Source organism: Amblyomma mixtum, chromosome 3 (genome assembly GCF_055824585.1).
Source record: "Amblyomma mixtum isolate Tamu chromosome 3, ASM5582458v1, whole genome shotgun sequence".
NCBI classification, from domain to species: Eukaryota; Metazoa; Arthropoda; class Arachnida; order Ixodida; family Ixodidae; genus Amblyomma; species Amblyomma mixtum.
This window is the reverse complement of record NC_143014.1, coordinates 358506414-358561265: the sequence shown is the minus strand read 5'-3', so window position 1 is coordinate 358561265 and position 54852 is coordinate 358506414. Positions and strand designations below refer to the sequence as shown.

The following is a 54852-nucleotide window of genomic DNA, read 5'->3' as shown; positions in this document are numbered from 1 at the left end:
GGCATCTGAAGGCAGTTCACTTTACTCCATATACTGCTAAGGATTGAACATGTGCATGACAGTTTTAGGCAAAACAGAAACAAAACTTTTGTGCGGTCACCAGTGAAGTGTGCCATGGCAACCTTGATTGTTTTATGAGAAAGTAGTTTCATTTCAGAATGCACATTTTTAGTAAAATTTTCATGCCTTTATAAACTAAAATAAGATTGTAACTGAAAGCAATTATGTGTTGTGTGATGTCAGCAAGCGTGGAGGTGGTTTTAAAGCACCCATCTGCCTTCATTGCTCTTGCATACCTTGCAAGCCGCTGCGTTGACTCAGTGGCTATTGTGCTTGACTGATTGCCTGTAAAGAGTGGGCTTGATCCTTGCTACAGTGGCCATGTTTCGATGGAGGCAAAAGTTAGAGGCTTAGGCACTGTGCGACGTCAGTGCATGTTAAAGAGACCCAGGTAGTCTAAATTTCCAGAGCCCTCCCTCATAGTCCGCATAAAACCACACCAGCCTTATAAATGTTTTAAATGTAGCTCGCTGCATTATAGTGTCCATTTACGCTTGTGTGTTGTGGTATTTCTGCGGCTGGAAGCCTGTCAAATATTAGTCAGCTGGTCCACGTTCCAACCTCTTGAAATTATTTCATATGCTAAACAGCTGTGATGGTGACCGCAGACATATTGCCAACTGAGAAGCATAAACTCACACGTGCTTGCATATGTTTGGCATGTGCCAACACAAATGTTTATATTTTATATCCATTAACATCTGACAAGAATAGTTCAAAATAACATCCTGATATCTGCTCGTATCTGTACTCACTGCTCCATCAATCCATATTATATTAATTTACACTCGCATGCACTTGCACAGAATACCACTTGTGTGCTCTGCTCATATGCTGGTTCTAGAAGGGTATCAGCTGTTCATGATCTTTGGAGAACTTGTTTTAACGACTTCTGACTTTATCTCTGGATGAAAACATCCCCGCTGGAGGGAGTCTGCCGCATGCAGACGTTGGTGAGTGGCGACACCACGGGGTTTCCCGAGCATCCGCAGGGACATCCCCTCAGGGGGATGATGGTGAGCAATGCGCCACCACGGACACGAGCATCCACGCTTAGCTGTGCGTGTCATCGCCGTGTCCGGGGAAAAGGGGATCCTGGTGGTTGAGCCGATGCCGAGCGTTTGGACCCTTAAGGCCGCTCGGCGGAGGCAACACACCACTTTGGCACCAGCTTCCTTTAGACGGCACCCCCGGCCTGACCCGACTGGGGGAAATCGGCAGTCGCCTTTTCCTGTCCTTCGCTTTATCTTTCACTTTCCTATCTCCTTTCTCACAACTTTCCTGTATTTTCCTCTCTTCTTGGTTTTTTTCCTTTTTTTTCCTGGCGGCGAGCGTTAACCTTGTGTGGCCAACTGCCCTGAGTTGAGTCATATTTGGTCATAGTTAAGGTGTACAGCTGGCGTGGGCAGGACTTGCTTTCAAGTTCCTGTCGCGTCCCCTTGTTGGACTCCATGGTGGGTGGCTGGCACCATGACCGAAAAACTAAATTTTTTTATGGCTCCCCCCCTTTCCAAACCAGATCGCTCTCTCAAAAGAGGGCGGACCGGGGCAGCAGACTTTTTCGCGAAAAAGGAACCGAGATTCTCAAAGTTCCACGTAATCCACAGTCAAGTTGGAGAACAACATCCAGAATAATATCCCCATTAATTGTGTCCAAATGGATGACAGATACCTTGGGCTCTGGCTACAAGGTTTCAAACATGGCCAGTGGCGACTTATTGCTCGAACTGCGTGGCAGCATCCAATGCTCGACGCTTTCAAACATTACATCTCTGTCTTCGTGACTCGCCGCCGATCTCTCAACACAGTCAGAGGCGTTATCTCAGAAGCTGACTTTATCCATGTAACAGAAACTGAAATGCTTCAAGGACTCTCTGATCAAAATGTAATTGATGTCAACATGATCAAAATCCGCAAGGATAACAAGGAAATAGATACCAAACACATGGTCGTGACATTTAACACCAGAAGCTTACCCGAAACAATCGAAGTAAAACACTTGAAAGTCAATGTCAGGCACTACATACCCAATCCCCGCCGCTGTTTCAGAGGTTTGGCCATGGCTCACAGAGTTGCCGCGGCCGAAAAACGTGCGCGAAATGCGCCTCGAAAGACCATCCTTCAGAAGAATGTTATGCAGCCCTACGCTGCGCGAACTGCGAAGGAGGCCACGCTGCATACTCCAGGGCTTGTCCGTCCTGGAAAAAGGAAAAAGAAATCATCAGCATTAAGACCAAAGAAAATATTTCTTTAAAGAAGCTAGGAGGCGTTTTGCGCTTACCAACCCATTCTCCTTCAAAGCAAAACCAAACTTTGCTGATGTGGTGCGTAGGGGCGTAGCACCACACAGCACTCCGGCACCTGCAGAGGCCACTTCCACCGCGCCTGTGGCAGGGCCACTCACGCCCTAGGCAGAGACAGCGAAGGCTGCTCTGCCAACTCCAAGCCAGGGAGTGCCGGCCCATGGGTCAGCATCCTGCAGGACTTTCCCCCGTCGGGGGAGGCCTGACACTCACACATCCGCGGCTTCCCCGCAGTCGTCCAGCACCTCTTGCGAGGTGATGGACGTAACTCCCAGCCCGCCTGCCTTACAGCGGCGGAACAGCTCTCTTGAGCGGAAAAAAGACAGGGCCGCCATAACGGCCCCAGAAAATAAGCAAAACCCTTAATCGTTCCTGTCCCAAACATAAACATGGCTTTTCTAGTTCAGTGGAGCTGTAGAGGAATGTTGAGGAATTACAATGACATAAAAGATATTCTAGGGTTAATCTCGCCCGTAGCTTTACGTCTCCAGGAGACCAATCTTGATCCACAACATGCAAATATACGGAAACACTATAAAACGTTTCGACGCGATCGTGTGCAGGCAAATACACTCTGGAGGCGTCGCGATTGTCGTGCAAAGCGGCGTCCCTGCTCGAGAAATCACTCTCAAAACAAAACTTGAAGCCATTGCGGTCAGTGTCGGCAGCCATAAAACGATTTCTATCTTGTCTGTATATATTCCTCCACATTGTCATTAACAGTCCACGATTTACAACAACTTGTCAGAGAACTTGAACCGTATCTAGTAGTTGGGGACATCAACGCTCACTCCCCTTTTTGGGGAAGCAAGCGCTGTGACTCTAGGGGTCAAATAATCGAAGATTTTATCCTCACAAATAATGTATGTCTTTCAAATACAGAAAAAGCCACATACTGCTCCCCTACCTCAGGGAAAATGACCTGTTTAGATTTGTCATTTAGTTCACCTTCTGTTTTTAACGATTTTAAATGGGACGTCACTGACAACCCATATGGCAGCGATCACCTCCCTATAATAATCACTTTAACATCCCCACCGGAAATAATCCCCACAAGGCCACGGCGCTGGAAGCTCCACCTCGCCGACTGGTCACTTTTTAGAGCAAAGGCAACTTTAGAACATATAGTTTTAGAAAATCTCACCATCGACCAGATAAACGAAAAGTTGTATCGAAAAGTTGTACTAATTGTATCGTAACTGCCGCACTCACAGCTATTCCTCAGTCGTCAGGAGTGGCGCGACAAAACCATAAAGTATGGCGCACAAAAGACTGTAAAGAAGCTAAAAAGCAACAAAATAGAGCTTGGGGTAAATTCTGTAGGTATCCGACAAATGAAAATATCTTCAATTTGAAAAAGGCAAAAGGTAAAGCTCGGTATGTCCGTCGCAGTGCCGAGAAAGCTTCATGGCAGAATTATGTTTGAACTATCAACAGCCAAATCACATAAAAAAATGTGGGAGCAGGTTCGAAAAATAAACGGCAACTTTTCACCACTCACAATTCCTTTTTTAACAACACCCAGCACACAAACAAGCATAGAGGAACAGGCAGACATATTGGGGGAACATTTCACGGCAGTTTCAAGTTCATCACACTACGCGCAGTCCATTTTAAAATTCAAAAACACAGCTGGAAAACAGAGGCTCCTAACAAGTGGAGGTGCAAATGAAAAATGCAATAGTCTAATTACCCTCCAAGTAATCAATAGAGTACTGTCTGCCGGAAAAAAAGTTGCTCCAGTACCCGACCATATACATTATGAAATGCTTGCACTGCTTTCTGAGCCTGCCGTATAAGCACTTTTAAGATTCATTAACACAGTTAGGATGTTAGGGAAAATACCTGAAGCCTGGAAGAAAGCTATTATTGTACCATTACTTAAACCTAGTAAACCCCTAACCTCTCCTAGCAGTTATAGACCCATAGCTTTGACCAGTTGTCTCGCCAAATCCTTTGAAAATGTTCTTAATATAAGATTAACTTTTGTTCTTCAATCCTGTGAACTTCTTGATATCCGTCAGTGTGGATTTAAAAAGGGATGCTCCACTACAGATCACTTAGTCCGCATTGAAAATACGGTCAGAGAAGCTTTTATACACAAACAACACTGTCTTAGCGTCTTTTTTGATTTAGAGAAAGCATATGATACAACCTGGAGGTTCGGGATTCTTCAGGACTTGGCTGAGCTCGGCATCCGTGGCAGAATGCTGAACTGCATTAAAGACTTTTTGTCTAACCGCTCGTTTAATGTCCGCCTAGCCTCAACCCTTTCGAAGGATTTCATTCCGGAAAATGGAGTTCCTCAACGGTGAATTTTAAGGACAACTCTCTTCGTTGTAAAAACGAATTATATTAGGAAAATAATCCCAAGGTCCGTTATGTATTCAGTGTATGTTCATGATCTTCAGATAGCGTGCACATCTTCTAATATGTCTACATGCGAACAACAAGTACAGCTTACAATCAACAAAATGGCAACATGGGCAGACAAGAATGGTTTCCAGTTCTTACCACATAAAACAGTGTCCTTACTTTTTTCACTTAAACGAGGCTTGCACACAAATTAAACATTACATCTAAACCAAACCGAACTGCCTTTAAAAAATGAACACAAATTTCTAGGCATCACTTTCGACAAAAAACTTACTTTCCTGCCTCACATAAACGCACTGAAAAAGAAAGCGTTCCTAGCACTCAACATACTGAAAGTCCTTTCATGCAAACACTGGGGTTCTGATGGGGTATGCCTTCTACAGATTTATCGCTCTGTAGTACGTTCCATTCTAGATTATGGTTGCATAGTGTATGGATCAGCAAGGCCGTCGTACTTGAAGCGACTGGATCCTGTGCACAAGTTGGGATTGCGTCTTTCAACTGGTGCTTACAGGACGTCACCCATAAAAAGCCTTTACGTAGAAACCAATGAACCACCACTTGCAGACAGACGAACAATGCTCACATGCTCATACATTTTAAAGATCCTTTCCCAGCCTAAACACATCTGTTACCCACTCGTTACAAAGTGTCCATCTCGAACACTATTTACCAACAAACCTCTAGCAATCAGACCACTTCTTCTCCGCTTTGAAGAGAAATGCCAAGAACTAGACATAATGAACGCATTGCCGAGTATTGCCCGCAAACCTTATCCACTCCCGCCTTGGTACTGCCTACCATCTGTGTGCGACTTCACATTAACACAATTTCGGTAAAAACACACACCGCATGACCAGATATTACAAGAATATTTAGCACTGATCGAAAAATACGAAGAATACGAAGCATTTTATACCGATGGCTCAAAATCAGCACACTACGTTGGAAGTGCTGTGGTTCGGAATAATTGGGAAGAAACAGTACGGCTACCTGAGTGTGCATCCATTTTCACCGCCGAGTGTTACGCAGTCTCAGTGGCGTTAGAAAAAATAATAAATGAGAACATTCAGAATAGTATCATTTACACTGATTCTCTTAGCATACTAACCTCACTTCACCATAGAAACGCAGTCGCGCCAATAATCGGTGATATCATACACAACATAACAAGCGCCACAATACATGGACAAGACAAAATTTTGCTGGGTTCCCAGCCACATTGGAACCATTGGCAATGAGAAAGCGGATGCATGTGCTGCGAAAGCTCGGAACAAACAAATAAAGAAAGTTAACATTCCCTACAAAGATGGCATGAAGTTAGTACCGTATAAGATCAGAGATAAATGGCAGTTTGAATGGAATATTGAAGGTAATAATAAGCTCCAATTAATAAAACCCTTGATAGAAGAATGGAAGTCATGCTCCCATCAACAACGTTTCATGGAAGTTATATTATGTTATCTCCGTTTTTGGACACACACATCTCACACACAACTTCCTACTCACAAAAAATAAATAAACGTGTTTGCGAGCAATGCGGACATGAACTCACCGTAAGCCACATACTACTCTCATGCACAAAACTTGAATCACTAAGGAAAAAATATTTTGCTACATTTTACAAAGAACATATTCCATTTCATCCAGCATTGATTTTAGCGGAACATGCACCTGTTGGTATGGTTGATGTTTTTAGCTTTTTAAGGGAAGCCGGTGTACTGCAAAAACTGTGCTGTTCTGACCCTGTGCTTCTCTCCTCAGATCGATACGCCTCAGCCCCTTTCTCAGTCCTGAGAAGGAGGCTGAGGTCTCTATCTTAGTTGTTGGGAGCCTCGAGATCCTTGCCAAGCCAAAGACGTTCACGGAGGTTAACCAACTTTTAAAAGCTTCTGCAAAGAGCCATTTTTAATGTGTTTGTCTTTCATCAACTAGGTAATGAAAATAACTTTTAGGCCCTTTACACCACCGTTTTTATACACTTTGTTTTCAAAGTTTGCCCAAGCCAATTTTTCTAAACCTTGTTCTTGGCGCATGATAGCCTTAGCCGCTTATGCGCCATTAAACACAACACACACTCGAGTAGCATCGAACTCACAGTTGTACATGAGACAATTTTTTGAAAGCCAGTTCTGTTGTGATCTTCGTTTTTTTACATCTTTAAAGAAAAACAAGCCGTAATTGTTGTTTCTAGGCTTGCTTCGCTCTTTAGGCAGCGCTGCAAATGGATAGATGAAAATTAGGACCGTCCTCTTAGGCACAGGGTGCGGGCACTTGCCACCATTCTCAGACTTTTTTCTTTGTACTCCTTTTGGCAGTCTTTCAGGCTTGATAATATTAACTATATATTTACAGGTTTCTTTAAATACAAATCCAGTTGAATTATGTGTTTTACCACTATATAATCTTGCACCTATATCCATACGACGCTGCCCTGCTTTTGAGCCACTAATCTTCCAGTTGCTTTTTGTTGATGTCAGCTGTAGATTCAGTCATATCACGTTTGTTGTATCTAAGCCCTAGGGCCTCAGGAAGAGTGGTTCTTACTCTCTGCATTTTTCACGTCTTTAAAAGCTCGGCAGGTATTTCTCAGTCTTGGTTTCCTGCATACGTACTGGAAAGCTTTCTATTGCTTGTCTGCCGCCGTGACTCTGCCGCCGCTGTTTCTGTACAAGTATTTGGATGCTTAGCTGCACACCTGTTATTGTCTAATTCTCTCAGGTTTTCTCATAGGCTGATTTACCCTTAGCTTCCCAAAATACTTCAGACGATACCCAGCTGGCCAACAGCGCTTCCATGCAGCATTTATTGGTTTCAACTGCAATACAACCACATCATCTACTAAGGGAGCTAAGTGATGCATACCACTGTGGCGGGAATTCCGGAGGACCTCATGCATTGAAGACTTTGCTGCATGGAGCGTATGCCACAGAGAAAGGAAAATACCTTGCTTGAATATGTATGCATTGTGGGAGAACCAGAAACATATATTCTTCTGTTACTTTCGCATACAGCCCCAGCATGCAGACAGAACTACTGAGATGGGTTCTACCGCTTGGTGAGGATATAACTTTATACGCAAAGATACGACTTGTACTGCCTAGCCGCTTCTCTTTGTTTGTCGTTAGATTGCAAAATAAAACATTCAAAACTTCAGTGTAGCATACCTCTTGATTAGCCTAATGAGTTGCTGTCATGGCATATGGAAAACAAAACGAGAGGCATAGCACCTATAATTTTCCTCCGCTGGGATGTGTCGAATACGAGCAAACGGTATTCTATTTGTAATAATGACGTAGTGGAGAATTAAGGGCAAGTAATGCACTGGACAGAGACGTGACTCTCTTCCAAAAGAATAGAGCATGTGCCAAGAGAAAGAAAATGCAGAGAAATACAGAGATCTAATAACCAGCGTCGCGGGCACTGAAAGTCTACAGTCGTTCTACAGGCGTCTACAGTCGTTCGCTCCAACAAAGTACACTGCTCAGTTGCCTTGTTCGCCCCACGTTCGTGTGCCAAAATATGGGGTCACTCCGCGTCCAGCCGGCCGGGAAGGCGAGCTTCCGTGCCGGCTACACGCAGGCGTTTCTCGTAAGCGACTCGTGTCCCCAACCCGTGGCGCAGAGTCACAGCCACGGCGGGATCGGATGAAATAGGCAACGACAGAGTACGCTAGGAAACAGTTTATTTACCTAGCGCAAGGGAAAGCACACTGTGGAAGAATGTTCTATCCGATAAAAGGTTCAGTAGCTTACCAAGTCGTCGTCGACCGGAGTGTAGTCGTCCAGGAGGCGGGGGCAGGCAGGGGGTCCGTCGGAGGGGCAACTCGCAGGATCGCCGCGGCAGGAAAAAGAGGCTTCCCGCCGTCCGCTGCTCCCTTTTAACCCTCCGACATTCCCCCCTACCGGTCTAGTGCGTACCCGTGACGTCACGTCCGAGATAGGCATGAGAAGAGTGGCCAGGTGCCCTCTCTCCCCATGCCTGGCGGCATGCGCGCTAGTCACGTGACTCGGCGCGGGGGCGGTGAGGGATATTTGTATATCCCACATCCTCCCCTCCTTAATAAGCCTCCCGAACAGAGAAGCAGGCGCAACGTTACTTTATCTTCTCCGCCATCCAGGGATCGAAGTTCTTTGGCTCCCGCCGGTGCACTTGTTGACGTCCGCGCCACGCCCGCACCGATCAGCTGGTCCGAAGGCTTGGCCACCCACGTGATGCCGATGTCGAAAGGTGGATCGCCATCGGTCGCCGTCTTCCGATTACCCGCTTTTGCACCGCTCCGGTGAAAGTGGTTGACCGCCTCCTTGGCCCCAGCTTCGAGGGCTTCTAGGCCAGGTCCGTGGCTGCGCCGCCCTGAGAGGCTGGGTCGGGTGGCCTCAGGGGCGAGCGCCGCGGCGCTTCCGCAGTAGAGGCCGCGGCTGGGCTGCCCTGGCATGCCTGGTTAGCTGGCGAAGGCCCAGGGCTGAAGTGATAATGGGGGTCTCGGCAGCCCTCTCTGTTTTTGGCCAGCTTGTTCTTGGGTAGGCGGCTGCGGCGGTGTACAGTCGGCAGGCGGGCAGCTCTGACGCGATGTGGCGGGTGGCAGGGGTGGCCAGGGTACAGCAGAGCGGCGGCTGCAGGTAGCGGGCTGGGCGTAGCGACGGGCCATGGGCGCGGCGCGTTGCCGAAGCTGTATGGTGGCTTCTAGTTGGTGGTAGTGATGAACGATGTCGTTCTGATGCGCCCTGCTTCTTTTCCATCTGCGCTGAAAAAGGTCAACACAATGTAGCCAACTCCAGCAGCTCGTGCTACGTAGCTGTTCGGCCCTCTCGAGAGTCATGAGGGTTAACGCAAGTAAGTCTTACGCAACACTGATCGGCATGAGCGGCCCGTACGTTCGTGCATCTAACGAGACTGCGTGTCGGCTTGCGCTCTCGCTCCAGTCCGCGCAGGCAGATTTTATTTCTGCCTACGGCGCAAGTTATAGCGGGACGCGGAATTCGCCAGCTGATCGCAGCGCTCGTTTTCCGACTGCGGCGCGGGTCGGGCTGTGTCCTGGACCCACTCATCTCGCTGCACCTAACGTTTCAAGTCGCATACGTGCACCGGTCCGCCAGTCGGTTTCGACCGCAAGTCCTCTAACCTGTAAACGAGCGAGGAAAGCTTCTCTCGCACGCGGAACGGCCCGATCCATTTCTGCGCCAACGAGGCCACGAACTGCCTTTTAGCATCGCTCAGAACGTGTTGGCGCCGAAGCACCAGATCGCCCACTTCGTAGTGAACATCCCGGTGCGAGCGGTCGTACTGTGCTTTCTGCTGCGCCCTAGCAGTACTCAGGTTGCGGCGAGTCTTGCGTAAGGCCTCCGTCATCTTAGCGCGCAGCTGCGTCGCTTATTCAGCTCGTGCTGACGAAGTGACTGGCGTCTTCCTGCTGTCCGTTAGAACCCGGTCCATCGGATTTAGCAGCTCTCTACCCAGATTGAGAGAAGACGGCGCATACCCAGTCGAGCGGTTAACGGTCGAACGCAAAGCGAACGCGATCTCCGGCAGATAGGAGTCCCAATCTTTGTGCCTCTCAGAGTACGCGACAAGCATGTGCTTGATGTTGCGGTTGACTCGTTCCGTGGAGTTCGACTGAGCATAATAAGGTGGTCGTTTTCTTGTGCTTAATGCGGAGTGCAGCGCACGAATCTACGAACACCTTCGTAGTGAAGTAGGACGCGTTGTCCTTTATCAGCTGCTCTGGGAAACTGAACCTGGTGAATATGTCCATCAGCTTCTCCATGATCACCCGTGCCGTCAGCTTTCTAAGGGCAAAAAGTTCAACCCACTTGCTGAAGTGATCCGTGACCACCAGCAAGAAATTGTTCCTACTCAGTGTCGTGGACTACGGTCCCGTTATGTCACACGCCGCGATTTGCCAGGGAGTCTGGCTGTTAATCAGCTGTATGAGGCCGGGCGGCCGTCCACCCCGGGGCTCCGCGCTTTGGGTACATGGCACAAGCGGGCGTAGCGTGTTACGTCCCTTTTCATACCAAGCCAGGTAGCAAAGCGACAGAACTTAAAGTAAGTCTTGGGGCCGCTTGCATGCCCAGCGATGCACGAGTAATGAAAGTAACGTAACAGTGCCGCTCTCAACACTAGCGGTATCACCACCTTCAACGCCTCGCTTGTGTCGTTCTCGGAGGGGATATACCTCAGCAGGACGCCGCTAGAATCCAGCAGATAAGAATCCAGCGCGCTCACAACACTACCAGCTGTTTCGAAGCGCTCCGCACCGACAGCAAAACCAGCTGTCCCCGTGTGCGCGGCGACCCGGCTGCCCGGCTGCCCGGCTCCCGCAGCCCATCGAACACTTTTCGACAAAACGGATCCATCTGCTGAGCTTTGAGCAGCTCCTTTCTGCTGAACACGATCCCCACGGAACTCGCGTAGTCCACGTGGTTCACGCTCTCGCCCGGGATTAACGGTCGGTCCGCGTCCCTTACATCGGCTACGGCTGGGGACTGTCCCCCACTCTCTCTTTCTGTCGGGCGGTCGGTCGCGTGACCTTCCTTGCTCTGGACAGGCGCTCGCGAGAGTGTGTCAGCCACGGCGTTGTTCTTCCCTTTGCGGTAGCGCACGGCAAAGTCGTAACGCTGCAGCAACAGGGCCCAACGAGCCAGGCGGCGGCTGGGTTCGCTGAGTGGTCTCAGCCATGTGAGCGCCATGTGATCCGTCTCGATCACAAATGCCACCCCGTCGACGTAGTAGTCGAACTTCCGCAGAGCAAAAACTATCGCGAGACATTCCTTCTCTGTCACCGAGTAGTTCCTCTCTGCGGCGTCAGTGAACGGGTCGCGAACGCTACCGGTCGGAGGACGCCTTCATGCTCCTGAAGCAACACTGCTCCTAAGCCCAGGTCGCCTGCGTCTGTTTGAATCGCAAACTCCCTGTTTAGGTCAGGTAGCTGCAACTCAGCCGTGTCCGCGAGCACCTTGGTGAGGTTGCGCAGTGCAACCTCTTGCTCGTGACCCCAACTCCAGTGCTCGCCCTTTTTCAAAAGCTTTGTCAAAGGTGCCTGCAGCGCTGCGCAATCTGGGATGAACTGGCGATATATTTCGCCATTTTCAGGCAGCGTCTGCGACCGGCTATATCTGACGGCCTCGGAAACTTAAGCAAAGCCGCGAGTTTATCCTCGCACGGCAGAATGCGGCCTTTGTCGATCGTGAACCCCAACAGTGTTATTGGGGTCGCGGCGATCTGCGCCTTCTTCGGTTTCAAAGTGATTCCCGCCGACCTCAGCCTCTCTAGGACGTCCCTAAGTGGCGCAGTTGTTTCTCGAATGTGTTTGAGTAACCACGATGTCGTCTAGGTATGCGAGCGCATGTTGCCACTTCGCATCTCCCAGAACACGCTCCATTAGGCGCTGATAAGTAGCAGGTGCTCCTACCAAGCCAAAATACATTCTCTTGAATTGGAAAAGACCTCTGTGACAAGTGAAAGCAGTTTTCTCCTTATCACGCTCATCCATTTCAACCTGAAAGTATACGCGGCTAGCGTCGAGCGTAGTAAAGTACTTTGCGCCACCTAGGTTGGACACTAGAGAAGAAATGGTTGATAAAGGGTACGCATCCTTTCTCGTAACCTCATTCAGTCTGCGGTAGTCCACGCAAAGCCGATATGTATTGGCTTTCTCTGGAACTAAGACTACCGGGAAGCCCCATGGGCTGTTAGACCTCTCAGCAACGCCAGTGTCGATAAGTTCGTCTAAGGCGCCGTCTAGTGCTTTTCTCTTAGCCAAGCTAATTGGTCTAGCATTGCACTTCCAAGGCAGTGCATCACCCGCGTCTATTCTGTGCCTTACTAGTGTAGTGAGGCCAGGCCGGTCCGTGAATGTCGCGTTGCATTCGTAGAACAGAGATGACAAACGTGCCTTCTCCCTCTCCGATACGCTGTTCACCTCCGACAACAAAGGGTGCATTGCCCTCCCTGGCAAGGCAGAACAGCTTTCTACCGCGACAGCATTCTTTGTGGGCCCTCTCTCAGCGGCGACTGGCCGCTCGCATGCCGGTTCTCGGGCCGGCGGGGGTGATTTTCCACGGTCTCCCCCAGCTTGCGTCGCGTTCGGAGCCTGCGAGGCCGCGGGCGCTTTCGCGAAAAGCTTCAAGGCGCCGGTGGTGCGCTCTCGATAGCCTCCGCTGGTTATGTCTATCACAATGCCTGTCTTGGCTAGGAAGTGTCGTCAAGAATTACAGGAACGGATAAAAAGGGAAGATGAACGAGGCGTTGTCGCCGCACGCGTCTTTCCCAGCGAACCACTATCCTAGCTGCACCGCTAGATTGCGCTGTGCCGCTCGCGAGGCGAAAAGTGGTATTGCACTCTCTCAACCGGATTTTGTTCTGGCGGAGATGGTTTAGCACCTCGTCACCGAACAAAGAAGCGCTTTCCCCTGTATCAAGAAACGCGGTGAATTTCTTTCGAGCTATCGTTAGCTCAATGAACGGCGCTGGCAAGTCAACAGAACTTCCTACACGACATGCCAAAGGCGCTAATAAACCGGGGTTCTGTGTGTACGCCGCGCGGAGTCGAAGGTCGATCAGCGGTGGCTGTGGCCGTTTCCCGACCGCGTTTGCTCACGGGCGGGAAGGCGGCCACAGTCGCGGGCGAAGTGCCCCGGTTGGTGACACCAGTACCAACGGTTGCTCGGGCTCCGACGGGCTAGGCGCTCGTCGCCACGTTCCGGTCGGTCGTCTCGATCGCGATCTCGCGGTGCGGACTGTGGGGGCCGCTCGTGCGGCCACGTGTCGGCCTTGCGATCTCGGCTACGTGTGTTCCGCTCTCCGGCAGGGTGTGCTGTTCGCAACGCGTAGCTGAATGGGTCAAAAGCGTGGTCGGACAATTCCCAACCCCTCAGGACACGCTCGTCAGCAAACTGTGCTGTCGCTTCAGCTCTATACGGACTACGCCCTGAGGTGCCATTCCACGAACAGCGCGGCTCAAGTGACTGCGATGCGGGTGGCGGTGGCCGGTACGCTCGCGCTGAGAGGATGTCTCCCTGAATGCGCTTCGCCTCAGCTGCTAGTTCGTCCAGATCTCTAAACCTGCCTCCTCTCAGGTAGGCCGCGAAAGTCGGGTGCGCTTGTCGTGTGACTTGCTCAACTTTCTCCGTGTTTGTGGCGCGAGGGTCAGCGAGGCGATACAGTTCGTCCATCGCTCGGACGTACTCTAACAAAGACTTGTCGGGGTGCTGGGTGCGGAGTTCCAGCTCTCTCCTGAAACGCCACTCGTAGTTCAGGGGAAGAAATTCGTCGCGAAGGCTTGCGCTAAACTCCTTCATTGTCCTCGCTCGGTGTCCGGTTAGTCGGTACCAGCGGGCCGCTTGCTCGATCAAAGAAACAGGCACAACACGCGAGAGCAGTTCGGCGTCTGCGATTCCTGTCGCTTGCTGATAATGCAACAGACGGTCGAGGTACTCATTAGCCCCGGTTCTGTCATGGTACCCTGTGTGAGTAGGTACGTCTATCCTAACACGGGGTCCCTGGGCCGGGGCTTGCAAATTGTTTTGCAACATACCCGCTAAGCTCTGCACAACTTGCACCGCGTTCTGCAAGAGCACCTCGAATGACTGCGGACTAACGCCCCCGGAGTTGGGCGCAGCCGCTGATGGCGTCGAATGAGGAGGCCTAGGTGCCTCATTGTTCGCACCACGGAGCGGCGAGGTGCCCGATGTGGAGCCCTCCGTACCAGGCCTAAGTCCTGCCGACGCGCCCGGGGATGCAACTCGGCTATTCCGCGTGGAACACTCAAGATTTACACCTTCTAAAGGCAAGTCAAGTAGGGAGCCCTCGCTCTGTGCCGCTAGCTCTGACAGCATCAACAAAGACTGGAAGTCAAGCCTATCAGCTGTCATCCTTTGTTAGGGCGTCTACAGTCGTTCGCTCCAACAAAGTACACTGCTCAGTTGCCTTGTTCGCCCCACGTTCGGGTGCCAAAATATGGGGTCACTCCGCGTCCAGCCGGCCGGGAAGGCGAGATTCTGTGCCGGCTACACGCAGGCGTTTCTCGTAAGCGACTCGTGTCCCCAACCCATGGCGCAGAGTCACAGCCACGGCGGGTTCGGACGAAATAGGCAATGACAGAGTACGCTAGGAAACAGTTTATTTACCTAGCGCAAGGCAAAGCACACTGCGGAAGAATGTTCTATCCGATAAAAGGTTCAGTAGCTTACCAAGTCGTCGTCGACCGGAGTGTAGTCGTCCAGGAGGCGCCGGCAGGCAGGGGGGTCCGTCGGAGGGGCAACTCGCAGGATCGCCGCGGCAGGAAAAAGAGGCTTCCCGCCGTCCGCTGCTCCCTTTTAACCCTCCGACATTCCCCCCTACCGGTCTAGTGCATAGCCGTGACGTCACGTCCGAGCTGGACATGAGAAGAGTGGCCAGGTGCCCTCTCTCCCCAAGCCTGGTGGCATGCGCGCTCGTCACGTGACTCGGCGCGGGGGCGGTGAGGGATATTTGAACGTGCTCCTTCGACATTCACAAAGGTTGCGGGATATACAAAGGGAAATGCCACTATCCTTCCAAGGAAAGTATTCTGCGACAAGAGTAAACCTAGATGCAACAGAAACTAAATGTCAGGCAGCCAGCTCACTGACACTGCTGTCAGCAACATTTTCATCATAGAAATCAGCGAACACCTTCAAAGGGCTGATTTGCATCTCACCCGACGGAACAGTGACCGCTGTCTCTAGTTTGTTACCAGGATCCATTTCTGACAAATAATGTGTGAGCAAGAGTGGTTTCTCGGCCCTTCCTTTCGGTGATGGTGATTATGTCATGGCGGACAAAGGTTTCAAGATTGAAGAAATACTCGAGCAAATTAACGTGGCCTTGAACAACCCGCCTTTCCTCAGAAGAGGTGAGTTCAGTGAAGAAGACGTGAACGAAACGGAGGAAATAGCATCCCTGCGGATACATGTTGAGCGGCGCATACAGCACTTCAAAAGTTGTCACATCTTTGATAGGCTCATACCGCTTTCTCTGGGCCCCATCATAAACGAAATGTGGATTGTATGTGCTATCCTAACTAACTTCCAGTATCCGCTGGTGCAACAAGGTGTTGTGTGAATGTTTCACAAATCTGCTCCTGCTACAATAAAAGGCCAGCTTTGCTTTGCTCTCTTTTTTTCGGAGCCTTGATTTTATGTTTTATGTGACTGCAAATAAGTGGTGCTTGAAAACTGACACTGAATTTTGTGAATAGGGTAGCTGTACAGCCCATTACCGTCTTCATACAACCATGACATTCTTCATTTACGCGGACATTAAAGAGGAAGACAAAGGCTGCAGGACTCAGCATACAGAATACAATGTGCATGCCAGAAAATCTGAGTTATGAGCAAATGCACCAATTTCACATTACATATTGACACAAGAACTGAGCAATATAGATGTCAGTGCTCGATTTCGTCATTCACCCAGGTAAAGCAACAAGGTCTGGGTGGTCTCCTTCATGCTTTGTCGCTTGGTTACCAGAGAAGCACACTACGGAATTCTGGCATGAAAAACCCAGTTTGGCACATTAGGAGTTTTACGACATAACAGTGCAACAATAAACAAGAACAAATGGAAGGATGAGGTTGTATAGACAGGCATATAAAGGTTGAAGTCACCAGTGCCACAAAGAGTGACATGAATGTTAGCAGTGACTCGGACACTCCAAACCGGTTGCTGGATATCCATTGAACCGACGGAACAAGTATTTGTGCGGGCACGGAGCACAAATGAATATTTGTAGGATTCCCATGTATTTTTCAGTGTTGAATAAATATTTCGTCATGCTTGTCATCTCCATCACATAACAAAAACTATTCTATTCCCTGTCACATAAGACACACCCCAGAGTACAGACACCAAACTTTAGTTGCTATGTTTTCTTTATGGTTGGTACCACACTAGTAAATTGCGATTACCATGTGGTACTCGCTAACGCTTTCTGGCTCTTGAGGCAGGCTTACTTTAGTCCTACAGTGAATGAAATGAGAAAGCAAATTATGCTGAAGTTTTCATGTCTCACAAGAGCTATACGAGAGCTATACGGTGGCTCAATGGTTGTGATGCTCGGCTCCTGACCCCAAAGACGCGGGTTCTATCCCGGCCGCGAGGCGGAATTTCTTTGGAGGCGAAATTCTAGAGGCCCGTATACTGTGCGATAGTGCAAGTTAAAGAACCCCATGTGTTCGAAATTTCCGGAGCCCTTCACTACGGCGTCTCTCATAGCCTGAATCGCTTTGGTACGTTAAACCCCATAAACCAAACCAAACCTGAATGAAATGAGAAAGCAAATTATGCTTAAGTTTTCATGTCTCACAAGAGCTATACTTTACTCACAAAGAAAGAGGCGAAAAGCATGCAAAAATTTGGTGTCTACATTCCTTTAACTTTATTGATACGAGGTGGCAAGCCAAAGAACAGGACACGATGGCAGACGAAATACAATTTTAATGGCCGCGGGCCTTAAGGGAGTTTCGAGGCCATGTATGGCAACAGCACAGAAAAAAGTCAAGTTTTCGTTTTGCAACAGCCCAATCTTGAGCAGAAAACGTGATGTGGTCAGTGATCAAAAACTGTTCAGAAAACACAACAAAATCGGTCCCCGATAAACCAGATAAAGCCATCTGGCCAAGGACCTGATGGTAGTAGTCATGGCCGTTGTCCAGCCTAAGCACACCCTTGCTGTCTTTCTTGAGGCAGTGTCAATCCCCCATATCGTCGGGAGTTTTCCCCTTCAAACTGTACGGGCACTTCACCTCAAGAAGGTCATGTGAAGGAGTTTCACACGGGCGCAGACCAGCCTGTCCGGTGAAGCTCCCAGCCATGGACACGAAGCTGTGCTTGGTGTCTCGAAACGTTTGACAGCCATTACGTCAAGATGTGACGACACTGAAAATAGGATGCGGCGCTCCAATCTACTCTTCTTTGGGGTAGATGATGACGAACAGGAAGAGTGGGCAATGTCTGAAAATAAAGTAATTAATCTCTGCTGGGATAAACTGGGTATCGCTACAACTGGCCAACAATTTGAACGAGTTCACAGACTGGGCAAATACGATTCTGAAAAGCAGCGGCCTATTATAGCTAAGCTCACGTATTTTAAGGACAAGGAACGCATCCTATCTTTTGGGTATAAACTGAAAGGAACAAATTTTGCCATTCGTGAAGATTTTTCACTTACAACACGAAAAGCCAGGGCAAAGCTGATTCAGTTCGCAAAAACGCACAAAATGAAATTCAAGCTATCGGTTGACAAGCTACGTATGGATTCAAAAACATATGTTTACGACGTCGCTACTGACTCAGTCATCCTGTCTGATCGGTAGCCACTACCCATCTCTTGTGCTCGCAACTATCAAAAACCTAAACCAGCCGCCGTCTCTTCACCTTTATCAATTTCATTTGCTAACATCAGAAGTATCCTATCAAAGCGCGCTCTTGTCACATCTTTTCTGGAGGACAGTGATCCTGACGTTATCGTATTCACTGAAACGTGGCTGCACCCCGATATCGGTGATCATGAAGTTATTTCAGCCTCCAGTCCATTCAACATATACAGGCGTGATCGCCCGCATAGGCGAGGGGGCGGAGTTCTATTAGGTATAAGGAAATCAGTTGCTTCCTTTGTTATTGATACCGATTCGGATCTCGAAATAATCTGGGCAGCAAGCATGATTTCTTCTAGAAAACTTCTAATAGGTAACTGCTACCGAGCCCCAGATTCCGACAATTCTTTTTTAAATAAACTTCATGACAGCATGGCTAAGGCGTTTCAGCTCTTTCCAGCCGATATCACTTATCTATTTGGGGATTTTAACTTTCCGCAGATTGACTGGACAGAGCTCTCATCCCCTTGTAATGCCTCATTAAGATTCATAAACATGACTTTAGATTTTAACCTATTTCAAGTAGTTACCAAGCCCACCCGTGGCTCCAATATACTAGATCTCATCTTTACAACAGCCCCTGAAACAGTCGGTAACATTTCATACTTAGATGGATTTAGTGACCATGATTTGCTTCAAGTGACTATTAACATTCCGCTTCCCTTCACTGGAGTCACAAGAAAGCAAATTCGCGATTACAACAGAGCTGATTATGCCCTTATTAACACCGAACTCGAAGAGTTTGCCGACAAAATACTACTGCCTTTCTTTCAAGATAGGTCAATCAATGATAATTGGATTCTCTTCCGAGAAAAGCTGTCAGAATTAGTAGCCAAATACGTCCCGCTCATCACTATAACTAATGATAAATCCAACCCTTGGTTCACGAAACTCCATCACAGAATGAGAAATAAGAAAAAACGGCTGTACAAAAATGCAAAGGGCGTGAGTTCTCCAAGTGCTTGGAATAAATACAAAAACTATCTAAACACTTACTGCTCTGCTATTTGCGACGCTAAAGATAAATATTATTCACAAGACCTTCCAGCACTGCTCAAGAACAATCCCAGCAAGTTCTGGAAGGTAATAGGTCGGCGTAACATTAGTAACGATATTTCAATACATGACAACAACAACATTCCCTACTCTGATGCTGACAGCGCAACTGCATTTAACTCATTTTTCACATCTGTATTCACTAGAGAAGACAGTTCCTACATTCCTTGCGTGCCCGATTTTGACTACCCATACATGGCTCCGATTGATATTACTCTCGAAGGCATAACCCGAATGATCACTAACCTGAAAGTGTCTTCTTCATGTGGCGTCGATGAAATTAATTCCAAAATATTAAAGAACACCCTATCCGCGTCTAGTAACATCTTACTTCATATCTTTCGCCAGTCATTATTAACAGGCATGCTTCCGAATGACTGGAAAATAGCAAAAGTGGTACCAGTTTACAAAAGTGGCAATAAACATGCGCGTTAAAACTATCGCCCAATTTCTCTAACATGTATCTGCTGCAAGATGCTCGAGCACATTATTGCGTCTCATATTTACGGTCACTTGGAATCTGTTCATTTCTTTTTCCCCAATCAGCATGGCTTTAGGAAAGGCTTTTCATGTGAATCACAGTTATTCGAATTCACTACTGACCTTCATTCGAACATGAACAACAACTTACAATCTGATTGTGCATTCCTCGATTTCGCAAAAGCATTTGATCGTGTCGCTCACTGTCGCTTAATATCTAAGCTTTCGGCGCTCAAACTAGATGCCCTAACTTTGTCATGGCTCCGTAATTTTCTTTCGAATCGGCAACAGTTCACAGTCATTAATAATCACTTATCTCCTCTTTCTGATGTTACGTCAGGTGTGCCACAAGGGAGCGTCCTTGGTCCCTTACTTTTCTTAATTTACATAAATGACCTGCCGTGCAACATTTCATCCCGCATACGAATATTTGCTGACGATTGTATTGTATACCGATCCATAAAGAGTACTGACGACCACATTTCACTTCAAAGTGACCTGGATTTAATTCATGATTGGTGTAGAACATGGCTAATGACCCTAAATGTTTCCAAGTGTAAAATAATCTCTTTTTCTCGAAAATCGGCAAACTCTTACTTCCCTTACCACATTAATAACAACATATTAGGTCGGGCTACTCAATACAAATACTTAGGCGTTCACTTCTCACCGAACTTTTCTTGGACTGCTCACATAACCACCATTGCTGCCAAAGCTTCACGATCATTAGGTTTCCTGCGCCGCAACTTACAAAACACTACAGCTAATGTGCGTAAACAAGCCTATATAACTTTTGTTAGATCTCAGCTCGAGTATGCGTCTTCCATCTGGTCTCCTCACCAAAAGTACTTAATTGACATGCTAGAAGCAATCCAAAATAGGGCTAGTCGATTTATTTCACGAAATTATAGTTTTCAATCAAGCGTTACCCAAATGAAGCTGGAACTTTCTCTCCTTCCATTAAGAACTCGTCGAGACATAGCCCTTTTATCTCTGTTTCACAAATTAATCCATGCCACTCAGTCACCTTTATCGCACCTGCAACGACCCTCTTATTCATCAACCAGATCGCACAATAACCTCAACTACACGCGCATTTATGGCAGTACTCACGCCTTTAACTTTTCTCCGCTCCCACGTGCTATATGTCTATGGAACGATCTTCCAAACTGCATTGCATCGCATCGCAACCACGGCACGTTTCATAATCATCTGGTCAAACATTATATAGATAACACCTAGCACGTTTTCTTTGCCCGAGTCATGCCTGTTTTTTTTTGTTTTTTTTGTCACACCCTGTTTATCAGCCCATTCGCCTTCCTGTGTATTTGCTCATGTTCTTTTTTTTCCCGTTACTATTATGTCGTATTTATATTCTATTTTTTATTTAATGTTTTTCTGCATGTATTTTGTACTGTCGTGATAATTTGTAATCAGCTTTTAGAATGTAACAGTGTTTGTTTCTACGCATTTTTGGTTTCTTCTAGCTACTGTTGCACATATATATTGCTCCCCCCTTACTCAATGCCTCCCTGGAGGCCTGTAAGGTACCTGTAAATAAATAAATAAATAAATCCACTCCGAAAGGCCTAAACATCATGACCCCTGGCTTTCATCACAGCCACGTACGGTTGCACAGCCGGCTGCTCATTCGTAATGCCGTACTCTTCCCACTTAGAGTTACTGATCAATTCGCTCTCGCCCTACCATAAGCTTGCCATCCCGGTTAGCTCAATTGGTAGAGCGACTGCTCCGGTGTGGCGGTGGTTCCGGGTTCGAACCCCGGACCAGGACGAATTTTTCTTTAACTACGAAGTTTCTGAGAAAGCTGTACAGCTTTCCTTTGTAGCCGTATGGCTGCGCTTGGGTGGATGCCAATGAGTAATTACTCCCTTATTACCTGCAATAACAGCATAAAAGAGCAAGCCAACATTTCACTTTCATCTCAAGAGGAACTTTCACCTAGAACAGAGCTGGGTGTGCTCGCCTGATCTACAGCAATTAATCAAAGAACCGTTCGCACTGTATTGTAGGGCAGTCGGCAAATCAAATATTGAAGATAAAAGAACACATGCTGTTCTGAACCTGACTTGGTGTATATCCACAGCAAAGAAGCAAATGCTCTCTCTCCAAAGGTGGCCCTCCAACTAATGGAATCCACTGATTTTACTACATCATGACATTCCACTATTATAAAAAAACCAGCAATCATGAAATTAGCCACAAATACTCATTTTCACAATTCTCTGACCAAACAGATTTTTTTGGCTGTGAGGAGAGTAGAGCGCAGCTTAACCACGAGCTCTTTCTTATTCTATAAGCACAGCCCAGTGTCCAATGTGACGACACCCTTTGACCTCTTTTTGAAAAGGTTTATAAAGGGCAACAATGATTTCTATTTCAGACGTCCACGTATTTTGCTGAAATTCTTATGGTGAGCTCTTCAGGCAAACTTCTGTAGGCCATGTCATATGGTCCACACCTGTTGATATTCCTTCATTTTCTGAAGGAAAAAAATTTTGTTCTTTGGTCATTTCCAATAAACACTGATTAAATTTATCACTCGTGGTCACCTGTTGAGCTATTCGACGAACACATAGGAGGCTTCACAGCACTACCCATGATGCCATGTGTTGTTTGAAATTCACTTTCCGTACTTTAAAAAACAAGACCTCACTTACTGAACAGCCCTGACACGGGACAAATCCTTGTCTGCGGTAAGGTTCTGCAGGCCATTCTCTGTCCACATAGGGCGCTTGACCACAACCCCAAATGACCAAGCAGCCAATCAATGGACGCGGGCTTACTGCTGCCTCGTGTTTTTTGCTAGGTCGATGGCCTCCTCGCTGGATACTTGCAAAGCCTGGAAATAAAACATATTGCCGCGAATCTTTGTAGCGTTTGTTGGTTGTGTTTATTTGGTCATGCTTCAAGGCTGCCGGCACGCCGCTTTATCGCTTCGTTTGTGCCGCAAGACGCGCCTAGATTTTTCTCGATTGATCGCATTCAGGCGCAGCCGATTCTACTTTGTGCCAGAATGTTCTAGTAACTTTCCAAGCTTTATCTGAATGTTCGCTATCAGCTTGAAAAAGAGCACGGCCGACAGCAGCGGGCATTCTATTCGACGACCGCCGAGCACACTACTTGCTACGCCGCCGCCAAGTGACTCAGTTCTTTGCGGGCGCAAGTCAGCCCAAATAAAGAGTTTCGTTTTGAAGACATTCTCGCTGTGTTTCTGTTCGCCGGACTGAAGACACCACTACGTGTCATCTGGTGGAGGTGGTGACCTGCTACCCTGCTATGCCCCTCACGATGGAACCTGGCGCACAGCCAATGCCTGTCGTGCTTCGCCAGCCCCGTGAGCCACCGACTTGCCGTGGAGAACCGCACGAAGATGTGGAAGACTGGATGGACTTGTACGACCGTGTGGCAGTGCTGAACACCTGGCACGACAGCGCTACACTTCGAAATGTTTATTTTGCATTGGACGGTCCTGCCAGAACGTGGTTTGAAAACCACGAATCTTCCCTCACGACCTGGGTGACCTTCAAGATGCAGCTAGTGGGTACTTTTCCAGCGTCGTGCGTAAGGAAAGAGCGGAGGTCCCGCTGCAGACAAGAACTCAACGTCCAAACGAGACCGTAACTGCGCATGTGGAAGACATGAAACGCATTTTCAGGTGCGCCAACCCCGACATGAAGAAAAGAAGCTGTCCTTCCTGATGCGTGGCGTGAAGGAGCAACTTTTCGCCGACCTGATCCGGGATCCTCCACAAACCGTCGCCGAGTTTGAATCTGAAGCTTCAACCATCGAAAAGACCTTGGACGCCCGGAACCGGCACTACAACCGACCACTTGAAGTGCTGCCGACAAGCCCCCAGCAGATACCCTTGCAAGCGGGGATAGCCTGCTAGATTTGATACGCGAAACTGTTCGCGAGGAACTTCGTCGGTTGCTGCCATCCCCAAGGCAGCAGACGCAGCAGCCTCAGGTGTCGTCGCTCACGGACATTATCTGTGAAGAAGTGCATCATGCACTTGGCTCCCTGTCACCAACGATACCAACGGAAGCTACAGCTATGACCTACGCCGCAGCACTACGAAGTCCTCCACCTCGACGAGAACCCCCAAGTCCTCTTCGACGGGCACCAGCTCTAGAAGAACGACGTCCCCTAACTCCCACCCGCCCACCTTATGAGCGAAGCAACGGAACCAGGAAATGCGACCAGTGCAGGACTCCCGACAACCGCCCACTATGTTTCCATTGTGGCCACACTGGGCACATACTTCACCACTGCCCGTACAGACGCATCGGGCTGCGAGGTTTTGCCATCGACGCCCCTCGACCGCTCCCCGGCCAGCGACCATGGGAAATTGACGACTACCTGCGCAGAGGGGAGTACGTGTCTTCAAGCCGTCTTTCCTGCTCCCCGTCGCCGTCCACTGCTCGATTTGCATCACCGGACCGCAGCTACGTCGGGGCTGTCCGAGGACGGTCCCCTAGCCCCCGTAGGGAAAACTAAACAAAGCAACCTGTGGAAGTCAGGTTGCTTGCCGAGGAAACGACGAAGATCCTCCAGCGACCACGCCGTATGAAGACACCGCATACAAAGACAACCTCGACCACGACGCGAACCATCTTCAAAACGACGCCGCCATCAAGAAAAGCTTCGACCACACGCCCCACCCACGATTCAAATACCCGACGAAGCCGTGACCCGACGCCGAAGACGACGTTCAACTCCAGAGCCAGGACATCCGATTTAGAAGTGGTTATCGACGGCCGGAAAGGCACCGCTCGAGTCGACACGGGAGCCGACTATTCGGTGATGAATGGACCATTCGCTGCGCAGCTGAGGAAAGTAACGACCACTTGGGACGTCCCACAAATTCGCACCGCAGGGGGCCACCTCATTACGTCATCAGGACGATTCACAGCGCGAGTGACTCAGGGGACACACATATCCCGCGACCTTCGTAGTGCTACGGCAATGTTCCCGCGAAGTGATCTTGGGCATGGATTTCCTTAATGAGCGTCAAGCGATAATTGACCTGCGATCCAAGATGATCACACTTTCCATGGACGAGGCCATTCCGTCTATGAGAACTCCGGAACATCATATTGCGCTTAGTGTCCTGGAGCAACAAGTGAGTGTCCCACCCCGCTCAAGCGTCATCATCACCGTAGGCGCCACTCAAGCGAATACCATTAAAACTATTATCGAGGGGAACATGCAGTTGCTTCCCGACCGAGGAATCGGCATCGCAAGAGGCATCGCACATTTCCGCAAACGACAAACCGAAGTACTACTACCTAACTTGTGGGTTCCTGAGTGGACACAGGCCACAAACCACCGCGGGTTCGGGCTTCGCGCGAGCCAAAGGCCCCGATCAGCCGTCACCACACACACCCTGGGGCACCGCTGCGGCGCACTCAACCTCCGCTGGGAGGAGAGCGATTCGCCGCAAAGAAATAGGCCTCCAAGTTCACACAGGAGAGGTTTATTCACGTCGTCCTTTAGCAGATACACAAACACTCAATAGTTACCCTGTCCCGGGGGCGCGCGAGGAGCAAGGCTCCGCTGCGAGCACGAAGCGACTAGACTAATGCGAGCCGCTAGCACGCCGCTGCAGGAGAATGTGCCCGCGGCAGTGCTGTGATCTCTCTCTCGCGTCGACCGTTGGGCCGGTTGCGAGAGAGAGTGGGCAATAAACGCAAGGTACGCCTGTCGGAGGTCGCTGGACCCCGCTGGACAGGCTCGAGCCGCTGCAGGTCAGAGGACACTTGCGGGCGAGCTCGAGTATGCACTGGTCTGAACGGCAAAGGCCGGTTCGGACAAACAGTAGCGTACGCACCTTACGCTGTCTCGGAGGGATCTCTGTCTCTGGGCCCCGCACGGACGGTCGCGAGGCGCGCGGCCGCCCAAGCGGGTCCCGAAATCCCACCAAAAGGCACTAATGGCAAAGGCCGTTGCGGCGCCGAGGCGGAGCTGTGGCCAAATGACAGTGATTAGTCACTTGGCCGCCTCTCCACCGTCTGAGGCGAGAGCAAGGGAAAGAGGAGAAACAACGCGGGAAGCCGGCAACAGCCGCGCAAAGGCAACGGCGGGAAGCCAGGATTCCCACAAACTTCAGCGAAGATTACCGACACGTTAACAGAGGAACGACGATTGCATTCCTCGACGAAATATCTGACGTGCGAGACTTCTTCGTGCTCTCCGACCCATCCGTAGAAGATTCGCCTGTCCAAGCGAACTCACCCACTTTCGACATAAACCCAGCCCTGCCCGGGAACAGACAAGACCAGATCCGCAATTTCTTTCGAAGCTACAGCGAGTGTTTCTCGTCATCGCCGAAGGTCTGACAAACGCCGATTGCCAAGCATCGCATTATAACCGAAGAGCACACCCGACCTCTCCGCCAGAGCCCCTACCAAGTTTCCCCTCGAGAACGACAACCCATCCGGGACCAAGTGGAAGAAATGCTGCGCGACGACGTTATTCAGCCTTCAAAGAGCCCCTGGGCGGCACCTGTTGTTCTAGTGAGAAAGAAAGACGGTGCTCTTCGATTCTGCGTTGATTACCGGCGCTTGAACAACATCACAAAGAAGGACGTCTACTCCCTCCCTGGCATCGACGACACACTGGACCGGCTCTCCAACGCCAGGTATTTCTCGTCGATGGACCTCAAGAGCGGCTACTGGCAAATTTAGGTCGATGAAAGAGATCGCAAGAGAAGACCGCATTCATCACTCCAGATGGCATCTTAGTGTTCAAGGTGATGCCATTTGGTCTCTGTTCCGCACGAGCCACATTTCAGCGAGTAATAGATACAGTGCTGACAGGCCTGAAGTGGCAGATTTGACTGGTATATTTAAATCACGTCGTTGTCTTCGCCTCGAACTTTCAGGAACACCTAAAAAGGCTTCAAACAGTACTAGACGCAATCAAATCGTCCGGCATAACTTTGAAAGCAGAGAAGTGCCACTTTGTCTATGAAGAGCTGCTGTTTCTAGGCCACAACGTTAGCAAGGAGTGAGTACGGCCAGGCCCGCATAAAACCGCTGCTATCGCAATGTTTGGTTTGGTTTGGTTTATGGGGTTTAACGTCCCAAAGCGACTAAGGCTCTGAGAGACGCCGTAGTGGAGGGCTCCGGAAATTTCGACCACCTGGGGTTCTTTAACGTGCACTGACATCGCACAGTACACGGGCCTCGAATTTCTCCCCCAAAGAAATTCAGCCGCCGCGGCCGGGATCGAACCCGCGTCTTTCGGGACAGCAGCCGAGCTCCGTAGCCACTGAGCCACCGCGGCGGCTATCGCAATGTTTCCACCACCGGCCGATAAGAAAGCTGTGCGCAGATTACTCGGACTGTGCGCGTACTACCGACGATTTGTGAAGAACTTTGCGCGCATCGCCGAGCCACTGACCCACCTGACAAAGGCAGACGTGCCATTTAAATGGAAAGCGCCGCAAGTGGAAGCCTTCAAGGAACTTCAGCGCCGTTTACAGTCCCCACCGATCCTCGCGCACTTCGATGAAAACGCTGAGACTGAAATTCATACCGAAGCAAGTAGTGTGGGCCTAGGTGCGGTCCTCCTTCAGAAAACTGGCGGAGTGGAGAAGGTCATCGCGTACGCTAGCCGTTCCCTGTCCAAAGCCGAAGCTAATTATTCGACAACTTAGAAGGAGTGACTTGCCATCATCTGGGCTACGTCGAAATTCCGCCCTACCTGTACGGACGACCGTTCAAGGTGGTCAGCAATCACCACGCACTGTGCTGGCCCGCCAGTTTGAAGGGCCTGTCCGGCCGCCTCGCTGGATGGAGCCTGCGGCTCCAGGAGTTTGATGTAACCGTCGTTTACAAGTCCGGACGCTAGCACTCTGATGCCGACTGCCTGTAACGAGCCCCTATAGATGCACCACCGCCGAACGACGATGAGGACGCCTTCCTGGGACCTATCAGCTCCAGCTCTTTTGTAGAACAGCAACGTGTGGACCCCGACATAAAATGCCTCATCGAATACTTCGAAGGCAAGGTTTTTTCGCTCCCCGCCTCGGCCAAGCGAGGATTGTCTTCGTTCTGTTTTCAGAACGATGTCCTCGTGAAGAAGAACTTTGCGGCGAACAAGACAGCCTACCTCCTTGTTGTACCTGTAAGTCTGCGCGGAGAAGTTCTTCAGGCCTCACACGACGAGCCGAGAGCTGGACATCTCGGGTTTTCTCGCACCCTCCGCTGCATTCAAGACGAGTATTACTGGCCCCGACTGTCTGCCGATGTCGCACATTATGTGAAAACCTGCCGAGGCTGTCAGCGACGAAAGACCCCTCAAACCCGACCAGCAGGATTTCTGAACCCCATTGAACCCCCCTCAAGGCCCTTTCAACAGATCGGCATGGACTTGCTTGGCCTTTTCCCGAAAACAACATCTGTAAATAAGTGGATTGTGAGACAGGCCTTCGGCTCCCGAACTCTCGGCGGATGGCGCTTAAGGAAGACGACGACGACAAGTGAAAAACTGTGACGATCATTGTGCGTGTGCTGGACTGATCGCTGCCTCTGGTTTGTACCGGGACTGCGCCGCTAGTCGTTCGCGTCGCAGCGCCTTGAAGGACGTCCTGCACTACACTTGGTGGAGGTGCCATCGATCCCCTCACCCTGGAGCTTCGCAGTTGTGCATTGCCTCCCATTTCTGCGATGCCTGAGACCGCCCCCCAACCTGCATCACCGCTTCCCTCGGCTGTCACCTGTTCCGGCATAGCGCGGCAGCGTGACCCAGCCTTTTTCAGCGGCACGGATGACACGGATGTGGAGGATTGGTTGGCCTCCTATGAACGAGTGAGTGCGTATAATAAGTGGGACGACAGCGTCAAGCTCACCAACGTTATATTTTATTTCTGCGACGTCGCCAATCTGTGGTTCCGCAACCACGAGGCCGACATCTCCAGCTGGGCGGATCTTAAAACAAGCCTCACAGAGGTCTTTGGCCGTCCCGCTGTGCGCAAGCTCCGTGCCGAACAACGCTTGCGCAGTCGGGCACAACAAAGCGGCGAAAATTTATCCAGCTACATCGAAGATGTCGACCTTTGCAAGCGCATCAACGCTTCCATGAGCGAGGCCGACAAAACCAGAAACATTATGAAAGGCATTGATGATGACGCCTTCCAAATGCTCGTCACCAACAATCCCCAATCTGTGTCCGATGTGATCAGCTACTGCCAGAGCTTCGATGAGCTGCGGAAGCAGCGCCTTTCCACCGGGCGGGCCGGATTTCAAGACGCCACAATATCCAGCTTGGCTCTTTCCGGGGACGGTGCTCTGTACCACCCGTCGCTCTTTCAGCACATTACGCAGTTTGTCCGTGAGGCAGTCGCCCGCCATCTGTGCTTGTCTACCTGCCCACCTACTCCTGCACCGCCACTGACTCCCAACCTCCAGCGTGTCATACAGGAGCAGGTCGCCGAGGTACCGCCCTCTCCTCCTCCACCTCCTCAGCAGTCACTGATCGCGGCTCCTTTAACGTACGCTGATGCTGTTGCTGTAGCGCGAGCGTCGCCTTCACCTGCTGCTCCTGTCTACAGGCCTCCCCGCCACCTGTTAGAACCCCAGAGACCTGCCCCTCCCACTTACCGTCCATTTGCCCGCCCACGATCACAGCCGGAGCCTCTCAACCCCTGGCACACGCAAGACAATCGCCCTATTTGTTACGCATGCGGCGTCGCTGGCCACGTGGCTCCTTTGTGCCGCAATTGCGACCATCGTCCGTACATTTATGGGCGTGAGCCGACCTACAACCTTCCGCCGTCCTCGTTGCCTGTGTCACATGAGCCGCCTTCGGATCCCTCTTCTCCTAGTTACCGTTTCCGTTCCCACCGCTCGCCGTCTCCTGGCCAACGTTTCCCGTTCTCCGTTGCTCCGCCGCCCACCCGCCGCGCAAGCGGAAAACTAACGGCCGCAGTTCCGGAGGCAAGAACTGCGCCGCCAGCGACACGATCAAGACCTGCTTCCGTGCCCGCCAACATTATCCCTATGTTCGTTGAGGGAGTCGCCGTCGAAGCACTTGTTGACACTGGCGCAGCTGTTTCCGTTCTCAGTCACACACTCTGTCGACGACTCAAAAAAGTGACGACGCCTCTTCTCGCCGTTTCTCTCCGCACCGCCAGTGCTCAGGACATTCGACGATTAGCCGCGTGCACCGCCTGCCTGCTTATCGAGCACGTCCCCTACACAATAGAGTTCATCGTGCTCGCCCGCTCATCTCACGACGTCATCCTTGGTTGGGACTTCCTTTCCACGCATCACGCTGTTATTGACTGCGCCCGTGCACAGCTTGAGTTATCGCCCTTCAGTGACGCTCCCTTGGACGTACCCGGAGCTGCTTCCGCTACTGTGGTCGTCTCAGAGGACACTGACGCTCCGCTCTTTTCTTCAGTGCTGGTGCCTCTTTCTTGTGCTGCTCTCTCCGACGCAACTGTAACATATACGCCCTCTTTACGATGCGCTGACCAGAAATCTGTTTTGCTGCCTCATGCCGTGTTGACAATTATTCGTGGCTCAAGCGCTATTCATGTGTCCAACCCGTTCTCCTGCCCTACCACTTTGCTCCGTGGCCAATCGCTTGGTAGTGTTGCCGTCCTTGATCCTGCCTCAGCATAACTCCTCGTCGATAGCACGGCCGGCCTTCACGTCAGTGCCATTACGCGTGTTCCCATCGCCAATCCATCTCTTCTCGATGTTTTTCACCGTTACGTCGACGCTGCCCTGACGCCTACCGAACGGGCCCAACTTGTCACCGTCCTGCACCGTTTTGCAGCTTCGTTCGACTATCAGCAACCTTCTTTGAGCCGCGCAACCACCGTTGCCCACTGCACTGACACTGGCACACATGCCCCTTTGCGCCAACGTCCGTACCGCGTGTCAGCCGCTGAGCGCCGCATCATTGACGAACAGGTGACCGACATGCTCAATCGCCACGTGATACAGCCGTCGCAAAGTCCGTGGTCATCGCCGGTGGTCCTTGTCAAGAAAAAAGATGGTTCCATCCGGTTCTGCGGTGACTACCGTCGTCTGAACAAGATTACACGCAAGCACCTACCCTCTCCCTCGTATCGACGACGCCCTCGACTGCCTGCATGGCGCTGAGTTCTTCTCTTCATTGGACTTGCGCTCTGGTTACTGGCAGGTGCCGATGGCAGAGGCCGATCGCCCTAAAACTGCCTTCATCACACCCGACGGACTATGTGAATTTAATTTCATGCCCTTCTTCCTCTGCAATGCCCCCGCCACATTCCAGCGCATGATGGACAACGTACTTCGCGGGCTTAAGTGGCACATATGCCTTTGTTACTTAGATGACGATGTGATCTTTTCCCCGGATTTTCGTCTCACCTACAGCGCCTTGAGACTGTTCTTCGCTGCCTGGCCGACGCTGGCCTCCAACTCAGTTTAAAAAGTGCCGCTTCGGAGCTCGGAAGCTCACCATTCTCGGACATGTCGTGTCCAAGGATGGCGTTCTCCCGGGCTCGGCAAAGTTGCGAGCTGTAGCAGAATTTCCGAAACCCACTTCTGTGAAAGACCTCCGCAGCTTCGTCGGCCTCTGCTCCTATTTCCGCCGCTTTGTCCGCAACTTCGCCACTATCATCGACCCTCTGACCAAGCTCCTTTCCGGCCACGACCTTTGGGCCTGGTCGCCAGCCTGTGATGAAGCCTTTTCGACACTTCGTCGCCTCTTGACCACTCCGCCAATCCTGCGTCATTTCGACCCTCGTTCTCCGACGGAACTCCACACTGATGCCAGCGGCGTTGGCCTCGGTGCAGTCCTTGCGCAGCACAAGCCTGGCATTGACGAATATGTTGTCGCTTATGCCAGCCGGACACTGACAAAAGCTGAAGCCAACTATTCTGGCACCGAGAAGAAATGTTTAGCCATCCTGTGGGCGATCGCCAAATTCAGCCCTTACTTGTACGGGCGCCCTTTTGACGTTGTCACCGATCGCCACGCCCTCTGCTGGTTGTCGTCTTTGAAAGATCCCTCAGGTCGCCTGGCGCGCTGGGCTTTGCGGCTTCAAGAGTACGAGATCCGCGTTGTCTGTCATTCCGGCCGTAAAAATGCCGGTGCTGATGCCCTCTCACGTTCCCCTCTGCCGTCGAGGCAGCGCCTTGTATCTCCGCCCTGCATTCTTTGACGTTTGAGCCCGCTGGTATGGCTTCCGAGAAACGCAGAGACCCGTGGATCGCTTGCCTCTTTGATTTCTTATCTGGCCAATCCTCTCGACCTCCTTCCCGTGCTCTCCGTCGTCAGTCCCACCATTTCTCCATCAGATACGAGCTTCTTTACCGCCGAAACTACCTTCCGGATGGTCGCAAGTGGCTGCTTGTCATTCCGACCCATCTGCGCACCTTCATTTGCTCTTCCCACCACGATGACCCCAGTGTGCTCATGCCGGCTTCTTGAAGACCTTCACCCGCCTACGACATCGGCACTACTGGCGTGGGATGTACCGTTACGTGCGCAAGTTCATTCAGTCCTGCACCGCATGCCAGCGCCGAAAAAACCCTCCTCGTCGACCCGCCGCTCCTATGCAACCGCTGCCTTGTCCAGTGCAGCCCTTCGAGCGTGTTGGCATTGACCTCTACGGCCCTCTTCCCTGCAGATCAGCCAGCAACCACTGGATTATCGTCGCCATTGATCATCTTACCCGCAACGCCGAAACGTCGCCTTTACCATCTGGTACAGCCCACGATATTGCGTCATTCATCCTCCATCGCATCATTCTTCGCCATGGTGCTCCCAAAGAGTTGCTGAGCGACAGAGGTCCGGCCTTTCTGTCTGAAGTTGTAGAAGCTCTTCCTCAGAAATGCCGCATCGTTCACCGCACCACCTCCGCCTACCATCCACAGACAAATGGCCTGGTTGAGAGTTTTAACCGCACTCTGGCGACATTCTGGCCATGTATGTAGCTTCCGATTACTGCAACTGGGACCGCGTTCTACCTTTTGTCACATATGCTTATAACTCCGCTGCTCAAGCCACCACCGGATTCTCTCCATACTTTCTCCTCTACGGCCGTGAGCCTTCCTGTACAAAGGACACTATTCTCCCTTACCGCCCTGATGCTTCTGAATTCACGCCTCTTTCTCAAGCCGCCACTTACGCCGAAGAATTCCGTCAGCTTGCCCGGTCTTTCACTTCACACGCCCAGCAGCAGCAGAAAAGCACCCGTGATTCCTCTGCACTTCTTCCCACTTATCTTCCTGACTCTTTGGGCTAGCTATGGGTGCCTTCAAGTTCCGGCCTTTCCTCCAAACTTCTCAGCAAGTACCACGGCCCCTACCGCATTCTTAAGCAGACTTCCCCCGTCAATTACCTCATCGAAACCCTTACCCCGTCCACTGACCTTCGTCGCCGAGGCCGTGAAATTGTTCACACCAGCCGCCTTAAACCATACTATGACCCCGCCGTCGTCACATCACCCTAGGTCGCCAGGATGGCGCCTTTTCGCCCGGGGCCAGTTGTAAGACAGGCCTTCGGCTCCCGAACTCTCGGCGGCTGGCGCTTAAGGAAGACTACGACGACAAGTGAAAAACCGTGCCGATATGCTCGTGTGTGTGCTGGACTGATTGCTGCCTCTGGTTTGTACCGGGACTGTGCCGCTAGTCGTTCGCGTCGCAGCACCTTGAAGGACGTCCTGCACTACAAGATCATTATAGCGACCGACTACCTGACCCGCTACGCCGAGGAAAAACCCTACCGAATGGAACAGCAGCAGAAGTCGCCAAATTTTTCGTGGAGAACATTCTTCTGCGACACAGCGCCCCCGATGTGCTCATCACTGACAGAGGAACAGCATTCACGGCGGAACGGACGCAAGCCATCCTCCATTACAGCCAAACCAGCCACCGGAGAACTGCATACCACCCGCAGACGAACGGACTGACCGAGCGCCTCAACAAAACCATCGCCGATATGCTTGCCATGTATGTCGATGCCGAACACAAGACCTGGGACGTCATCTTGCCTTACGTAGTCTTCGCCTACAACACCGCAGTGCAGGAGACCACCCAGATGAGGCCTTTTAGGCTCGTCCATGGCAGAGAGGCCACGACCACGCTGGATGCCATGCTGCCGAACGTTACGGAGGAAGATAACGTCGACGTCGCCGCCTACCTACAACGAGCAGAAGCAGCCCTAAGACTTGCCCGATTAAGGATCAAAGACCAGCAGCGGACCGATGCCACACGCTACAACCTACGAAGACGCAACGCGGAATACAAGCCAGGAGACCGAGTCTGGGTTTGGACGCCCATTCGCCGCCGAGGATTGAGTGAAAAGCTTTTGCGCCGCCGTTTCGGCCCGAACAGTCGAGCGCGATTTGAAGGTTACTGTGCGAGCGTCGACCGGGAACATGAACAGCGCCACGGCCAAGAATTCTCTGCTGAGGCGAGGGAGGTATCAGGCCAGATTCCCTCACTCTTTTTGCTGTTCCTTTAGCAGCCGTCACTCCCTGCAGGCCTATCAGTTTCTTTTTTTTTTTGGTTCAGCGAACAGGCAGTGATCGTAGTGCGCACGAAGTATTGTTCGGTATTATCTGAAATTGGACTCTACGAAACTGCATCTAGCCAATGCAACGTCATTGCTGCTGAGCCAGGAAGAAGGGGTGACCAAGAACCACGACCAAGTTATGAGGTAACCAAGTGCACACTTTATCGCAACAAATGGAAAGCTTAGAATAGAGAGAAAGGGCGGTGGTTTTGTCGCGGGGGTGATGGTTGTTGTATGAAACAGCGAACGAGGGAGAGAAGAGTGCGAAATCATGATTTTTCCCGTTCCAAAACCGGCCTCCAGGTGCCTGGAGTGCTAGGCTGGTCGACGCTAGCGCGATAACCTTCAAATCGCGCTCGACTACAAGGTTCTTCGTCGGCTGGGTGAATTGGACTATGAAGTCGTCCCTGACCAAATGACTGCATCCCAGCGACGCCGCGTACGACCAGAAGTAGTCCATGTGGTACGCCTAAAGCCCTATCATGCATGCTAAAAGACGCCGTGTTTCCACTTTCGGTGTTTATTTTTGCACAACCCGTTTGTGATTGTTTATAGCCACATTATGTTCTAAAGCATCGATTCGATGCTTCTTTGAGAGGGGAGTAATGCCGCGAATGTTTGTAGCGTTTGTTTGTTGTGTTTATTTGTTCATGCTTCAAGGCTGCCGGCACGCCGCTTTATCGCTTCGTTTGTGACGCAAGACGCACCTAGATTTTTCTCGATTGATCGCATCCAGGCGGAGCCGATTCTACTTTGTACCAGAATTGTCTAGTAACTTTGCAAGCTTTATCTGAATATTCGCTACCAGTTTAAAAAGAGCGCGGCCGACTGCGGCGGGCATTCTGTTCGACGACCGCCGAGCACGCTAGTTGCTACGCCGCCGCCGAGTGATTCAGTTTTTTGCGGGCGCAAGCAGGCCAAATAAAGAGTTTCGTTTCGAAGACATTCTCGCTGTGTTTCTGTTCGCCGGACTGCAGTCACCACTACGTGACAATATTTTAGATGCCACCCAGTGCGTCCTTGGCCTCATTGAGTCATGCACGAGGTGGATCAGCAGGCCATTTACTCGGTTATCTCCAGCCTGTAGGTGAAAGGTGCACATACCTTAAGGATGGCTGCTTAAGCGGCAGGGAAACCCCTATCTTACAGGTGCTACTTGCGACACGACTCAAACAGTCGTGGTGGAGTCGGCATTTGTGCAGTGCCAGCATTTGGGCACACTATTCCTGGTGCCACGTGGACTTGAAATCAATGTGGCGCAAGAGCAATAAAATGATGCAAAGGACTGCCAACTGGTGTCGGCCCAATTTTTGAAGACGCTTGAACAAGTTCAATGCTTTCAAGGTGTCTTGAAAATGGCGAAAGCACAGTTCACCAATGCTTGCCCCAAGTGTCTTTATTCTTGACGAAAGGTCCTCAAATGGCTGGGCGTGCTGGCTTGCGTCATAAAACATGGTGTTTACTGGCTTTGAGAGGCCACCTTGTCGTACGCTCCTCCAGTCCACGAACTGCAAAGGTAGAGGTGCAAGTGGGCTGCTACGAGGGCGCCTCCACTGCTGTGGCAGCTCGGTGCACGCTACCTCTGGTGGAGGTTCCTTATAGCCATTGGCCTTTAGTAGCAACACTAGCTTTAAAGCGGCTACACTGTGGCTACACGCTTCACAGGCACCAGCTGAGCAATCGCATCTTGCAGACGCCACTGATCCACAGCTTTTCAAAGTGAGGCAGACCTTATAGGGCTTTGACGCCTGCCTCTGGCTCCGAAAACAAGTGCACTTGACATGCATCTCATGAGGCCTGCAAAAAAAAATACGAACATTTCATGTCAACCATTTGCACGAATTTTTGACCACTACATACTGATACTGGTTTTTTGTACAGTTCCCATTATAGCTCTATGCAATCTACTTGGTGAACGATATATATGCCAAATAATGATGCCTGCTTGAAACTGCATTACTATATGTAGAGCTCACAATATATGTTTTTTTTTTCATGTACTAGTATCCTATGGTGCTCCTGCTGCTCTTGTATGGCAGCAGCATGAACATACGTTTGTCGCGAGAGCGTCATTCGGCCGACAGAATGAGACATGCTGTCAGCGTGGAGGTTCCCCGCAGACTGCCTGTTTCTGAGGAAGGAAAACGAATTCTAAAGGATGTGGGAGTCAAAGAGAGAGTCAGAGAGATATCTCAAAGGGCAGAGCGGCTAGATGTTTATTAACTCTGCAGCGCGCCTCCAGCGACCGACGAGCGGCGCAGATGCGCCAGGTGTCTTGAGTTACCGAACACACGGCACCGGCGTGCCGCGTCGCTTCCCGCTTGCTTCGTTTACACGCTTGATCCAAGGGAACTGAGAGCAGCCCAACGCAGAGCGTTTGCAGTCACTGGCGCAGAACACTGCACAGACGCAGACTTGTCCAGAGCGCCCGAACTGAGGCCCGCGAAGCAAGACATGAGAAATTTAAAAACGAGTGCTTTCACGGGTAATCCTAGCACGCAATCGCTGCAGCACAGCCAAACGAAGCATAAAAAAACCGCAGTGCTCACAACAAAGCAGCTGCGGCAAGACTTCTGGTTACTTGTGTAACACACCGCTCCAGAACTCTACAGACCAGAGTGCAAAGCTCAACGCGGCTTCAGACAACGGTAAGTACGAGCGCGCGTTCGTATAGCATTTTCGCGCAACATGACGCCTTATTTCTAGTTTGTGCATTAAAGGTTGTTAAACACGCTACCCTTATATTTTTCCTGGTGAGAAGACATGCTGCGGTTCGCAACTAGATTTAAACGCGTTCTCTGAAACTGATGTGCAGCGCAGACGCGCTTCAGTGGTATGCACGGACGTAGCAGAAGCAGTAAGAACGCGAACTTTTGCATGTCCAGGAGAGAAGCGCTAATACTGTACCTGAAGGATGACACGACAACGCGCACTATCGACGGATCGCAGTAAGTCTCGCATACCAGCTTGTAACTTCGCTGAGAAGTGCGGCCGGACGGAGCGCGCACACCGTGGGCATCACAATAGGAGTCCAAAAGCCTTTCCGAAAATCCGGCCGGGATGATAGTCAGGTCCCTCGACCACTGCTAATTTTCCGCCATCGCTTTTACAAACGCAACGAAAGTGGTGTGGACATGCAACGAGGTCAAAACTGGCACAAAGGTTGTGCAAAGATGCCCAATATATGGCGCACTGCGCCGACGGAAGTTGCTGGTGATGATGCCTGCCGAGTTGCCAGAGTGAATTTTCTAAAGGGTCTATTGCCATGCGGATCTTAACCACCTGTTCTGGGAATGTCCTCTGTACACACCATCTCGTCTTCGAGCCCTGGCTGCCGTTGAACGGGGACCATGGCCTTCTTCTATCTGGACTTGGGCCTGCCCCATTGCCTCGTCTCGAGATCGTGCCATCGAGCTCTGGCGGGCACTCCTCGTGTTCATCCAGGACTCGGAGGCGCCGCTGATCAGCGATCGGCTCCGCAGTGCTCACCAGAGGCACGCAGCCTCCACTTAGCTGACTCCCGGGTTTTAATAAAACGGAGGCAGCCTTACCCCTTCTCATTTACAACACCCCCCTCTCTTTCCACCGTAGCGCTTTCAGCGCATTCTAATGTGGAGTAAACGTGGTTTCAATCAATCTGTTGATGAAACCGAAGCAGCGTCAAGAAGAAATTCAGATGTAAATTATTCATTGGTGTTAGGCAAATACCACGGGTTGCTCCATGTATGCCAATAGCATCGTTTTAAAGAAGAAAACACGCAAGCAAACATTAGGTGTCTGGCCCTTTATTCAAATAGACCAGTGCTAACAATTTGATTAAAACCATTCGGAAACATTTGAAAGGGGAGGAACAATGACTCAAGATTTCACTTAAAGGGACTATGCAATGAATTAAAAGTGACTTGTAAATGTTTTCAATACTTATAAATGATGCTAAGAAGCAGTCACACCAAGTATGAGTCTTCGGAACTGAGCCGGCAATTCATTATAAATTTTTAAGAACCGCGTTTTTTTTTAAATTCGCGGGCCGATTGGGGTCTTTGTAGTGACCGATTTTGGAACTAAAATCGTGAAAATAGACGTCACTAGTCCCGTGACGTCGGCAGGCAACCACATGCTGTCATTCGCTGGAGCCACGGCAGCCACGACGTCACGGGCACGCTTCCGGTAGCCGTGAAAATCGTCTGCTCGAGCCGCCACGCGACCCCCTCGGGTCAAGCGCGAGCCACGCATATGGCCTTCACGCATATGTTTTCAGTTTACCTCAGCCGCCTCTTTCTGTCGGGAGTTCGGGAGCCACTCGCAGTGCCTTTGTCGCAGTGACAAGCAGAGAAATTCGACGCGCCGCAATCCAGGAAGGCGAAGAGAGACCAGAGAGACGCTGCGGACGCTGCTGCTGGGGTGCTGGGTGCGACAACGGAAGTCGCAAACCGAACGTCAGTGAATGACGTATTCATGGGCGGGGCCCAGTCCCAGACCTGTTTTCTTTATTTTTTCCTGGTGCTCCGCGTGTACGAGTTGAAGGGGGAGAGGAGGAGCTTGATTTTTAATCGTCTATAACTTCGTTGTTATTGATGCTAGCTCAAAAATTCTTGCGCTGGGGTGACGAGTGGTGGAATGCCTCTCTCTCGTCTGCTTTACGTAATCTCAACTAATTTCTTGCATAGTCCCTTTAACCCTGACGTCCAATGTTTTAGAATTGGTGCTCATCATCATCAGCCTGACTACACCCACTGCAGGGCAAAGGCCTCTCCCATGTCTCTCCAATTAACCCTGTCCTTTGTCAGTTGTCGCCACTGTATCCCCGCAAACTTCTTAATCTCGTCCGCCCACCTAACTTTCTGCCGTCCGCTGCTACGTTTGCTTTCTCTTGGAATCCACTCCGTTACCCTTAAGGACCAGCGGTTATCTTGCCTTCGCATTACATGCCCTGCCCAAGCCCATTTCTTCCTCTTGATTTCAACTAAGATGTCATTAACCCGCGTTTGTTCCCTCACCCACTCCGCCCTCTTCCGATCTCTTAACGTTACACCTATCATTTTTTTTTCCATAGCTCGCTGCGTTGTTCTTAACTTAAGCTGAACCCTCTTTCTTAGCCTCCACGTTTCTGCCCCATAGGTGAGTACCAGTAGTATACAGCTGTTGTATACTTTTCTCTTCAGGGATATTGGTAAGCTACCATTCATGATCTGAGAGAACCTGCCATATGCGCTCCACCCCATTCTTATTCTTCTAGTTATTTCCCTCTCATGATCCGGATCTGCGGTCACTACCTGCCCTAAGTAGACATATTCTCTTACTACTTCCAGCACCTCGCTACCAATTGCGAACTGCTGTTCCCTTGCTAGGCTGTTGAACATTACTTTGGTTTTCTGCATGTTAATTCTTAGCCCCACCGTTCTGCTCTGCCTGTCTAACTGATTGATCATGCTTTGCAGTTGTTGTCCTGACTGGCTTAGCAAGGCAATGTCATCAGCGAATCGCAAATTACTCAGGTATTCTCCATTAACTCTTATCCCCAACTGTTCCCATTCCAGTCCCCGGAATACCTCCTGTAAGCAGGCAGTGAAGAGCATTGGCGAGATCGTGTCTCCCTGCCTGACACCTTTCCGTATTGGAATTTTATTGCTGACTTTATGGAGAACTATAGTAGCTGTGCAATCGTTATAAATATCTTCCAATATTTTCACATAACACTCTTCTACACCCTGATTCTGCAATGCCTGCATGACAGCTGAGGTTTCCACTGAGTCAAATGCTTTCTCGTAATCAATGAAGGCTCTATATAGGGGTTGGTTATATTCTGCGCATTTCTCTACCACCTGATTGATAGTGTGAATGTGGTCTATTGTCGAGTTTAATTTACGAAAGCCTGCTTGATCATTTGGTTGACTAAAGTCCAAGGTTGTCCTAATTCTATTAGCGATTGCCTTAGTAAATACCTTGTAGGCAATGGACAATAAGCTGATTGGTGCTAGTGCAGCACAAAAGCTTCAGTTAGGTTTCTTCCCAGAAATGAGACTTCATTCAATTTTGCTGTCCAATATACTGGGTGTCATTTTCGCCCTTTCCAGAGCAGACAGATTCGGATGGATAAACGTATGCGCTAGACCATCTCTAACTGTCTAAAAAATTGACAGTGGCTTAGCTCTTGTTAAGCCTGGATATACAAGCGAAAAGCTGCACTTATGCATTGTTTGACGTCATGGCTGTCGCAATTCACGCACAGTTCACTGGGAGCAGCACGATAACGATGTAAGCAAGCGCGTTATATAGCTCTCCTTCCGCATGCGTAGTAACTGTGGTAAATACGTGGCTGCAACCAAGGGGCAAACGGTGGCGAGGAGGCGAGCGCGCAGTAGCCCAGTCCCTCGCTACCACTTCTGGGTCTTTTCCTCCTTCCATGGCGAATGTCTGCGCCTCTTCCACGGCCGCCGCCGCCGCTCACGCGTTCTCGCAACGCCTTGCGCAAGAACCTTCTCTTGGGACGGCGGCGGCGACCGCGCGGCAGCGGCGAAGGGTAAAACGGTGGCGAGGAGGAGAAGTGGCGACGTAGCGCGCGACGTAGCGCGCGGCCTCTTTTATGGCCGCCGCTGCCGCTCACGCATTCTCGCAACGCCTTGCGAAGGAACCTTCTCCTCTTGGGACGGCGGCGGCGACCACGCGGCAGCGGCGAGGGGTAAGCCAGTGGCGAGGAGAAGTGGCGACGTAGCACGTGCCGCGGCGGCGCCGAGGGATGGCTGACGCGAAGCGCGGTGTTGACGAGTCTTGTGAAGCTTTTCGCTTAAAAAAGGCGAGGTTGCAAGACAAGTGGGGCTGATCCTGGTCCAAAACCGGTTCGGAACGGGTCCTTTGAATTGTTTCTGAATCGTTTCGGTTCGGGTTCAGTTATAAGATGGCGAAAAAATTATGGGTTCGGTTGGGTTCCGGGTGAAAATTTGGGTTCGCTCCTGGCTTCGGGTTCAGGTTCGGCTCCTGTTCAACACCATGATTTATTCTGAACTTTTTCTGTGGCGACCAGACTGCCAGCGCAGTCTCGTACAGCAACAATTAGCGCAACGTAATTGCCAAAGATAAAAATAAACTTCTTGACAACCAACATCTAATCAAAGGATTGATGCCATGTGTGCATGCTACTAGATAAGGCACTAAGGACTCTAAGGATAGCGAAGAAGGCACCACATCCAGAAAAAGAAAGGCGCATTTTGAATGCCGTGGATTCCCTGCAAGGAAACTACTCACAGAATAAGAGCGCTTAGCCCATTCTTCGCGATGCCACGTACAGTTTTCAGGAGCTCGATCTAAAGCTCCGTCAAGCCGACAAGTAGAGGGGCTTCGCCGTCCTCCCGATGGGCGTCTTCATGAGAAGGGGAATGAAGCTATGAGCAAGAACTTCAAGTTGACGGCTGTGAAACCGGCCAAGGCGAAGAAAACAGCTTTGACACTTCCGAAAAAGGTGGGACTGGAAAAACTGCACCACGAAGGCCAGATAACGAAGGCCTAGCCATTGAACGTAATTTTTGAGTCCCAAAACTCACAAAGACGTGTGACCGTTTAGAGCCATTGTCACAGAGCGAGGTATACAGAGTCGACCACATTTGCCTACAGTGGTGCGAAGGATGCTCGGCACTGCGCCTGCGACGCCTAGGGACCATCATCGGGTTCGAGATGTGTTGGCCGATAGCACCACGCGCGTGGACGCCGCGGCATTCGCGGGCGGCCGTGATTGGCAGGTCGTGAGCACCGGCTTTTTATCACTTAACGAGCACTGCCAGCTCAGCTGCGAACGTGCCACGGCTAGTATGCTGGCGGTGCGCAACGCGTTCGAGCGATGCGATACCGCCGGAACCATGCATGCGTCCTCTGTCATGGGAGTTTGCGCGAAAGGCCGAGTCACACTGCGGAAACAGTCGGCCGACCCGCCCGACAAAACCGCGTTTTCGTCGGGTTGGCGACCCTGTCACACCGCGTCAACACGAACAGTGGGGAAACGTGTCGCCGTCTCCCGCCGGCATGTGTCGGCCACAAGTGCGCCACTTGTTCAGAAACTCCCTGTCACACCAGAAAAACCAGTTCCGTCGCACTCCCCGCCACTTCTCTGCCTTTGCTCGCGCGCTCTCTTCCGTGCGCGATCGCTGCGTGTGTACAGCCGCGGAAATTGTAGACACCTTGCGCTGCCGTAGCTGCTTGTGGTTTTGCAGAATGTCGGAGGAAGTATCGCCGTGCGCGGCTGCTGCAGCAGCATCCTTGATGCTATACTGCGCCGTCGATTCTGACTCGGACGACGAGCCGCCACCGCAGAAGAAACCGCGCTCCAAATGGATGATGGACTGGCTGCGAAGGGCGCCTGAGCAGGGCGCTTTCGAAAACTTGATGCAATAGTTGGCCCTAGAAGATGCGGAGGGGTACCGCCACTGGATACGCATGGACACCAGCTCGTTCGAAGAACTTTTAGCCCTAGTGAGACCAGCAATCGAAAAAAAGGACACGAATTTCCGCCTTGCCATTCCTGCTGCAGAACGACTGGCCATTGGACTGCGCAACATCGCCACAGGTGAGCTCCTAGCTTAAAATTTTTTGTCCGCCGCAGTTTCTTATGCTCGGGAGATCACTACGAAAGCTTCTTCACTAAGGTAGCCTCGTTCGCTGTCGTATTTACGTGAAGTGCACACTCCCAAAGCGATGTGCCCGCTTGTGGCATGAGTAGGCATGAGCGATAGTCTCTCTCTTAGCAAAACTAATTTTGCGTGTGTTCTGTCATTATCTATCCGTTCTATGAATACATCTCAGCTAATTTGTTGATCTTTGACCTCGTTTTCAGGAGACAGTCAAATGTCCATACAGTGGCAGTTCAGAAGGAAACAAAACAGTCTCTGGGATCATGCAAGATGTATGCAAGGCCATATATGCCGAACTAAAGGAGGATTTATTGAAGGTATGTAAATGGTGCAATTTGTCGGCTGTGCGACTGAAGTGAGACTATACAGTGTCACTTCTAAACAATTTTTTTGTTTTAAGAACTGAGTGACACGTCGGTGCGTTCTTTGGAGATTAATTCTGTAGCTAAAATGAACTCATCAACTGTCTAGTTTTGATTTTTTGGGGGAAAGAGTATATTGCAAAATTCAAGGCCATCAACATCGAAGATGTGCAGTTTTTGCAGTTTTATCGAAAATGTGCTTCAAAGTTTCAGAATTATTATTATTAGTGGTTTTATTAGTGCTAGCGGGAATAAAAGGACAGGGAGAAGACAGGAGAGCTTAGAAAGTCAAAATTGTGCATTTCAAAGCTGTGTCAGTTGCCTATCCCAAGTCGCTGTGCGTAGTACTGCCGCCGAAATCCTGTTAACTGGTTCTACGCTGTAAGATACACAATGTGCGTCTCTATTTGCAGCATTAGAAGTGCTATCGCCCTCATTTTATAAATGTGCAACGTGGGAAAGCCAATTCAATAGCTTTGAGGTGCGTATTTTTTGGCGTTTCATATTTTGAACCACATTGCCGATAAAGAAAATATACTGGGTTCACTATAGATGTTGACGGCCTTCAATTCTGCAACATAATCTCTTCTCATAAAGTAAAAATTAACAATTTTATTGTTTTTTAGGCAAATAATTATTGGGGTCTATCACGTACATGCCTCCCTTGCTGTACAGTCCACTTAAACAGCACTGACGTAGTTGTCACAGTTTCTGAAAATAAAAATCTGTAAACGTTAAAAAATCATCTGGTATTGTTTTGAAATTAATCTACATGAGGTGTTTTGGTTATACAGAATAATTTGATCAAAATTTTATATGGAGCAATTTGTTAGTGTATTGAATATATTTTGTGATAATTTAATGCAAAGTTAAAATTCTGCAATTCCGAATAATTATCTAACCTTACACTTCAATACACTTATTAGTAGAGGTAATAAGAAATCATAAAAGTGTAGCGGCATCCTCTGTGGTTTGCCAGATCAAAAAGGTTCAACTTGATCACTTGTAGGCGTGGTGCTTATTGGACCTCACTTGGCTTTAATAAAGCAACCAATCTCCACCGACCTTCCAGGTGGCAGGCAGAAAAATTGAACCGCTAGACTTAGTCACTGTGTCACACAGCTGAGAATTCTGCTGTGGAATATGAACGACCAGCAAAATGTCTCTTGCAGGTTCCTAGCCGCCCCGAGGAGTGGAAAGCCATAGCACAGGGCTTTCAGGACTTATGCCAATTCCCACACTGCATCGGAGCTCTGGATGGGAAGCACATAGCTATAAATCCACCAGCCAACTCCGGTGCACAATACCGGAACTACAAGAGATTTCTTAGCATTGTGCTTATGGCACTGGTGGATGCGGAGCTAAATTTTGTGTTTGCTGATTTTGGCCGTAATGGCCGACTAAATGACAGCAAAGTTTGGAGTGAATGCGAGATGAAAAAGGCCTTGGAGGTGCAGCCATCACCGCTGCCCTGTGCTGAAGTCCTGCCGCTCTCCAAAAGGACAGCACCATATGTCATCGTTGGTGGTGAGGGTTTTGGTCTAAAACACTCCTTAATGAGGCCATATCCTGCTGGTGAGCTGACCAGGGAGAAAAGAATTTTTAATTGCAGGTAAGCACAGTACTGAAGTTTATCTTGCCATTTAACCAATGCTACTAATATCACAACTAATGCACACGCTCAGCGCAAAAAAAAAGTCACGTAGCGATTCATTCACCCTGCACTAAGTTTTATGCAGTTGTGTGACTTGTCATGAGGTTAAATGTCTGCTTGCCTTGCTTCAAATACTATTTTGGATGACGTGAAAATAACAAAAGGAGTAGATTAATAACAAAACTTTTATTTAACATGAATAAGTTCCCATGAATGCTTGCAAACAACTTCAGAACTTGGTAGCAGACCACCAGTCAGCGTTGCCTTATTTCTATTTTTGCGATCCGTTTCAGACTTTCCCGCGCTCGACGGACAGCGGAAAATGCTTTTGGAGTGCTTGCGAACCGCTGGCAAATTTTCCGCGCCCCACTTCGACACTCTCCTGAGCGAGCGGAAGACATTGTGTTTGCTACACTAGCACTGCACAATCACTTGCGCTCGAAGAAAACCACTCAGCAACTTTACATCCCTCAAGACAGTGTGGATGTAGAGGACGTTTTGACAGGTATGTGCGTTTTTAAACTGCTGTACATGATGAGAAAGCCTGAAACACAGAGCTATCTAATGCAGTGTATGTGGCACACACTAAAATGATTGCAAGGGCACTTATGGCTTGAAGATCACAGGCTCAGAGAAAATTTCTGCAAGGCTTTTCATGAACCGTTCAAGCCTATGAGCCTCTCTCTTGACTGATACAAATCTATTATTATAACCAAGAGTGTTAATTTTTCGTATGTATGTGCTGCTATCTGATACATAGTGCACGTACGCAATGGCTCTTGGAGGGATGGTGTGAGCCCATCTGGAGCCATGAGCCAGCTCGCAAGAGTTCGATGCAACCACTCCGTCAATGCCAAGGCTGTCCGGGATACGTACACGGAGTACTTTGTGACGAAGGAGAGGTCAGCTGGCAGTGGCGCCTCGTTGCCTAATCAGGAGCTTCTGCCACAATGAAGGCGTAAGTTGCACGTTCTTGTTGTGCCTTGACAGCCTGACTATGATGCGTTTGCTCCACTTTTTTGCTCTTCATTCACCATGCAGTGTAGTGGAAATGTAGCTTTATGCAATGCTCAAAGTATGTTTTTTAATGATTGGTTTATTCAGAAAACATTACAGCGCAGCTTAGGGAGGCATGCTAATGGCAGGAAAGTTGGTTGAGTAAGCTGCGTTGCCCTGGCTGCAATAGTAGCACAACAAGATAGGTAAAAAGTTATCATCTCCCAGAATAATATTTTGGTACAAGGCTATGTAAACTAAGTATCTGCTTTTCATTTCATGAAAAGAGACTTACAAAATCACTATCTCTATACTAACATCACAAAAGGAAATCAAAGATGGGTAAAATAATAAATATTGTCCCAAAGCACTGCATGCTTCGTCCACACCTCTGTTGAAAAGGAGACTTACAAAATCACTATCTCTATAATAACATCACAAAAGGAAATCAAAGATGGGTAAAATAATACACATTGTCCTAAAGCACTGCATGCTTCTTCCACACCTCTGTTGAAAAAGAGACTTAAAAAATCACTATCTCTATAATAACATCACAAAAGGAAATCAAAGATGGGTAAAATAATACACATTGTCCTAAAGCACTGCATGCTTCTTCCACACCTCTGTTGAAAAAGAGACTTACAAAATCACTATCTCTATAATAACATCCCAAAAGGAAATCAAAGATGGGTAAAATAATACACATTGTCCCAAAGCACTGCATGCTTCTTCTGCGCCTCTGTTGAATTTACATAAATTACACACATACGACATGCACTGACATAAAAATGACTCACTTCACACAACAAAATGACATACCATAACATCTGATGACACTACTTCAATTTTAATTTCGGTTGTAGAACAATTATAACACACAACACCGTATTCAATTAGGCACATGTGAATTTTGTTTGAGTCTCCACTCAGCCTACGTCCCTGATCATTCATCTGCTTCCTGTATAACTTGCGTGTTATGAAGTGCCATGCTATACTTTACAATGGCAGTATATCCTGCTAAGTAGGCCATTTGTCTGTGCGGCCCTTCAGGCACCTGCCGCAGTGCATTGGCCATAGTTGCGGCAAAATCGTCGCACTCATCTTTTTGCCGAGCGGCTCTTGCAGACTTATTTAAAGCATGCACTGCTGCTTCTATAAGTAGCTTCTTTTCGCGGCCACAACTTTCTTTCTGCTTTCTTTTCGCAGGCTCTCTCCGATGAACAGTGGGTGGAGTGGCTGAAGCGCCCCTCGAAGTGCAGCTGTTGTCTGCAGGCCCATCGTTCACCACGACCGCAGTGCCTACTGCCTCATCTTCTATGTTGTCAACAGGCTGCTGCGTCTCATCTGAGCACAACTGAGCGCTCTCTGTTGATCCGGCCTCTTCGTTCTGTTTTTCAACCTGCGACTGTGAAATAAAGCAGAAGTATCGCGGAGTTTCACTTTCATTCTATTCCTTCCAACTTGCTGAATTGTTTATTTTTGTTTGGGCTAGTAGTGGAAGTATTTATTTTATATCACCATATTATACATACAATACGGCCTTGAGGATGGGCTAAAGAACGCAGACAAAGTATGCCGCTTGATGAGACCTACAACCCGGATTACATATTGTGACACCAGAGGCAGAACGGGAAAAACATATGACAAAACACTTTTACAATGTGTGCACAGTGGAGTGAAAAGAAAATTTAAGGTGTTACCATATCATTCAGTAGCAAGCAAAACAATTTTCAAAATAAATACAGCAGAGTAGGAAAATCAAAGCGGCTGTGAAAATACAGCATTATTAAAACAAGTAGTATAACAGGATAACGCAAATTAATCCGCACAATATCAACAATTTCTGGCATTAAGATTATAGAGAGGATAAAAACATCTTCAGTTTTACTAAAGACAAACACACTGGTACCTTGTTGTGCAGTTTCTACAAGGGATTGGCACACCTTACACATGGTTGCAAGGTGGCTACCTGACCTTTATTAAATAGTTAGCTCTAGATCTTGTAGTGGATAGGGAAACCACATGTAAATCAGATGCTATATTCCTAGAAAGGTAAGTACTGCGGAGAGAAATGAAATCGTGCTTGATTTTGTAGGAAATATGGACCATCAAACTTAAGTTGTTGCAATGAAAAAGATTGCCAACATAAAAACTTTCGAAATATTTCTACAGCTGGGCCTGTACACAATGAATGTAGGGCTCTTTTGTTAAGCGAAAATAAGCTATAATATAGTAGGTACGCTATTCGCAGAATGGCGCTGAAGAGGAATCACATTACCAAATAAAGGAACTGAGGGGAAAAGGCACGTCTAGACATCCATGCACAAATATGGCAAGTGTTGATTTCCCAGGCAGAGTGCAGTGCCCAAGAAAACTGGCTTCACTGAAGGGCAAAGTTGTGACTTACATTCGCCGATGCCATATTTGACCGACTGTCACGCTTCGGGCATCCACTCAGCAGAAATACGAGTTCCGAGTAGTGGACCCATCGTGGCACATAGATATCCTCTTGTCCGGCTCCTGATTTTTCGCTCGCTTTAACTTTCCGGTTTTCGCGCTGGAACTGCGAGCGCAGGTTTGAAAACCTCACCTTGACTGCTGCGGCTGCAAAAAATAAGGCATCACCTCTTTAGAAATCTTGAAAAACAATAGACACAATAATGGCCAGCACGACACCACACCTAATTTTGTTTATCCACAGTACTGCTAACTACAGGTTCCAGCTGTAGCAGAGTGGGGTCTGCAAATTTACAACAATAGAAAAAAATAAGAAGGCTAAAAAAATCGTATCATGCGAAAAATACGACTCAGAAATGGTACGATAGAAGGCAAAACCGAACAATTACAATTGTAACCAGCTTGATAAATGTGCAAGACCAGCGCAAAAAACGCAACACACAGAATTAAACAGGGGCTACATGCGTCTGCTTTTTGCGTCCTGTGTCTACTTCAATGCATTCCGTATTTTGCACTGCTGTTCCACGATGCATTGCCATTCCGGCCGGCTTTTTGCCCAATTGAAAAATAATTGGAGACGTGTCACCTTAAGTTCACATCAGTACAAATCACGCCACAATCTCGACAGATTCATCAACTTTGTTCCGCCCTGTCAGAGTAAAAAAATGCATAATTATACACATCATTCTTGCAATGAAACTGGAACTCAGTTAAATTATTCTGATTGCTATTTCATAGGGGGGGGGGATTACAGCGCTGCTTTCTTGTTCATCTCACGTTCAAAAGGAGCAGGACAGGTAACTCGCGCTCACCTGTGAAGTCCGGTACCAATTTGGTAGCAATCTCTTGACAAGCAGACTCTTTCAAATCACGCCGATGGTATTTTGGGTCTGTGATATCCCATAAATATCGCCTCTCTTCAACCATACCGATAAGGTCACTTTCCTGGCGGCTGGAGAACGACGGCAGCATGTTTACGGGAGCAACTGGCACACTCGTCTGCTGTCGCGGCTCCTGCTCGAGTGGTTCTATCTCGCGCACAACCCCGTCAAGAAACTGCTAGTGCTCGCGGCCGAGGTAGGCTCTACACATGGCACAAGGCATTCCTTTTGGCTCCCTACAAAGCCGCATTCGTCAGAAGTGTACGCTTGCTCACAAGAATGCGACGGGGATCGTAGGAAACGTGCTTCTCCACGGCGGTGGCATCCGCCAGCCGGTGGTGGCCACGGCAGCCTCCCCGCCTGCATGCGCCCGCCTGCAAGACGCCGTACGCATGCGGTAGGCATGCGGTTGCTATCATGGGTCGCACAATGTCCCATAAAGCCATCTGCAGTGCAACATGGAGGCCCATGGCCACCGCCAGCAGGGCGATACAGGCTTTTTACAAAGAAGGCCGCATAGCCGACGCTCCACGCGGGCGTCCTACAAGGGCGACGTCCGTTGAAGAAGACCGTTTGATCATTGCTGCGGCGGTCGCTGACCCTTTCCTGACTTCTAGGGAAATTAAAGACGAGCTTGGGTTGTCTCATGTAAGCGTGTCAACAGTTAAAAGAAGGCTTCATGAATGCGGAATCCACAGCATGGTCGCGGCCCAGAAGACTCGTCTCGAACAGTCGCACAGGGAAGCTGGACAGGAGTTCGCTTCATCTTGCGAGTCATGGACACCAAACAACTGGCGTGCTGTGATTTTCACAGACCAAGCCACCTTTTACACCAAGTGGGACGTGTAGAAGAGATGTTGGCGGCCTGAAAGGTGTCGGTGAGCGCGGAATAATCATTTTCAGCATAAGCTAAGCCCTGGCCATATGCCCCTTAATCTATTATCCACACCGGCAAAATAAAGAAATAATTTACGACACGATTCGCTATGGAATTTTATTATATTATTGTTTACTGTAGTTCTTAAAAAATGTTAGTTTTGAAAGTTTTTCTTACTTTTGCTTGTTACAGTTACTGGCATAAGTCAAGATGCCAGCCAAATTCCAAGCTTCAGACATTGGCTTTGATCCAGGTATCAAGATTACTTTGGAGCTCTCAAATACCTACCATAACTGCCGGAGAAAGCAGCACATGACAGAAGGGTGCAGCCCATAGGCGACAATTTATCATGCTCTTGAACGTTTCTACCATTGTGAGCCGAACATTTCTGCCGATGGGTGCGTATAAATTTCAAAAGAACAAAATCAAGTGTAAAAACATGACTTTTCATGATGCTGTGAAGCGCTGCTAATCTACCGCGTTAAAAAACACGGCTTTATTGTTTAGCTTTCCGTGACGCGTTTTCTGCAACCAAGAAGACTGCGGTTCAAGTCGTAATCAGTAGTGCCTGTGCTGCCCGGTTGCAGTTAGCAGGATTCAGAGAAACCAGCGTTTATAATGCATTCAATTCTTCACTAGAAAAGTATACCATATAATCATTTGGACATCATGTGCTGCGTAATCTGATCTATTTGCTTTTTCTTCGCACACTTTCAATGCATTCCAGTGAATACGAGCAATATGTATGGAACGTTCGTTCAAGCGGCCGTACCTCTGTGCATTTTTTGGGAGCAGTAAGCCAAGCTGGCCTCGGACCACTTTACCTATTCACGGATGGGATGACATCCGGGGCACACATGACTGTCTTGGGGACTGTTTTGGTGCCATATGTGCTTGATGGCCCTTTCCCTGATGGACTTTTCCTGCTGCAGAAGGATGGCGCACCGACACACACAGCCAAGTAGATGGACTAGGAATCATGGTGGTGGACTGGCCAGCAAGAAGTCCTGACCTCAACATAATCGAAAATGTGTGGGGTATCATTTATTTATTTATACAAAATACCTTTACCAAAATGAGTTCATTCTAGTATGTCAGGCAGAGTGGCACTCGTATTTCTTATATTTTTAACATATTTCCAGACTTTCTTTGGGTTTATTTTTAGCCTTTGCCCAAGTCTGTTCAACTTAGCCCTTTTAGCCTTGCGTATTTCATTGGGTAGGTTCTTAGTTTGCTTTTCATCCCGGAATACAGAGTTAGCGCAGGCGTATCACAGTGTCGACGAAACAGGCGTTTACGTCTGTTAATCATAGCTCGCAACTCTCTATTCATCCAGTGCTTATCGCCACGGCGCTTAGCTGAAATGACGCGAAAAGTGTGCGTCAGGGATAATATTTTAGTTTTAAAGAAGTTCCAGAAAGAATCTATATTCAGAGAAGATCCATGTGAAAGAAATTGAGGCAAAAAAGCATCGAGCGCCTGCGATAAGGAACCGTAATGTCCCTTTTCATAAAAAAAAAACACTTTGCGTGCTTGAGACTGCTGGCACTTCATTGCAATACAAGACAATTTTGCTAGAACTACATCATTGTCGCTTATACCTGGCAGCGTTGTGACAGATTAGACTAGGCTGGGGTCACTGCTGAAAAGAAGGTCTAGCACATTGTCACTGGTAAAGCCAAGTCTCGTAGGGGTTTGAACGAAATGAAATAATGAGTGGTCATTGATCACCTCACGGAAAGCGCTACATAATAGGGATGTAGTGCGAATTACTGGTTGCAAAGAAGACCATTGTACGCTAGGTATATTAAAATCTCCGCCAAGAATAATGCATGTTGCCTTTAAAGCAATTAATGCGTTACGAAGTTGAAAAAATGGCTCTGCACTGGCAGAACCTGGAGGCCTATAAAAAGAACCAACTGCTAAGGAAGTACCATCTCTCAGCAGAATTCGGCACCAGACAGCTTCACAGAAGTTCTCAAGGTTGAGCGACGTACTTCTTAAACTGCTATGAACAAGTATGAACACACCACCTCCGCGTGCATTGCCATCCTACCAATACGCAGTATAGGTGGTAGGAAATATTTCGCTATCGCTTATGTTGCTGTCCAGCCATGACTCCGTTCCAATTACCACATGTGCATTTGTTATTTCCAGAAGCGAGTGAAATTGGTCAGTTTTATTTTTTAGACTACGGCAGTTAACGACACTGCAAAGAAGTTCATTTTCAATAACTTTTGGAGGGTTAACTGAAGGGCTCGGTGATGGCTATTGCTCTACGCAAGTGATAGTGTCTGTTTCGATGTTGTACATGAAAGTTTTATTGTTCAAGTGTAGTTTATTAAACCGCAGTTTCAGTTTTCCTCCGCGTTCTTTAGCAAAATGTATAAGTTTTTTCCTCTGTTGTCGAACTTTAGCCGAATAGTCCTCGCTTATCGCCCAGTTAGTATCCTTTAGTTTTCCAGAATTTGGAAGGACACAGGTATTTTCATGATAGTTTCGAACATCTGCTCTTCCTGCTCAGCAGACAGAGGCCCTGGGTTTTGTTCTACGTCTCCCGCAAGCAAACGCAGTGTCTGCGAAAAGTGTGCGTATCCAGAACAAATCGCGGTCACATCGTACAGAAGGTGAGACAGTATGCACACAGCCACTTTGGGATCCAGCGCCGGTTTTCTAAACGGTTTTCCCTTAACAGAAAGGTAGGAGTAACCAACCTGAGAAAGAACATGATGTAAGCGTCTGGCTGCCATGTCGGCGCCAGATCCCGGTTTGGCTGGGTGCGTCAGGCGTTTATATAGGTCACACTTGTACAGTGGGCTCCAGGGTTGCTAGTCGATGAATTGTTCAAGCGCCGGTAGCGCTGCAAGGTCCAGCGGTGAAACGTCAGTCCAAAAAGCCAGTTCAGCAGGACGGACATGCTCGGTTACGGCGTCACCATTCAGCGCAGGCAAGTCGATACCGCGGCAGCATCGAAAATTGCCATCATCTGCAGGACCTGAGAAAGAACATGATGTAAGCGTCTGGCTGTCATGTCGGCGCCAGATCCCCAGATCCAGGAGCCAGATGAAGAAGAGTTTGTCAAAAAAGGCTTGTCTTAGCACCGCGAGTTTGGGTCAGCTTTGGGAAGTCGTAAAGGAAGAATGGGAACGACTGCGGCTTTTTCCTTATTTCGTAGATTAGTTGTACTATTCGGTTCCAAAGAGAATCCGTTTCGTAAAAGAACGGCGAGGAGGTCCCATCTTTTACGGATGTCTTTTGTTTTTCTGAACAGAAAGGGTCGCCAAATTCTCGATAACATTTATTATTGTTATAATTCATGTTCTTTTGTATGTTGGTTTCTTTTGCGTGTGTGAAGTTTATATTTCGGTGTTTTCTTTTGATATCACTAGTAAAAATTATTTCATTCGAATGCAGTAAACCATTGCAACATCACAATTTTCGGTAGGGAAGTTCTCCACCTGTTGCTTCTATTTATCATTCCTATGGCACATCCCCAATGTGGCATGCTAAGCAGTCATTAACCTGCGAGCCGAAAATGGTTTTTGCCTCGGAAATTCATCAGCCTCACAAACGATTAACTCAATGCAAAAAAAAAAAACATTGCAACACTGTTATCTTTAGCATCTCTTCGACCTTGAAAATACAGTCTCAATAAATGTATACCCACATGCTTAAGGGGGTTATATCATGTGTCGCAGTTTGAAAGCTGTCAGCCTAATGCAGCATTTTTTTTTTCTCACTTCGTGAAAACGTATTCCATTCGTTAAGGCCGATTCGCACGACGGACCGTTCGCCCGCGGCCAGCGCACTACGTGTGCATGCGTCAGTACATTGAGGGGAGGGCATCCATGCATCCAGCGCGACTCTCAAAGTGCTGACGCATGCACACGTAGTGCGCGGGCCGCGGGCGAACGGTCCGTCGTGCGAATCGGCCTTAACCAGACTGTTTCGGGGACGCATGCTTCCGGCGGTATCGCATAGCTCGAACGCGTTGCGCACCGCCAGCATTCTTGCCGTGTCACGTTCGCAGCTCAGCTGGCAGTGCTCGTCAAGTGATAAAAAGCCGGTGCTCGTGACCCGCAGATCACGCAGGCCTGTATCTTGGCCGCCCGCGAACGCCACAGCGTCCACGCGCGTGGCGGTATCGGCCAACGAATCTCAAACCCGGTGATTGTCGGTATGCGTCGCAGGAGCAGTGCGGAGAATCCTTCAAGCCGCTATAGACAAGTGTGATCGACTCCTCACTCTTAAACAAGTACCTTCAACGACACCTTTCGAAGCTGTGCCCGGAAGGTCTTCTCAAGCTCGACAGCTCAGAGACCCGCGTAAAGACCCTTTAGGAGGGACGGCAGGGTGTCAACTGTGTGATATCCGTGGACATCGAGGAATTCTATTCAATACCACAAGGGGAACTGTCCAGTGCCGTGCATGACGAGCTCGGCTTGCACGGAAGTGTAGCATTTCAGAACAGCTGTGGTGTCACCGTAGAGTACTTCCTTTAGCTACTGGCCGCTTACCTAGATTATACACTTGTGTGCTTTGAGGTATCTTCATTGTTCGTGTTTTTACCGTCTGCTATCGCACCAACTAGAAACAGCTCACTCGAGCGTAGTAAAAGTCGACCACTGTAGACGACTTTCTAGAATCTTTTCATTTATCGGAAAGCTGTAGCTAAAAGCTACACAGACAAACTTTTGATGTCATTTAGCAATTGTGTGGAGCGATTGTGTTTTACTGTGGAAATTCCGAAAGACAAAGCACTTGAATTTTGAACTTACCAATTCTGTTTAGCCACGA

General features: G+C 49.2%; 1 protein-coding gene and 3 pseudogenes across 1 annotated transcript; 2 read left to right on the top strand and 2 right to left on the bottom strand.

Annotated features, from left to right (window-relative positions):
- Positions 1 to 12710: 12710 nt before the first annotated feature.
- LOC149356465 (uncharacterized) lies at positions 12711 to 14272 on the bottom strand. The gene is made up of 2 exons (XM_089576351.1): positions 13479 to 14272; positions 12711 to 12831 (listed from the first exon to the last, which is right to left on the bottom strand). The coding sequence occupies exons 1-2, from the start codon at positions 14270 to 14272 to the stop codon at positions 12711 to 12713; spliced, it is 915 nt and encodes a 304-aa protein (XP_089432477.1).
- Positions 14273 to 15260: 988 nt separating this feature from the next.
- Positions 15261 to 15821, top strand: LOC149356464 (uncharacterized; annotated as a pseudogene).
- Positions 15822 to 17210: 1389 nt separating this feature from the next.
- LOC149356463 (uncharacterized) lies at positions 17211 to 22547 on the bottom strand (annotated as a pseudogene).
- A 434-nt stretch (positions 22548 to 22981) lies between these two features.
- LOC149356462 (uncharacterized) lies at positions 22982 to 47188 on the top strand (annotated as a pseudogene).
- Positions 47189 to 54852: the final 7664 nt, after the last annotated feature.

Excerpts from the sequence above, each read along its gene's own strand:
- LOC149356465 (XM_089576351.1), bottom strand. The coding sequence starts at position 14,272 with ATGTTGCAAAACAATTTGCAAGCCCCGGCCCAGGGACCCCGTGTTAGG. Across the intron at positions 12,832-13,478 it reads CCGCACGAGCGGCCCCCACA|GCTCCGAACGCGACGCAAGC; the intron begins GTCCGCACCGCG and ends GCGGCCTCGCAG.